Source organism: Heterodontus francisci, chromosome 21 (genome assembly GCF_036365525.1).
Source record: "Heterodontus francisci isolate sHetFra1 chromosome 21, sHetFra1.hap1, whole genome shotgun sequence".
NCBI lineage: Eukaryota > Metazoa > Chordata > Chondrichthyes > Heterodontiformes > Heterodontidae > Heterodontus > Heterodontus francisci.
The window spans coordinates 36,970,115-37,042,203 of record NC_090391.1 but is presented as its reverse complement, the minus strand read 5'-3'; the positions used below and the strand labels follow the sequence as shown (position 1 = coordinate 37,042,203).

General features: G+C 44.5%; 2 protein-coding genes across 2 annotated transcripts; one reads left to right on the top strand and one right to left on the bottom strand.

Moving 5' to 3' along the window:
- Positions 1–23,121: 23,121 nt before the first annotated feature.
- LOC137381094 (probable G-protein coupled receptor 139) lies at positions 23,122–32,351 on the bottom strand. Its single transcript, XM_068053483.1, has 2 exons — positions 32,288–32,351; positions 23,122–24,017 (listed from the first exon to the last, which is right to left on the bottom strand). Exons 1-2 carry the CDS (start codon positions 32,349–32,351, stop codon positions 23,122–23,124), a joined length of 960 nt encoding a protein of 319 aa, XP_067909584.1.
- Positions 32,352–60,897: 28,546 nt separating this feature from the next.
- LOC137381093 (probable G-protein coupled receptor 139) lies at positions 60,898–62,518 on the top strand. Its single transcript, XM_068053482.1, has 2 exons — positions 60,898–60,922; positions 61,617–62,518. Exons 1-2 carry the CDS (start codon positions 60,898–60,900, stop codon positions 62,516–62,518), a joined length of 927 nt encoding a protein of 308 aa, XP_067909583.1.
- Positions 62,519–72,089: the final 9,571 nt, after the last annotated feature.

The following is a 72,089-nucleotide window of genomic DNA, read 5'->3' as shown; positions in this document are numbered from 1 at the left end:
ATTTAGTATACTGTATTCGCTGCTCACAATGTGGTCTCCTCGACATTGGCGAGAACAAAGTCAGATTGGGTGACCGTTTTTCGGAACACCTCCGCTCAGTCTGAAAGCATGACCCTGATCTTTCGATTGCTGGCCATTTCAACACACCTCCCTGCTCTCGTGCCCACATAGCTGCCCTGAGATTGCTGCAGTGTTCCAGTGAACATCAACGCCAGCTCGAGGAGCAGCATCTCATTTAGGCACCCAACTGCCTGCTGGACTGAACACGAGTTCAATATTTGCAGAGCATGACGGGCCCTCTTTTTACTTTTAGCTTTTTTTTTGTTTTTTGTTTGTTTATTTTATTTCATTTTGTTTCATCATTCTTTTTTATACCATGTGCCAACCCATTACTTTTCTTTGTCGTGTTTGCGCTTTGGACCAGTTTTTTTTTGTCAATTAACACCCTCTCTGCATTAACGTTTTGGCTTTCAGCACACAATTTACATTCCGTTTGCCTTTGCTCCATGACCTTCAGTTATTCTCAGTAATCGTGTCCTATCAACACCCTCTGTTTGATTATCTCTTGCTCTACCCCCACTTTATTTGCTTAAAAGAATGTAAATGTGTTAGATGAACAAAGGGATGTGGGAGAACAAATTTACAAATCACTAAAAGATGTGATGTAGATTAACAAGGCCATATCAAATACAAACTACTCACTAGAGTTTACTTCGAAAGGAATGGCATTGAAAATTGGAGGAGTTAATCTTACTCTGTATCACACCTTGGTTAGACCACACTTGAAGCATTGTGCACATGTCTGATCTCTATTAACATTTTTCGACCACACTTGCTGCTCTGTGCGCATTTGGCTCTCCGGATCCCTTCTTTGCACCACATTTGGAGCACTGTGCACAGTTCTAGACTCCATATTAATCGGTTATACCACAATTGGAGCACTGTGCGCAGTTGTAGTATCCATGTCCTCTGGATCGAGCTCACTTGGTGCTCTGTGAAGAGTTATGATCTTATTATTGGAGAAAATGAAATCAACAAACTGGAATAAAAGCAAAATACTGCGGATGCTGGAAATCTGAAATAAAAACAAGAAATGCTGGAACCACTCAGCAGGTCTTGCAGCATCTGTGAAAAGAGAAGCAGAGTTAACGTTTTGGGTCAGTGATCCTTCTTCGGAACTGACAAATATTAGAAAAGTCACAGGTTATAAGCAAGTGAGGTAGGGGTGGGGCAAGAGATAACAAAGGAGGTCTAGATTGGACCAGGACACATAGCTGACCAAAAGGTCACGGGGCAAAGGCAAACAATATGTTAATGCTGTGTTGAAAGACAAAGCTTCCGATATGACCTACCTTTTCCTCAACCAAGGATTTCCCCCCACTATGGTTGACAGGGCCCTCAACCGTGTCCGGCCCATTCCCCGCACCTCTACCCTCACCCCCTCCCCTCCCTCCCAGAACCGTGACAGGGTTCCCCTTGTCCTCACTTTTCACCCCATCAGCCTCCATATAAAAAGGATCATCCTCCGCCATTTCCACCACCTCCAGCGTGATAACACTACCAGTCGCATCTTCCCCTCGCTTCCCCTGTCAGCATTCCGAAGGGATCGTTCCCTCCGCGACACCCTGGTCCACTCCTCCATTACCCCCACCAACTCGTCCCCGTCCCATGGCACCTTCCCCTGGAATCGCAGGAGGTGTAATACCTGCCCATTTAGCTCCTCTCTCCTCACTATCCCAGGCCCCAAACACTCCTTTCAGGTGAAGCAGCAATTTACTTGTACTTCTTTCAATGTAGTATACCGTATTCGCTGCTCACAGTGTGGTCTCCTTTACATTGGGGAGACCAAGCGCAGACTGGGTGACCGCTTTGCGGAACATCTCCGCTCAGTCCGCAAGCAGGACCCTGAACTTCCAGTTGCTTGCCATTTCAACACTTCCCCCTGCCCTCATGCTCACATCTCTGTCCTGGGATTGCTGCAGTGTTCCAGTGAACATCAACGCAAGCTCGAGGAACAGCATCTAATTTACTGATTATTCACACCACAGCCTGCCGGACTGAACATTGAGTTCAATCATTTCAGAGCATGACAGCCCCCCATTTTACTTTCATTTTTAGTCATTTTTTCTTCCTTTTTTTTACATTCTTTTTACATTTTTTACAATTTTTTTTTTGCATTTATTTCATTTCATCTTAGTTTGTTCAGTTTGCTTCCCCACTGTTTTTTTCATGTTTGCTCTTGCTGCTGTTCGATATATTCAGTATATGTGGCACAGTGGCGCAGTGGTTATTGGGGTGGCACAGTGGTGCAGTGGTTAGCACTGCAGCCTCACAGCTCCAGCGATCCGGCTTCAATTCTGGGCACTGCCTTTGTGGAGTCTGCAAGTTTTCCCTGTGTTTGCGTGGGTTTTCTCCGGGTGCTCCGGTTTCCTCCCACATGCCAAAGACTTGCAGTTTGATCGGTAAATTGGCCATTATAAATTGCCCCTTGTATAGGTAGGTGGTAGGTAAATATAGGGACAGGTGGGGATGCGGTAGAAATATGGGATAAGTGTAGGATTAGTATCAATGGGTGGGTGATGGTCATCACAGACTCGGTGGGCCGAAGGGCCTGTTTCAGTGCTGTATCTCTAAGGTAAAGTATTAACACCTAATCTGTACTAATGCTTTGTCTTTCAACACACCATTAACATTTTGTTTGCCTTTGCTCCGTGACCTTTTGGGCAGCTACGTGGTCCAATCTAGACCTCCTTTGTTATCTCTTGCCCCACCCCCACCTCACTTGCTTATAACCTGTGACTTTTCCAATATTTGTCAGTTCCAAAGAAGGGTCACTGACCCGAAACGTTAACTCTGCTTCTCTTTTCACAGATGCTTCAAGACCTGCTGAGTGGTTCCAGCATTTCTTGTTTTTATTTCAACAAACTGGAGTTGGTGCAAAAATGTTGCACGGATACCAGTACTGTAAGGTTTTTTGTTTACATGAGAGGATGAACAGGCTGCAGTTCCACTTGAAAAGGGAAACTACAGGGTGAACTAGTAGAAGGTTTTAAAATTCAAGGAAGTTTTGATAGAGTTGGAAAAAAGAGCACGTTTCCACTTGTGGGGAAGAGTAAATCGAGGGGACATCAATATAAGGTATCCAATGAGGGAATTCAGGAGAAACTTCCTAACTCAGAGACTAAGGAGAATGGTTACCATAGGGAGTGGTTTGAGGTGAATGGTATATATGCATTTAATGAGAAGCTAGATAAACACATGATGGAGAAGGCAATAAAATTTATGAAGGTAGAATTAGATGAGGAAGGATGGGAGGTCACTCGAGTGAAACGTAAAGGCTATCATGAACTGATTGGGCCGAATTGCCTGTTTCTGTTCTGTATATTCTCTGTATTTCGGTGTAACCAGCAGCCAAGTGCTCCCATGTGCACACAATTTTCCACTTTGGCTTCAATTCACAGAGTTTTTATTCCTCTTTACTTTGAAACATACCCGAAACAAGTCTGCAGTAGAAGGAAATTGCAGGCTGTTATCCAATCTCACAGGAAAGATGAATGACAGAGACGTCAAACTGATACCGGAGATGGGCCTGCTGCATAGCTCAACATTGTACCATCACCCATCAGTCACACTCAGTCGGAGGATGCTATGAATTGTATTGTTGTGGTGATCATCAGATTTACCTCAAACCACTCGATCTGCATTTCTCTCTCTAAGCAGATCTATAGTTTGTGGATAATTGCAGTGTCATTGTCCACTGTGCTTCAGATTTGAAAGCCACTCTCGATCTCTTCACTTCAACATGGACGGGACTTGATTATCCTGTAATGTCGCCAAACTAAAACTGAGATATTAACCTACACCTGGTGATCCAAATATTCCATATCCCGTATATGTTGAAGGAGAGACTCTAGAGTACGTTGAAAACTTCCCAGAACTGGACAGTTACCTCTCTCAAAAGCCACCATTGATGGGAAGATCCAACGCAGGATAGGAAGAAAGGAAGGAACTGCGTTCCCTAGCGGAGAGATCTATTACCAGGGGGCACAGATTTAAATTGACTGGTAGAAGGAGTAGAGGGGACATGAGGAAAAAGTTTTTTTCTGTCAGAGGGTGGTTGGTGTCTGGTATTCACGGGTCTGTTGGTGGTGGAGGCAGAAACCGTCAACTCATTTAAAAGGTACCTGGACCTGCACGTGAAGTGCTGTAACCTGCGAGGTTACAGACTAGGTGCTGGAAAGTGAGATTAGAATGAGCAGCTAGTTTCTTTCAGCCAGCACAGACATGATGGGCTGAATGGCCGATGTCTGTGCCGTAGCTTTTCCATGGTTTCTACGATCTTCCAGCCCAGTAACAAAACCATATTGCCATCAAACAAGCATCCAGAGAGGTGGAACAGAATAGTGACTCCTTAGAGAGTGACTGTGTGTATTGTGTGAGACACGGGCCAAATTCACACACCTACAAGCATAGTGCACCCTCTCTTGGTTAGAATCTTGCCCCAGTGACAATCCTGGAGACGGCCAATCCTGGATATTGAGGAGATATTTTTTCTCTCAGTGGGTTGTGCGACTTTTGAATTCTCTGCCTCAGATAGTGGTGGAGGCACTACAGCTCCCGCTCTTTGTTTCTCCCTCTCTCTCCCTTTTGCTTTGTCTCTGTCTCAACGTCTATCTCTGTCTCTCCACAAATCTCACTCTGAATCTCCCTTTCTCTCTCTCTCTCTGACTCTCCCGCTGTCTCTCCCTCTGTGTCTCTGTCTGTCTCTATCACTCTCTTTTAATCTCTTTCCCTCTCTCCCCCTGGACAGTAATGCTTTGAGCCATTTCTTGCTTAATGTTGAATCTTTAACTCTATCCCTCGTTGGGAACTTCACTGCAGTTTGGACATATCAAGCACTGATCCAACACTCACCCCTAAACACTCATACTAAACCACCAATACAGGACTGGGCAGATAATGGGGATTGTTACTGATTATTACAACTTATCACATCTTCTTTCTGTCTATCCCTCTCATGGCTGTATCTCTCTATCTCTCTCTCTCACAAACATTTTCTCTATTTCTCTGCCTCTCCCCACCAATTACCCCTCCCCTCCCCATTTCCGCACCCCTGCCCCACATTTCCTCTCTCCCACCCTTTTCCCCAGCCTCCCTCACCCCACCCTCTCCTCTATCCATTTTTCCTCCCCTCCAGCTTCCCAACCCTCCCCCGCCCCCACGCAATTCCCCACCCCCATCCCTCCCCTCTCCCTCCCCACCCCTTTCGCCTCCGCACCACTTTCCTGCCCCGACACACGCTCCCTCACACATTTACCCTCCCCAACCTCCCTCACCCATTTTCTCTCCTCTCCCCCACACGCCCCCCACCCATCCCCTGCCCCAGACATTTCCCCTCCCCTCCCTTTCTAGCCCTATTCCCATTACCCCTCCCACCCCTCCCCCACCACACCCTTCCCCCACTCATTTCCCCTAACCTTGCACACCCTCCCTCCCCCACCCATTACCCGTCCCTTTCCCTACCCCTCATCTCCCCTCCCCACCCCACAATTTCCCCCTCCCCCACCCCTCCACCACCCCTACCTCTTTCTCCTCCTCCTGCTATTTTCCCTCCGGGTGGGGGTGTGGATGGGGGGTAGGTCGTGGAAGGAAAAAGGATGAGGGAGGGTGTGGGGTGAATGGAAATTGGTGGGAGGAGTGGTGGGGGGGAAAGTGTCGTGCAAGGGTTAAATGGGTGGGATAGGAGAGGGTAAATAGATGGTGCAGCGGAGGCGACATAGGTGGTGGAGGGGCAGGGGAAGGACTATTCTCAGCATTGCACTCTGAACTACGATGAGAGAAAAGGTCTCAAACAAACACACATTTACTTCTCTGTTGTTCTGAGTGTGGAATCTGTTCCAGCTGCTTCATCCTGTCATCATTGCCTAATATCCATAGGCTGTCATTTTGGACCTTGCAATATTTTCATCAGTATCTCACTCACTGTTGTACAGAACTCAGTACTGTGGCTTTAGTTGTGGTGACCACTTCATTTCCTCCCAGCGTCTGTATCCACTTCCATCTTAACTTCCTGGGTTGAACTTCTGTGAGCTGAAGAAAGAGATTCGGTCGTGATTGTTTACAGCTCTCACGTCTCGAAGCAGCTCCCACAAGGACATGGACAGAGCCGCCTTAACACTGCTGTTTGGTGAGTGGTTAAATAATTTATACCAAAGCGACTGGATTTAGGATTTGTGAGGTAGCTGAGTGGACAGATGGCCAGATCGGGAGCGGGAGTGAGGTGTGCAATCTCCAGTAGCTCAGTGGATGAACTCAACAAGTAGTTTGGTCTGTATTACTCGAGATTGCAAAGCTATTGGAGCAGATGATTGCCTATGCTGCATCCTCAGTGTGTAACACTGAGGGAGTGAGACTGGGAACAGTATTCAAGAGAGTAGAGTGATTGAAGGCAGAGCAAGAAGCTGAGAGAGTGTCCGTTGCTCATAGTGACCTAGTGGCCCCGTTGTAAAGTGTTGATGAATGGATTTCTGATGAGGACTCTGTCAGGGGCCGTGTTTACACCTTCTGTAATCAGACTGTTCATGGAGAAACAGCATCTGAGCTCCAACACTGTAAGTGTCCATTCTACCAATGACAAGGCCGAGAGACGCTACCATCAGAACTGTCTTCCAGGGAAATTCGCCTCTATCATATATGGGAAAGGAATGGGAAGGAACAACGGATGGCACACCGTTTTATTTGTGTCTGATTGTGTCGGATGATGCACGATTTAAGTTGTTGAGGTTTGAGGTTTCCCAGAGGTGTTCATTTGAGTTACATACTGCTCTATAGGTGACTGTAGAAGCTGGGATTGCTAGCAGAGATGAAATACTTGAGTTACTTTGGGAGACTGTATAAACTGGCGTTGTTCTCCATGGAATGCAGAGGCTAAGGAGAGACCTAACAGAGGTATTCACAATTATTATGGCGTTTGATAGATAAAATAGAGAGAATCTGCTCCTGTCACAAGTGTGTCAGTACCCAATGGTCAACGATTTACTATACTTGGAAAACAACGAGTAGGGAAATCAGAAAAATCAGCGTCATACTGAGGGTTCTTGTCATTTGGAATGTACGACCTAAATGAATGTTGGAAGCAGTTTCCATATGGTCTTTGAAAAGACAACTGGACTGCAACTTGAAGGAAACTGATTTGTAGTGTCAATGGGAATAACGCTAGGATGTCGAAGGATATTGGACAGCTTTTTCAAGGAGCCAGCATGGGCAAGACAGGTGAATGGCCTCCTTCTGTGTTGTAGGATTCTAGAAATCTATTCTAGACATAAATGCAGCATGCAAGGCTCGACATTTACTGATACAATATACAAAGTCAGTGAATATTCAAATCAATATATATTTAGACATTTTGTTCTGAGACACTGTCCTTTCTACAGGAGATGAAGTTGCTCTTTCTTTGAGCTAACTTTCCTGCAAGTGTGAACCACAACTTTTCTTTATAAAACCTAACTGCTGTTCTTTTCCTGTTCAGGATTGACAATTTACCGTTTGTTTGCTTATTTGTCATTCCATTTTCCATCTTGCATCCGAATTTCAGGCACCTTTTTACATTTGTGAGCATGTGTGTGTATTGTTTGCAACAACTAAACCCTTTTGGTGCATAATTCAGGCGGCTTTCAGATATCGTAGTTTTTATAAATTCCACTTCCTCATTCTTCCCGCTGGAGCTGAGCATTTCGCTGAGACAAAGACCTGCAGAGTCGGGGAGACTGATGTCCTTCTATAAACTCAGTGTTGGAGCTGCCTTTGTGCTCACAATTTCTCTCAATCTTTTCAAGTACTGTCATCACTCTGTAAAACCGCAGTGCAGTTTGTTTGCATTGTCTAATCTCTTTGCACGGTTTCCCTAAATAACCTTCCGTATTTATGCCTGAAAATCAATTAGATGGAATATTAAACATATCTATCTCTTAAATTACATGAGTGCAACATTATTAGTAAATGATAGCCTTTGAGTAAGATCTATTATTTCTCCTGTGATTTGCTGGCCTCGGAATTCATTAATATGAGCTTCAGTTGAAAGCATATCAGACATAATGCACAGTATATTTTGATTCAATCTGTTTAAACATACTGTTGGTTCTCATGCACTGTTCTCACTGTCAGGGGATAACTTCCTGTTTGTCTGAAGTGAAGTGTTTCTGAGTCTTTCAGCATTTGAGGTAACTGCTAACATCAGTCTGAATTATCTTCAAGTTCCTTTCTAATTGATATTGAATTTCTAATCTGCCTTCTATACCGATAACACACGCAATGTGTTTTTTGTGACTTTGAGTAAACAGCCTGTAAACCTGCCAGTAATTTCTAAAAGTATTCCATTCTAATGATTTATCCTCCACTTCCTCATTCAGTATGCAAGAGTTGACCAATTTATCAAGGAAGGACAACAGATTTCCTTCCCTCACCGATATTAATGAACCAGATGGCTTTAGATATTTTTTTTCATTTTATGATACAGGACTGAAAAAGGACCTTTGGCCCACCGAGTCCGTGCCAAGCATCAACCACCCATTTATACTAATCCTACATTAATCCCATATTCCTACCCCCTTCTTCCCTCAATTCCCCTACCACCTATCTATACTAGGAGCAATTTTATAATGGACAATTTACCTATCAACCTGCAAGTCTTTGGCTGTGGGAGGAAACCGGCAGAAACCCACATGATCACAGGCAGAACTAGCAAATTCCGCACAGGCAGTACCTCGAATCGAACCCGTGTCGTTGGAGCTGTGAGGCTGCGGTTGTAACCAATGCGCCGCTGTGCCGCCCCGAAAACATTTGTATATCATATTATGAGCTGGTATTTTCACCCTCACCATTACTGATACGGAATTCTTTTTTTATTCCAGGTTTATTTATTCATTGAATTTCAATTGCCACAGCTTCCCTGGTGGGATTATGAATTGATATCTCAGGATCATTAGTCCAGGCCTCTGGATTATTAGTTCAGTTTATGAAGAGTGAATAACAAAGAGGAATAGAGCGCGATTAAAAATCACCCAGAATGATAATTAATGTTCCCTGAGAATATTAAGGTGTTGCCATACTTGTAAGGCAAATGTAAGATAGGATGGAGCAAGGGAAGTCAAACAGTTTTATGTGTGTTTGATTGTGTCAGATGATACACGATTTAAGTTGATGGGATGTGAGGTTTTCCAAACGCATTAAGTTGATTTAAATACTGTTCTATCAGTGATTATATAAGCTGGAATTTGTACAAAAGGTGGAATACTTCAGTTACTTTGGGAGACTCTAGAAACTGGGTTTTCTCTCTATAGAACAGAGGAGTGTAAGGAGAGACCTAACAGAGGTATTCACAATTATTAGGGCTTGAGAGTGAAAGTAGGGAGAAACTGCTTCCTGTCACAAGTGTGTCAGTAACCAATGGTTAACCAGTTAATATATTTGGAAAAGAACTAGAGGAGAAATGAGAAGCATCATTCTCACATTGAGGGCTAGTGCGGTCTGGAATGTGCCATGCAAAGGAATGGAGGAAGCAGATTCCACCAGGACTTTGAAAAGACAACTGGACTTAAACTAGAAGGGAACTGATTTCTGGGATAATGGGAATAGCGCTGGGATATAGGAGCATATTGGACAGCCATTTCAAGGAGCTAGCATGGGGACGATGGGTGAATGGCCTCCTTCTGTGCAGTAAAATTATATAAATCTATTCTAGACATAAATGCAGCATGCAATGTTCGACATCCATTGGGAAAATATACACAGTCAGTGGATATTCTAGTAAATATCCGCGACACCCTGGTCCACTCCTCCATTACCCCCACCACCTCGTCCCCGTCCCAGGGCACCTTCCCTTGCAATCGCAGGAGGTGTAATACCTGCCCATTTACCTCCTCTCTCCTCACTATCCCAGGCCCCAAACACTCCTTTCAGGTGAAGCAGCGATTTACTTGTACTTCTTTCAATGTAGTATACTGTATTCGCTGCTCACAGTGTGGTCTCCTCTACATTGGGGAGACCAAGCGCAGACTGGGTGACCGCTTTGCGGAACATCTCCCCTCAGTCCGCAAGCAGGACCCTGAGCTTCCGGTTGCTTGCCATTTCAACACTCCCCCCTGCTCTCATGCTCACATCTCTGTCCTGGGATTGCTGCAGTGTTCCAGTGAACATCAACGCAAGCTCGAGGAACAGCATCTCATCTACCGATTAGGCACACTACAGCCTGCCGGACTGAACATTGAGTTCAATAATTTCAGAGCATGACAGCCCCCCACTTTACTTTCATTTTTAGTCATTTTTAGTTATTTTTCTTCCTTTTTTTTAGCATTCCTTTTTACATTTTTTTACAATCTTTTTTTGCATTTATTTCATTTCATCTTAGTTTGTTCAGTTTGCTTACCCACTGTTTTTTTCAGGTTGTTTTTCTTCAGGTTTGCACTTGCTGATGTTCAATATTCAGTATATTCACACCTAATCTGTACTAATGCTTTGTCTTTCAACACACCATTAACATATTGTTTGCCTTTGCTTCGTGACCTTTTGGTCAGCTATGTGGCCTGGTCCAATCTGCACCTTCTCCTTTGTTATCTCTTGCCCAACCCCCACCTCACTTGTTTATAATCTGTGACTTTTCTAATATTTGTCAGTTCCGAAGAAGGGCCACTGACCCGAAACGTTAACTCTGCTTCTCTTTCCACAGATTCTGCCACACCTGCTGAGTGAATCCAGCATTTCTTGTTTTTGTTTCAGATTTCCAGCATCCGCAGTATTTTGCTTTTATTTTAGTGTTTTATTCACTGCCACTTCTCTTCCAGGAATGCCTACCTTGAAGAAGTTCTGCTCTTCTCTCCGACGGGATTTTCGTTTGTCTCTTTTACCTTGTTCACCTTCATTGCTTTCTATTTCCCTCCTGGTGTTTGATAAGGTATTTACCAAAACTCGTTTTCACAGCCACATCTCCTTCCTCAGTGACTGTCTCCGGCTCCGACTGATTCCACGTGGATTCCAACTGCAGTTTCACCCATCATGCTTTGAAACCACCCAGGATCACAGGTATCTCCGAGAAATACAACGTTCCTCGGACTGCTACTCTCGCCGCATCCTGAGATCCACACTCAGTGCTATGCGCCGCCATATGCACACACTGGACCTCTCTCTCCAGCAACACCGTCTCACCTTATCTCAAATCTGTTCTACTCCGCAGTTTCATCTCATCTTACGTCTCATCCGACGCATTAACAAAAAACTTTTTTTCTTCCTTTCAGGTGTTAAGGAACGCAAGCTCCAGCAGCTGATGGGGACTAATGCCCCTCCAGATCCTCCTTCCGCTTCACTTCCCTCTGACCCCACCCCTTCTGATCTGACCCCTTGCCGTGTATTCACTATACCCTCTGACCTCCCCCTCTCTGATGCTGAGCGTTCTGTACTCGGCAAAGGTCTCAGTTTTATCCCCTTACGCCCCCACCTCAATGAATTTCGCGCTCGGCATGACGTTGAGCTCTTCTTCTGTCGCCTCCGCCTCCGGGCTCACTTCTTCGGCCAGGAGTCCTCCCCCCGACCAGCAGACCCATTCACCCGCCTCCAGCATTCTCCCTCCACCTGGACCCCTCACCCTGGCCTCTTACCCGCTCTTGATCTCTTCATTGAAAACTGTCGGCGAGACATTGGTCGTCTCAATTTCTCTGCCCCCCTCACTCACTCTAACCTGTCCCCCTCTGAACTTGAGGCACTCCGTTCTCTCAGGTCTAACCCCGACAAGGTCATCAAACCTGCAGACAAGGGTGGTGCTGTTGTTGTATGGCGTACCGACCTCTACCTTGCAGAAGCTCAACGCCAACTCACAGACACCTCTTCCTACCTCCCTCTGGACCATGACCCCACCACCGAACATCAAGCCACCGTCCAAAGGACTGTCACTGACCTCATCTCCTCTGGAGATCTTCCCTCTACAGCTTCCAACCTCATAGTCCCGCAACCCCGGACAGCCCGCTTCTACCTCCTTCCCAAAATCCACAAACGGGACTGTCCCGGCAGACCCATTGTGTCAGCCTGCTCCTGCCCAACTGAACTCATTTCTTCCTATCTGGACTCTATCTTTTCTCCGCTGGTCCAGTCTCTTCCCACCTACATCCGTGACTCTTCTGACGCCCTACGTCATTTTGACAATTTCCAGTTTCCTGGTCCCAACCGCCTCCTCTTCACTATGGACGTCCAATCGCTCTACACCTCCATCCCCCACCAGGATGGTTTGAGGGCTCTCCGCTTCTTCCTGGAACAGAGGCCCAACCAGTCCCCATCCACCACCACCCTCCTCTGCCTGGCTGAACTTGTTCTCACATTGAACAACTTCTCCTTCAACTCCACGCACTTCCTTCAAGTAAAAGGTGTCGCTATGGGTACCCGCATGGGTCCTAGTTATGCCTGTCTTTTTGTGGGATATGTCGAGCATTCTTTGTTCCAGTCCTACTCAGGCCCCCTCCCCCAACTCTTTTTCCGGTACATTGATGACTGTATCGGTGCCGTTTCCTGCACCCGCCCCGAACTAGAAAACTTTATCAACTTTGCTTCCAATTTCCACCCTTCTCTCACCTTTACATTGTCCATCTCTGACACTTCCCTTCCCTTCCTCGACTTCTCTGTCTCCATCTCTGGGGATAGGCTGTCTACCAATATCCATTATCAGCCCACTGACTCCCACAGCTACCTCGATTACACTTCTTCACACCCTACCTCCTGTAAGGACTCCATTCCATTCTCCCAGTTTCTCCGTCTCCGACTCATCTGCTCTGATGATGCTACCTTCCATGACGGTGCTTCTGATATGACCTCCTTTTTCCTCAACCGAGGATTTCCCCCCACTGTGGTTGACAGGGCCCTCAACCGTGTCCGACCCATTCCTCGCACCTCTACCCTCACCCCTTCCCCTCCCTCCCAGAACCGTGACAGGGTTCCCCTTGTCCTCACTTTTCATCCCACCAGCCTCCATATCCAAAGGATCATCCTCCGCCATTTTCGCCACCTCCAGCGTGATGCCACTGCCAGTCGCATCTTCCCCTCCCTTCCCCTGTCAGCATTCCGAAGGGATCGTTCCCTCCGCGACACCCTGGTCCACTCCTCCATTACCCCCACCACCTCGTCCCCGTCCCAGGGCACCTTCCCTTGCAATCGCAGGAGGTGTAATACCTGCCCATTTACCTCCTCTCTCCTCACTATATCAGGCCCCAAACACTCCTTTCAGGTGAAGCAGCGATTTACTTGTACTTCTTTCAATGTAGTATACTGTATTCGCTGCTCACAGTGTGGTCTCCTCTACATTGGGGAGACCAAGCGCAGACTGGGTGACCGCTTTGCGGAACATCTCCCCTCTGTCCGCAAGCAGGACCCTGAGCTTCCGGTTGCTTGCCATTTCAACACTCCCCCCTGCTCTCATGCTCACATCTCTGTCCTGGGATTGCTGCAGTGTTCCAGTGAACATCAACGCAAGCTCGAGGAACAGCATCTCATCTACCGATTAGGCACACTACAGCCTGCCGGACTGAACATTGAGTTCAATAATTTCAGAGCATGACAGCCCCCCACTTTACTTTCATTTTTAGTCATTTTTAGTTATTTTTTCTTCCTTTTTTTTAGCATTCCTTTTTACATTTTTTACAATCTTTTTTTGCATTTATTTCATTTCATCTTAGTTTGTTCAGTTTGCTTACACACTGTTTTTTTCAGGTTGTGTTTCTTCAGGTTTGCACTTGCTGATGTTCAATATTCAGTATATTCACACCTAATCTGTACTAATGCTTTGTCTTTCAACACACCATTAACATATTGTTTGCCTTTGCTTCGTGACCTTTTGGTCAGCTATGTGGCCTGGTCCAATCTGCACCTTCTCCTTTGTTATCTCTTGCCCAACCCCCACCTCACTTGTTTATAATCTGTGACTTTTCTAATATTTGTCAGTTCCGAAGAAGGGTCACTGACCCGAAACGTTAACTCTGCTTCTCTTCCACAGATTCTGCCACACCTGCTGAGTGAATCCAGCATTTCTTGTTTTTGTTTCAGATTTCCAGCATCCGCAGTATTTTGCTTTTATTCTAGTAAATATATATTGAGTTATTTTGCACTGTGTCACTGCCCTTTCTGCTGGAGGCGAAGTACCTCTTTCTTTAAACTAACACTCCGACAAGGGGAAACCACAAACTTTCTTTATCACGACTAACAGCTGTTACTGTTGTGTTCAGTGTTGACCTTTTTCCACTTGTTTGCCTATTTGCTATTCCATTTTCCATCTTGCATCCGAATTTCTGGCACTTGGTCATATTTGTGAGTGTGTGTGTGTCTTGTTTGCAGCAACTAAACCCTTCTGGTGAATAATTCAGGCGACGTTCCGATCTCGTAGTTTATATTAATTCCACTCCCTTATTCAGCCTGCTAGAGTTGAACATTTCACTGAGACATCGATCTGCAGAGTGGTGGGAGACTAATGTCCTTCAATAAACTCAGTGCTTTAGCTGCCTTTGTGCTCACAATTTATCTAAAACTCCCCAGGTTCTGCCGTCCCGATGTAAAACTGCAGTGTGGTTTGTTTGCATTATCTATTCACTTTATACGGTTTCCCGAGGTAAATTCCCTTCTTTATGTTTTAAAATCAATTAGATGGAATATTGACTATCTCTAGTTATCACAAATTTATTGAATGCAATATTATTAGTAAATAATTGCCTGGGAGTAAGATCTGTTATTTCTCTAATTGCGGTCGCCTTCCGAATTCATTGCTATGAGCTTCGGTTGAAAGAATCAGCGAAAAATTGTCACAGCATATTTTAATTTAATCTGTTTAAACACACTCTCGGTTCTCATTCACTGTTCTTACTTTCAGGGCCTAATTTCCTGTTTGTCTGAGGTAAAGTGTTTCTGAGGGTCTCAGCATTTAAGGTCACTGCTAACATCAGTCTGAAATATCTTCAAGTTCCTTTCTAATTGATATTGTATTTCTAATCTGCCTGCATGTCACAAGTTCTATCATGTTCAGCTTTCCAAACACATTTTGAAGAATTGTCTCATGAATTCCTTGTTGGATAAGTTGAAGTAAATGCTGATCTGTCAGTTTTCTAACCCACTGTTGAATTTTGTCACTGGTCACGATTTGGAGGATGGTGCATTTTATCAGGAGGACATGTGAGCTTGTTGGACTGCTGCTGGTTTAGTTAGTACCTGCAGACTTCAGGTCAATTAACCGGCACAATATCAGCACACAAACATGCTCATACAATGGGCTGGGGTATTCCATGTGGCGGTTGTGGGTGTTTTTCTCTTTACTACCAGAGGGAAGTGATTTTCCACAATGATCAGTTCTGAAAGCATAATTTATATTAGTGAGACAGGGACACCACTTATTCTCACTGCCTCTGTCTCTCCTTCTCTGTTATAGGAACGAGAGGAGATCATTCAGCTCCTTGATCATGCTCCCATTCGGTGACATCTCAGCTGATCTGGATCTTAGACCCATCTGCCGACATTTGTTCTGTCACCCTTCATCGTCGAGTAGAACAAAAATCTATGTGTGGTCGCTTACCCTTATCTATCGCATGCCACTTCTTGTGATTGGCATTATTACATACTTTAAATTCACCAGGTATCTTCCAGTGTGAATTACTACTACATATTTCACATTTTTCCAGATGAGGCCTCGTTTGCATTGTTATTGTTTGACATTTCCCAGATTTGGTCCAGCGTGCCTTATTATTAAATGTTTCACACTTAACGGATTCTTCCAAGTGTACATTATTATATAAATGTCATACATTCCAGTTGCGAGCTTGTGTGCATCATTATTAAATGTTTCTTAATTACCTGATGTGATCCAGCGCACATCATTATTAAATGTTTTACATTTACCAGATGCTGCCCAGGGTGCAATACGAGTAACAATTTCACACATTCCAGTGTGGTCCAGTATGCATTATTATTATTATTAAATGTTTCAGAAGCTTCAGATACGTCTAGTGTGATTCATTATTAAATACTTCACTTTTACCACATTAAATCTACTGTGCATTATTGTTAAATGTTTTGCATTTATTTGTTGCTGCCAGTGCGCAGCATTATTAAATACTTCACATTTACCAGATGTGGTCAATGTGTGTATTGCTATTAAATGTTTTACTTTTGCCAGATGTGGTCCAGTGTGCCCTATTATTGAATGCTTCACATTTATCAGATGCTGCCCAATGTGCAGTATTCTAAAATTATACACATTTACTGTCGGTGGCCCAGTATGCATTATTATTAAATATTTTATATATACCAGATGTAGTGCAGTATGAATTATTATTGAATGCTTAGCTTTTTCCAGATGTGATCTAATGGGTCTTATTATTAAATATTTCACATTTAACAAATGCGGTGCACTTCTATTATTATTAAATGCTTCACAGTTTCAAAGAACAGGACAGTACAGCACAGGAACAGGCCATTCGGCCCTCCAAGCCTGCACCGATCTTGATGCCTGCCTAAACTAACACCTTCTGCACTTCCGGGGCCCATATCCCTTTATTCCCTTCCTATTCATGTACTTGTCAAGATGTCTCTTAAGCGTCGCTATCGTATCTGCTTCCACCACCTCCCCTGGCAGCAAGTTCCAGGCACTCACCACCCTTTGTGTAAAAAGCTTGCCTCGCACATCCCCTCTAAACTTTGCCACTCGCACCTTAAACCAATGTCCCCCAGTAACTGACTCTTCCACCCTAAGAAAAAGCTTCTGACTATCCACTCTGTCCATGCCGCACATAACTTTGTAAACCTCTATCATGTCGCCCCTCCACCTCCGTCGTTCCAGTGAAAACAATCCAAATTTTTCCAACCTCCCCTCATAGGTAATGCGCTCCAGACCAGGCAACATTCTGATAAACTTCCTCTGTACCCTCTCCAAAGCCTCCACGTCCTTCTGGTAGTTTGGCGACCAGAATTGCAAGTAATATTCCAAGTGTGGCCCAACTGAGGTTCTGTACCCAGCTTTCGAAATGCAGTCTTGTGTGCAGTATTATTCAAAGCTTCACATGTGGTCAAGTGAGAACTATTATTAAAATCTTCATACTTACCAGATGCGGTCCAGTGTGCATTATTAACAAATGTTTCACATTTAGCAGATGCTGCCCAGTGAGTATTATTATTAAGCATTTGCCAGATGTGGTCCAGTATTTATCACTAATATATATTTCACATTTTTTGGATGCGGTCTAGTGTGTAGCATTGCTAGATGCTTCATTGTGATCAGATGTGGCCCAATGTGCATTATTTATTATTAAATGCTTCAGATTGACCAGTTGTTATTATTGTTTATTGTATTATTGTTAAATGTGTCACAGATTTGGTGTAGTGTATATTGTCATTATAATTGTCACATTAGCTCAATGGGTTCTAGTGTTCATTATATTAAATAAAAATGATGTGTCCATGTGCATTATGATTACTTAAGATTTTTTTGCAGATTTAGACATACAGCACTGAAACAGGCCCTTCGGTCCACCGAGTCTGTGCCAACCATGAACCACCCATTTATACTAATCCGACACTAATCCCATATTTCTACCACATCCTCACCTGTCCTTATATTCCCCTACCACCTACCACCTACCTATACCAGTGGCAATTTATGATGACCAATTCACTTATCAGCCTGCAAGTCTTTTGGCTGTGGGAGGAAACCGGAGCACCTGGAGGAAACCCACACAAACACAGGTAGAATTTGCAAACTCCACACAGGCAGGACCGAGAATTGAACCCGGGTCGCTGTGAGGCTACGGTGTTAACCACTGCGCCAATGTGCCGCTTGTGTCACATATGCCTGATTTGATCAAGAGTACAATGTTATTAAACGTTTCATATTTTACAGTTGTCGTCTAGCATGTATTATTATTGAACACTTCACATTTACCAGATTTAATGCAATTCACCTTTTTGTTATTTGTTCCACATTTAACTGATCGTGTCCAATGTGCATTATTATTGAACATTTCACGTTTGCTCGTTGTGTCCCAATTAGCATTTTACTATTACTTGCATCACGATGTCCAGGCGTGTTCCCAGTTCTTTTAATCCTCTTCTTCAGCGTTAACCATTTCGTTTTTGATGCATTTCTATTGCATATCCACGGAGAAGACCCGGAGGGCGGAGTTCCAGGCCGTTAACTATAAAAACCTTACCTCGGAGATTCGTGGCCCACATCCATGGAGAAGACTCAGAGGGCGGAGTTCCAGACTGGTAAGTACAAAGAACAAAGAACAAAGATAATTACAGCACAGGAACAGGCCCTTCGGCCCTCCAAGCCTGCGCCGATCCAGATCCTCTCTCTAAACATGTTGCCTATTTTCTGAGCTTCTGTATCTCTTTTCTTCCTGCCCATTCATGTATCTGTCCAGATACATCTTAAAAGACTCCATCGTGCCCGCATCTACCACCTCCGCTGGCAATGCGTTCCAGGTGCCCACCACCCTCTGCGTAAAGAACTTTCCACGCATATCCCCCCTAAACTTTTCCCCTTTCACTTTGAACTCGTGTCCTCTAGTAATTGAAACCCCCACTCTGGGAAAAAGCTTCTTGCTATCCACCCTGTCTATACCTCTCATGATTTTGTACACCTCAATCAGGTCCCCCCTCAACCTCCGTCTTTCTAATGAAAATAATCCTAATCTACTCAACCTCTCTTCATAGCTAGCGCCCTCCATACCAAGCAACATTCTGGTGAACCTCCTCTGCACCCTCTCCAAAGCATCCACATCCTTTTGGTAATGTGGCGACCAGAACTGCACGCAGTATTCCAAATGTGGCCGAACCAAAGTCCTATACAACTGTAACATGACATGCCAACTCTTGTACTCAATACCCCGTCCGATGAAGGAAAGCATGCCGTATGCCTTCTTGACCACTCTATTGACCTGCGTTGCCACCTTCAGGGAACAATGGACCTGAACACCCAAATCTCTCTGTACATCAATTTTCCCCAGGACTTTTCCATTTACTGTATCGTTCACTCTTGAATTGGATCTTCAAAAATGCATCACCTCGCATTTGCCCTGATTGAACTCCATCTGCCATTTCTCTGCCCAACTCTCCAGTCTATCTATATTCTGCTGTATTCTCTGACAGTCCCCTTCAGTATCTGCTACTCCACCAATCTTAGTGTCGTCTGCAAACTTGCGAATCAGTCCACCTATATTTTCCTCCAAATCATTTATGTATATCACAAACAACCTAGGAGCATGCAGATGGCAGAGAGCGACATAGACAGGAGTTTTGGAGAAGTGATTGCACCCATGTTGCAGGCAGACAGGCGGGTTACCGTTAGAAGGGGCAGGCAGTCAGTGCAGGAATCCCCTGTGGCTATCCCCCTCTCTAACAAGTATACCGTTTTGGATACTGTTGGGGGGGATGGCCTATCGGGGGAAAACAGCAGCAGCCAGAGCAGTGGCACCACGGCTGGCATTGTTGTTCAGCAGGGAGGGACAAAGCGCAGAATAGCAATAGTTATAGGTAACTCTATAGTCATGGGCACAGATAGGCTCTTCTTTCGACGTGACAGAGACTCCAGGATGGGATGTGGCCTCCCTGGTGCCAGGGTCAAGGATGTTTCTGAATGGACAGGGGCATTCTGAAGGGGGAGGGTGCACAGCCAGCGGTTGTGGTACAGATCGCGACCAATGACATAGGCAGGAAGGGTGATGAGGTCCTGCAGGGGGAGTTTAGGGAGATGGGTAGTAAGTTAAAAAAACAGGACCGCTAGGGTTGTAATCTCTGGATTACTCCCTGTGCCACGTGCCGTTGAGGCTAGAAATAGGAAGATAGTGCAGCTAAACAAGTGGCTGAGCAGCTGGTGTAGAAGGGAGGGTTTCAGATATCTGGACCATAGGGCTCTCTTCAGGGACAGATGGGACCTGTACAATAAGTACGGGTTGCTTCTGAACTGGAGGGGCATTAATATCCAGTCTGCAAGGTTTGCTAGCGTCACTTGGGAGGGTTTAAACTCGTGTGGTGGGGGGTGGGAACCAGAGCAGTATGATAGCTAGTGAAGTAAATGAGGAGGACATAGTAAATAAGGCCAAATGGGACTAAGAGGAAGAGCAGGCAGGGAGATGTTGCTGAGCACAGCGGGACTCTTGGTCTGAAGTGTAATTGCTTCAATGCAAGAAGTATAACAGGTAAGGCAGATGAACATAGAGCTTGGATTAGTACTTGGAAATATGATGTTGTTGCGATTACAGAGACTTGGTTGCGGGGAGGGCAGGACTCGCAGCTAAATGTTCCAGAATTTAGAAGTTTCAGGCGGGATAGAGGGGGATGTAAAAGGGGTGGGGTTGTTGCGTTACTGGTGAAGGAGAATATCACAGCTGTACTTCGGGAGGACACCTCAGAGGGGTCATGCAATAGTAAGGGGGCAGTCACGATGTTGGGGGTTTACTACAGGCTTCCCAACAGTCATCGGGCAGTAGAGGAGCAGATATGTAGACAGATTTTGGAAAGATGTAAAGGTAACAGGGTTGTGGTGGTGGGTGATTTTAACTTCCCCTATACTGACTGGGACTCACTTTGTGCTGGGGGCTTGAATGGGGAAGAATTTGTGAGGAGCATCCAGGAGGGCTTCTTGAAACAGTATGTAGATAGTCCAACTAGGGATGGGGCCATTCTGGACCTGGTATTGGGGAATGTGTCAGGCCAGGTGGTCGAAGTTTCAGTGGGGGAGCATTTCTGGAGCAGTGACCATAATTCCCTAAGTTTTAAGGTACTTGTGGATAAGGATAAGAGTTATCCTCGGGTGAAGGTGCTAAATTGGGGGAAGGCTAATTATAACAATATTAGGCAGGAACTGAAGAATTTAGATTGGCGGTGGCTGTTTGATGGTAAAACAACATCTGACATGTGGGAGTCTTTCAAACGTCAGCTGATTAGAATCCAGGACCAGCATGTTCCTGTGCCGAAGAAAGACAATTTTAACAAGTTACGGGAAGCTTGGATAACGCGGGATATTGTGTGCCTCGTCTAAAAGAAAAAGGAAGCATTTGTAAGGGCTGGGAGGCTAGGAACAGACGAAGCACTTGAGGAATATAAAGACAGTAGGAAGGAACTTAAGCAAGGAGTTAAGAGGGCTAAAAGTGGTCATGAAAAGTCATTGGCAAACCGGATTAAGGAAAATCCCAAGGCGTTTTATACTTATATAAGGAGCAAGAGGGTAACCAGGGAAAGGGTTGGCCCACTCAAGGACAGAGATGGGAATCTATGTGTGGAGCCAGACGAAATGGGCGAGGTGCCAAATGAGTACTTTGCATCAGTATTCACCAAAGAGAAGGAATAGGTGGATGATGAGCCTAGTGACAAAAGTGCAGATAGTGTCACTCATCTCATGATCAAAAAGGAGGAGGTGTTTGGTGTCTTGCAAATCGTGAAGGTAGATAAGTCCCCAGTGCCTGATGGGATCTACCCAAGAATACTAAGGGAGGCAACTGAGGAAATTGCTGGGGCCTTGACAGAAATCTTTGCAGCCTCATTGGCTGCAGTTGATGTCCCAGAGGACTGGAGAACAGCCAATGTTGTTCCTTTGTTTTAGAAGGGTGGCAATGATAATCCAGGAAATTATAGGCCGGTGAGCCTTACGTCAGTGGAAGGGAAACTATTAGAGAGGATTATTCGGGACAGGAGTTACTCCCATTTGGAAACAAACGAACTTATTAGCGAGAGAGAGCATAGTTTTGTGAAGGGGAGGTCGTGTCTCACTAATTTGATTGAGCTTTTCGAGGAAGTGACAAAGATGATTGATGAAGGAAGGGCAGTGGATCTTATCTATATGGACTTCAGTAAAGCCTTTGATAAGGTCCCTCATGGCAGACTGGTACAAATTGTGAAGTCATACAGGATCAGAGGTGAGCTGGCAAGATGGATACAGAACTGGCTCCGTCATAGAAGACAGAGGGTATCAGTGGATGGGTGTCTTTCTGAATGGAGGGCTGTGACTTGTGGTGTTCCGCAGGGATCAGTGCTGAGTTGGTGGAGTTGAGGATATTGTTGAGGATTGTCAGAGGATACATCCGGATATAGATCGGTTGGAGACTTGGGCGGAGAAATGGCAGATGGAGTTTAATCCGGACAAATGTGAGGTAATGCATTTTGGAAGGTCTAATACAAGTCGGAAGTATACAGTAAATGGCAGATCCCTTAGGAGTATTGACAGACAGAGAGATCTGGGTGTACAGGTCCACAGGTCACTGAAAGTGGCAGCGCAGGTGGATAAGGTAGTCAAGAAAGCATGCAGCATGCTTGCCTTCATCGGACGGGGCATAGAGTATAAAAATTGGCAAGTCATGTTGCAGCTGTACAGAACCTTAGTTAGGCCACACTTAGAATATTGCGTGCAATTCTGGACGCCACACTACCAGAAGGACGTGGAGGCTTTGGAGAGGGTACAGAAGAGGTTTACCAGGATTTTGCCTGGTCTGGAGGGCATTAGCTATGAGGAGAGGTTGGAAAATCCCGGATTGTTTTCACTGGAACGACAGAGGTGGAGGGGCGACATGATAGAGGTTGACAAAGTTATAAGCGGCATGGACAGAGTGGATAGTCAGAAGCTTTTTTTCCAGGGTGCAAGAGTTAGTTACTAGGGGACATAGGTTTAATGTGCGAGGGGTAAAGTTTAGAGGGGATGTGCGAGGCAAGTTTTTTGCACAGAGGGTGCTGAGTGCCTGAAACCAGCTGCCAGGGGAGGTGGTGGAAGCAGATACGATAGCGATGTTTAAGAGACATCTTGTCAAATACATGAATAGGAAGGGAGTAGAGGGATATAGGCCTCGGAAGTGCAGAAGTTTTTAGCTTGGGCAGGCATCAAGATCGGCTCAGGCTTGGAGGGCCGAATGGCATGTTCCTGTGCTGTACTTTTCTTTGTTCTTTGTTCTTTTACCCATGCGAGGGGCAGGCCCGTTGTCTGTCTATTGTATTATTGTCAAACACTCTCACAGAGCACCATCCTGTATCGGTCCATCACCAGTCAGTGTTACTTAATAGAAGAAGGATCTGGGTTGAAATTTACACAGACTGATCCAGCTTTCTCCCAATGATTTGCTATTAGCATAATCTCCCATTCAGTGTGACCAGATACTTCATCCCATTCTTCAGCTCTTCTCTGAATTTTCTTTGTGTAAGTCCATAGATACACGTGTTGGAGCAAGAACTGAGAAGCTGCAGCATGTATCCAGTTTGCTGGGTAGTGTATATTGTGTTACTGTAGTATTTGTTTGTATAGTTGTAGTTTGTCACCCGCCACATTAGGGAATGTACAACATGTGTCATCCAGAGAAGAATGAAATTGGCAGATAGAGTGAAAAGCAAGATCATTGACCTCTTCCGGTTCTCACTCTCTGTATCATTTTGATTATTGATGTGACTTATGAGTGCCCGGCGGACTATATTGGATTTTAGAATATGTTTTGCAGTGAGAGCATTGAACAACAGGATGAAAAATATCGGCACTAAAGGGGTTGAAATGCTGTCGAACCACTCGTACGCCGTCCATAACGGTGAGGTATAATAGGCAGCGGTTTCAATGCAGAAGTACGGAATTTTGTTAATTATAAGCTTGGGTTGGTATATAAAGTAAAAGGGGATGCTCTTTAGACAGCTAAGTAGACACACGGTTGCAACAACTAAGTCTGCCGTTCTCTGTGTACAATATATTCGTCTGAAATTCTGACAACAAATAGATACAAAGCGATCGAAGGTGAAAGCGACTGTAAACCAGACTGAACAGTTCAGGGCCAGCATCTTTGTGACAAGTTTCATGGCGCATATTGGAGTAATGAACAAGAAATTTATTGGCAAGTAAATATTGTTAATTCTCTTCAGTATGACTTCAATTATCACCACCGTTAGATCTGCCACTGCCATAGCGACTAGGTAACAAGTGACACATTTGCAGAGACCGCACTTTCCTCGGGACAGGATCACAATCGCCAGCAGATTCACTGTAAGAGAGAGAAAAATATATTTATCATTAGATCATTCCAAGAACCTCTCCCAAAATCTACGCACTAGGTCCAAGCCTCTTGTTGCTTCTGTTAATTGCGATTGGTTCTGTAAACAAGGGTGAACTGGGTTGCAATGAGGCTAATTACAAAGAAAAAACGAAAATGGAATAAAAACTTAAAGAAACTGAGTTAAATAGCAGATTGAGGGAAAAATGTAAGAATATTTAAGATTCTAATTAATGAACAATAACCTGAATGACACCAGTACAATATTCCAAAAAGGATAAATAAAACAAGGCAATACTAATATGACAATCCAGCTGAGTGAGATGGACCCACCTGGCTCCATGCTTATCCAACTAATCATAGCCAGAGATTCACCAGCAATGCTTTCTCTTCCTGCTCCAGCACCGTTCTGTGGTCTCTCCTCAAGGATCTATCCTTTACCCGTTCTTATTTCTCATCGACATGCTGCCATTTGGCGACATCATCCAAACATGCAGCGCCAATTTACACAACTACATTGGCAACACCAAGATCTACCACCTCACTCAACTCCTGCACCGCCTATAAATTATTATACCATTTGTCTGACATCCCTGATGAACAGAGATTTCCTCCAGTTAAATATTTGGAGATTGAAGCATCATCTTCTGCCTCTGTCACAATCTCCACTCCATAGCCACCAATTTCAACCAGCTCCCTGGCCACTCTATGAGGTTGAGCAATGTCATATTGGATTCCGTGATCAGATTCCATCACGTGTCCGCGCTGTCATTAACCTATTTCAACCCCTGTACATTGTCCAAATCAGCTTCCACCTCAACTCATCTACCACTGAAACTCTCATCCATGCCATTGGTACTTCCAGACGTGACTGTTCCAAGGCACCCCTGACTGGTCTCCCACATTCTTCCTTCCATAAACGTGAAGTCATCCATGACTCTGCTGCCCATGTCCCTTCTCACATAAGGTCCCATTGCCCAATCATCCCTGTGCTCACTGACCTACATTGGCTGCGGTTTAGGCAACAACTCGTTTGTAAAATAAAACCATCCTTGATTTAAATTCCTTCCATTGCTTCGCCCCAACTTATCCCCCCAAGCTCCTCCAGCTCGACAATCTTCCAAGATATCTGTTCTCGAATTCTGACCTGTTGAGCATCCTTGATATTAATTACTCCACAATTGGCGTTCATGCTATCATCTGCCTGGGTCCTAAACTCTGGAACTCTTTACCTAAACCTCTTTGCCTCTCTGCCTCCCTATCTTCCCTTAAGATTTTCCTTAAAGACTACCTTTTTGACCAAATGTTGGTCATCTGCTGTATTATTTCTTTATGTGCCTTTTGTGAAATGTTGCTCCATAACACTTCGATGAATCGCTGTGGGATGATTTAATAAGTGAAAGATGCTGTAATAACACAAGGTGTTGTTGTTGAGTGGGCACTGATGTGGACCAAAATAAACTAAAAAGAATGAATTGTGGGATGAAGGTAAGGGTTTGCAATAAGATTAATAATGAAATCAAAGGGCACAACTAAAGAAGAAACGAGCCACTAAATCACGTTCCTCGCTCTGTTCTCGTATCCCCTTTTATGCTTTAATTCACCCACATTTCCAATCTAATCTTTCTGAGTTAACCAGTGTTGGTAATCTCCCTCTACCTTCAGGCAAACTCCGCTATTGGGAGACAGACAATGGAGGGAGACTCAGGAAAAACAAATAAATAGCTCTGAAATTTAGGGACTTTGCTCCGTGTCCAGTGAGGTCGAGAGTGGTAACTATTGAGTCGATCTGATGAATAAAATAACGTGGAGCTGGCACAACGTTTATCTATATATATATATTTTTACTTAAAGGGAAAGCAGCCAAAGGGGAAAGTTCACTCAAGTGACATTCTTGCACCATTCCAGCTATCATTTTCCTGTTTATTGATTTCGCCACCGTCCAACTCTTTTATTTTTATTTTTATTTAGAGATACAGCACTGAAACAGTCCCTTCGGCCCACTGAGTCTGTGCCGACAAACAACCACCCAATTATACTAACCCGACAGTAATCCCATATTCCCTCCCACCAACCTACACTTGGGGCAATTTACAACGGCCAATTTACCTATCACCTGCAAGTCTTTGGCTGTGGGAGGAAACCGGATCACCCGGCAGAAACCCACGCGGTCACAGGGAGAACTTGCAAACTCCTCAGAGGAGTTTCCCCCTCCAACATTTATTTCATTTTCTCTCTCAGCTTCAATTGATGCTGCCTCAGTTCCCAGCTCTGTTGGATGATGAAATCCGAAACACCCTAACAATGTCTGGGAAAATCTGGGATTAGCGAATATTGAGCCCACATTTTCCACCATCTATGAATTTGCTTGACATTATGTTCGGCCTTCTCCATTTCGATTGCAATTTTTATATACAGTATTGACGCTTAGCATAAATCCGCCGGTTTCAACTGGATCAAACAATGACCCGTGAAGCCTTGTCCTGCAGTATTTCTCCTGCATTCTGCAATCTATGGAGTCGCCTTTTGTTATCTATCCAAACATAATTTATGAAAACCTTTGCTCATTATGGATAAACCATTCCCCATTGTTTTGCCATCGTATCAAGTTTGAACAGTCATGTATCCGTTTGCAAGACTGAAACGCACTGTTCACACACAGCTACCTAACAACCAATCGAGTTCACACACAGATGACTGTTGGACAGCACCCTCACCAGTGGAGAGCCTACAACGTTTGTCCTATCCTCTTATGTTAGCTCTCCAGAAGAGAGAAAGTTGCTGATGAAGGGTTATTTTGCTGAACGAACTGAAACGTTAATTCTGTTTCTCTTACAACAGAAGCTGCCAGACATGCTGATTATTTCCAGTGCTTTTTTTCTTTAACTTATCATTGATATTGATCATGTAGTCTGTTTTGACAACTATTTTTTCTTTTCAATCAATGAATGATTTTTGTCCTTTCAGTAGCAACAGTAGCTGCAATTCTCCAGAACCGAGAATCTTGTGGAAAATGCATAGACAACTGTCTGGCATAAACTGATTACTTTTCGGGTGAAAATAGTTTGCTTGTGCCAACTTGATATTTCTGTAAATACAAATAATAAGTTGAAACCTCAGCACAAGCAAAGGTGCACTTTCTCAAAGGATGATGGAGGCTTACATTCCATCTCATGACAGCATCTATTGGAAATAGGAGGTTCAAGAGAGCATAGAACTGGGGAATAATCTGCCATTTTTTCTGGTGCTGAAGCTTCAAAATAGATGCTAATTTCTATCAATGAAGCGTATTAAGCGTATTAAGCAGATTGCTGAAACTACTACATGAATTGATATAATGCAATAGGCAACTATATCACCAACGGCAATCATACGTTTTATATGTTGCCTGTTTCCTTCTCTCTTTATCGCTAGCTAACTTCCTGATGCACACACATAGACACCATCTCTTTCCTATGTCCAAACTTATTAATACTGATATGTTGCAGTAAAAAAAGGGAACAAAAAGAATAGGAACAGTTCTACTGGTTTGCACTATAACCACTGTTAATTGCCTTACCGGTAATTCCAACGGCTGCAAGAACAGGATAGAAGATGCGTTCAAATTCGAAGATAATTGGATAGTGCATTTTCCAAGTCAGAAAGTGATGACTGTGAGACTCTGACTGAAAAGTGGCAATTCAGTCAAAGGAGACCTTATTTATACCAGTGGGCGAGGGCCACTGTGACACTTAGCTGGAGTGCACCACGTTAGGTACATTCAATTAAACAACTAGAATTAATCACCCATTCCCCGCATAGCTTGATTAGGTAACTGAATCTATTTTAAGAAATATTTAAAAACACTGTAAACTTGCTGTGGAATATCTTAACAAAATAGCTCCCATGTAACCTGTGACTGAGCCGCATGAACAGCTTCATTAAACAAGCCTCTGGGTGCTGATTACATGTACAGACCCAATACTTTGAGAGTTATCTTCAATGAATGTCTACTCAGAACTGCGTGCTGTGTGAAAGGCCCCGAAGCATTTGAATTGGGAGTTGACTTAATCTTAACGGACCTCACAAAGTACCAGCAGGTCCTGGTCGCCTCTTCCACAACTGTTCACGATGCCAGGATCACACTGAAAAGCAAAAATAACGCAGGATTCTTTTCTTCACATATGGATCAACTTCTCAAATCCCTCTCACCAGTCCTCCCTACATTCACGTACAAGTACTGCGAGGAGCTACTGGATTTCATTGTCAATCAGATTGAGAGCATCTTATCATCTGCCTCCGCCACTTCGCTCGCTATCACTATCCACCCGACGAAACATTATTTATGGTTCCCTCTGTGCTAAAACTGAACTTTCAAGTTGCTCTAGTTCCTCTCCTATCTCTCCCCATGCTCTTTCCGAGTTGAGTGCATCCATTAGACGCACCTCCTGCTCCATTGAGCCTATTCCCAGTAGACTGCGGGCAACCCAACGTATCTTCCTGACCTCGATGTTCGCTGATAATAACAGTTCTCTCTCTTCCAGTAATGTCCCCACCGCTTCAACTCTGCCTTCATCATGCCTTGCCTCAAAAAAAAAACTCTAGTCACTCTGCCTTTGTAATCTACACACGGATCTCCAACAACACTTTCCTTTTGAAAGTCCCTCAGCCTTCTGTCGCCTCGCAAGTCCGTTTCCTTTTTTTCCTGGAACTCCACATTTGAATCTCTCCAGTCAGATTTCCACCCTTCTCAGAGTGCCGAAGCTACTGTTTTTAACTGACAAGTGACAGCCTATGTGACTGCGACATGGGTAAACTATTCCACCTCATCCTGCTCGAACTGTCTTCAGCCTTTTACATGGTTGACCATACCACTCTCTTCCAAAGACCCTACACTGTCGTACAGCTCGATGGGACTACACTCACCTGCTTCCATCTTATCAAAATAATTGCAGCAATAGTATGACCAGCAATGGCTTCTCTTCCTGCTGCCCCACTGTTACCACGAATGAATCCTGCTGATCGATCCTTAGGCCCCTCCTCTTTCTCCTCAACAAGCTTCCACAGCTCTACCTCAGCACAACCTGGCTTGATACGGAGCGAGCTGAAAAGCCATGAAATACTCACCATGTCTCACACAGGGAAATGTAAGAAGGCTGGCAAACACATAAACTAGTGAACGAAATAATGCTTCACATATTTGGACAAAAGGAAATGCACTATTTAAAACAAAACACAGCCAGCTGTTGAAGAAGATAAATGCACTGATGTGTTCATAGACACAGAAAACTGATACACTATGGGTTAGAACAAAGAACAAAGAACAGTACAGCACAGGAACAGGCCATTCGGTCCTCCAGCCTGCGCCGATCTTGATGCCTGCCGAAACGTAAAAACTTCTGCACTTCCGGGGTCCGTATCCCTCTATTACCATCCTATTCATGTATTTGTCAAGAAGCCTCTTAAACGTCTCTATGGTACCTGCTTCCACCACCTCCCCTGGCAACAAGTTCCAGGCACTCACCACCCTCTGTGCAAGGAAATCGCGTCGCACATCCCCTCTAAACTTTGTCCCTCTCATCTTAAACCTATGTCCCCTAGTAACTGACACTTTCACCCTGGGAAAAAGCTTCTGACTATCCACTCTGCCCATGCCGCTTATAACTTTGTAAACCTCTATCATGTCGCCCCTCCACCTCCGTCGTTCCAGTGAAAACAATCCGAGTTTAGCCAACCTCTCCTCATAGCTAATGCCCTCCAGACTAGGCAACATCCTGGTAAACCTCCTCTGTACCCTCTCCAAAGCCTCTACATCCTTCTGGTTGTGTGGGGACCAGAATTGCACGCAATATTCTAAGTGTGGCCGAACTAAAGTTCTGTACAGCTGCAACTTGACTTGCCTATTTTTATAATCTATGCCACAACCGATGAAGGCAAGCATGCCGTATGCTTTCTTGACTACCTTATCCACCTGCGCTGCCGCTTTCAGTGACATGTGGACCTGTAAGCCCAGATCTCTCTGCCTGTCAATACTCCTAAGGGTTCTGCCATTTACTGTATACTTCCCACCTGCATTAGACCTTCCAAAATGCATTCCCTCACATTTGTCCGAATTAAACTCCATCTGCCATTTCTCCGCCCAAGTCTCCAACCGATCTATATCCTGCTGTATCCTCTGACAATCCTCATCACTGTCCGCAACTCCACCAACCTTTGTGTCATCTGCAAACTTACTAAGCAGACCAGCTACATTTTTCTCCAAATCATTTATTTATACTACAAACAGCAAAGGTCCCAGCACTGATCCCTGCGGAACACCACTAGTCACATACCTCCATTCAGAAAAGCACCCTTCCACTGCTGCCCTCTGTCTTCTATGACCGAGCCAGTTCTGTATCCATCTTGCCAGCTCCCCTATGATCCCATGTGACTTCACCTTTTGTATCAGTTTGCCATGCGGGACCTTGTCAAAGTCTTTACTGAAGTCCACATAGATAACATCCACTGCCCTTCCTTCATCAATCATCTTTGTCACTTCCTCGAAAAACTCAATCAAATTAGTGAGACACGACCTCCCCTTCACAAAACCATGCTGCCTCTCGCTAATAAGTACATTTGTTTCCAAATGGGATTAAATCCTGCCCCGAAGAATCGTCTCTAATAATTTCCCTGCCACTTACGTAAGGGTCACCGGCCTATAATTTCCTGGATTATCCTTGGTGCCCTTCTTAAACAAAGGCACCACATTGGCTATTCTCCAGTCCTCTGGGACCTCACCTGCAACCAATGAGGATGCAAAGATTTCTGTCAAGGCCCCAGCAATTTCTTCCCTTGCCTCCCTCAGTATTCTGGGTCGATCCCATCAGTCCCTGGGGACTTACCTACCTTAATGCTTTGCAAGACACCCAACACCTCCTCCTTTTTGATGATGAGAAGACTGAGACTATCAACACTCCCTTCCCTAGGCTCATCATCCACCAAGTCCTTCTCCTTGATGAATACTGATGCAAAATACCTCACATTTGCCTCACATTTTTGAACAGAGGGGCTATCCACTTGTATCCAGAGTATCACTTGCAATGGCTTCTCTTCTTACTCCCGAACCATTTCCTCCAGAGGTAAACAAGGATTTATCTCTGTCCCTTCTCTGTTTCTTATCTGCATTCATCCCCGAAGCGACTTCATCCAAAAGTGTCACATCAGCATCAACATGCATGCTGACACCAGCTCCTTGCCACCTTTGTAACCCTTTCCACTGACTCTGATTTGTCATGGTGCTTGTCTGACTCTCAGAATTGCTTAAGAAAAAAGCCAAAACATTTCTTCAGTTAAATATTGGGAATACCAAAATCACTTACTGAACTATAAACCTTCCCTGAGCCGCCGATTTCATTTCAGTTCGTGGTCACGGTCTGAACCTGAAGCACACGGTTCACAATCTCGGCATCCGAATTGACTCTGAAATTAGTTTTCAACCCCATGTCTGCTCCATCGCAGATACCATCTACTTCCACCTGGATAACATTGACTTTGGGACATTTATTAAGGAAGTTGCATTGTATATATGCAAATTGTTGTAGCTATTTCCACACCTCTCTCCCCCGGCTCTGTATTTGTTTATAAATTCTTACTGCTTTAACTAATTTCACAGATCATGAAATGCCATCAGACTGAAACTTTAAATCTCTTTCTCACTCCACAGATGCTGCCTGATCTTCAGAATATTTCCAGCATATTCTGTTTTATTTTATAATAGCATGAGTTCCCTTAAGATTAGCTGACAGGATTGTTCATACCTCACATAAGTGGAACCGGAAGCAGCCAAATCATTTGACGCAGAAACATGTTGAACTTGAAGATGATGAAGGCTTAAATCCTCATCATTCAGGTCAGTATAATATAGAGCACAATCCAGATGTAACTGCCTTTTCCAGCTGCGATGAGCCGAGCCATTTGTAGCTCAAGAAGTCTCGCTGTGTTTTTATCACTAAAAGAAACAATTCCCTTCAACTTGTCAGTGTATTCTCGAATTGATCACGCATTCAACTTTTCTCTTATCCTCAACACTTCTCCCACCAAACCTGTATCATCTGGGCATTAGTTTCACAATTAGACCGAACGGGGGAAAGAAACGATCTTTGCACAATGACTAATATTCACAGCGCAGCCGTTAGGATGTTCTGTGGCATATATGGGCAAGCTCCGTAAACTTGAAGTCATTCAAAATTCTGCTGGCCGTGTCCTCATTCACACCAAATCTCAATTACTCTTCGCTGACCTACCCTGGCTCCTAGGAAACAACGCCTTGAATTTAATTTCCTTATTCTTGCTTTCAAATCTCTTCATCGCCGTTCCTTGACTCTATAATCTCCCCCAGCCTCAAAACTCTCTGAGATCTCTGCACTCATCCAATTCTGACACTTGAGCATCTGCTATTTTGATCACTTCATCATTGGTGACCACATATTCAGCTGTCTGGGCCCTAAACTCTGGACGTCTCTGTCTAAACTTTTCATTGTTTCCACAGCTATTTCATCCTTCAAGCCAGTCCTCATAACCCACCTTTTTTTTTTTGGTTACCTATTCTTGCAAACTGGCTACCCGACACGAACCAGACCAAACCCGATGACATGTGACGGGTTCGGATTGCGTCGGGTCAATATTCTGTGTCCAGAATTCGGGCTCGAGATGGGTCGGGCTGGACTGGGCTGTTTAGCTTTGGCAGTTTTAGTGCAACTTGTCATGTCCAATTATGTGAAAACCCTAATATAAATAAATATTACCTCCTAAAACTTCGGTGTGACATTTTTAAACCAAAATTTTCACTTTTATGATTAAAAGAAAAATGGTTTCAAGTCTGCAAAAGTTTGTGAATTACATTTCAAAGGCAATTGTATTTAAAATTACTTTATAGTATGAAATTAAATAACACAAATTGGAGGCTGACTTCTCTGCCCAAAGCAAACCCAGGAGACGATTGTAAGGTCCAGTAATAGGCAGGATTGGATTAGTCCTGCTTCTTATGGACAAGACATACTTGGCCAATTTTCCACATTTCCAGCTAGATGCCTATGTAATAGCTTTGAAAGAGCTTGGTGAAGGACGTGGCTAGTTCTGAAGCACAAGTATTCTTTACTACAGCTGGACAATTTTTAGGGTCAATAGCATTTGTTCTACTCAGTACTTTTGGCCAATTTTTGTTCTCACGTTGAGTGAATCGAATTATCTTACTTCTGGTATCTAGGTTAGTCTGGACCTCAGGAGTATTCCGAAATGGATCATCTACTCGGCACTTCTGGCTTAAGTTAATTGTAAATGCTTCAGTCTTGTATTTTGCACTGCCATGCTGGTCTCCTCGATTACTGATAATTGGGATATTTTTGGAGCCTCCTGCTCCGGTTAGTTGCTTCATGTTTCACTGCCATTCAAGACTGGATGTCGGAGGACTGCAGAAGTTTGTCCTGATCCGTTATTTGTGCAATCACATACTCCTATCCATAGCTTGTTGCTTCCACTGTTTCACAAGCATGTCGTCCTCCGCTGCATCTTCATCAGGTTAGCACCTCGTAGGTTAGCCTGGTGCTGCTCCTGGCATGCTCTCAGGAACTCCTCAATGACGCTAGGGTTGCTCTCATAGCATGAAGGTAATTATAGAGTGACGGATATGCAGGGCCATTTGGTTGCAGATTTTGTTATAATAGAATTGGGATGCAGCTGATGGCCCACATTACCTCACGGATGCCAAATTTGGGTGATTATATCTGTTCTGATTATATCCCAGTTGATATAGTGGAAGTGCCACAGAACAAGATGGAGTATGTATTCAGTGTGAAGGCAGGACCTCGTCTCTACAAGGACTGTGCAGTGGTCACTCCTACCAATAATGTCATCAAAGGATGCATCCGGGACAGATAGGTTGGTGAGTACGAGGTCAAGTCGTTTTATTTTTCTCGTGTGGGGTCTCTCACTACCTGTCAAAGGCCCAGTAACTCTCAATTCAATTCTGAAATTCAGATAATTTTTCCATGTTTATACCAAGGCTATCAGGAGTTGAGTCGCTGTTATGACTGAGGTGGGAGGAGTCTCCAGCTAATTCCGTCCCAATTGTGCATAGGTCACAACATACATTTAAATTTTACCACTGACAAAAGCAGTCAATCATATACTTTACTTTTCCCCAAAATAAAGCGCACCAACCAGGTTTCTTTACTAAAGCGCAACATTATCAGCTTAGTATAATCCAGGTTGAACCAATGATGAAGTAAAACATAGACACATCATGACATATTAAAGCCCTTTATTTATCCAAGCCCTCACACACACACACACACACACACACACACACACACACACACACACACACACACACACACACACACACACACACACACACACACACACACACACACACACACTCACATACACACGCTCACACACACACCCGGTGTTGTTAAGCCCCCAAATGTGAATTGGCGACAGTCACTAGGATCTTCCCAGCACAGTTCCTTCCAGGCGACCTTGACGATCAGTTTGGGTAGGCCTTCCAACAGATGCAGCTGCAGAAGGCTCCGAATAAGGTCGTACAACAGGAAGCAGCAATAGGGTTTTAGTTCTCACATATTCGATGCAAGATTTCCGCAGGGTTTCTTTTCTAGAGAAAGATGAGCTGATAATCTCCTGGCAGGTCAATTAGAAAGCTATATTTTTTTGTTTCTTTTTCAACAGTTCAAATTGAAACCAAAATTTCCAGAAGTCAAGTCTCACGATGTCTACAAATCTTGGCTTGTCACTTCTTTGTAAATATCTCTTTAAGTCAAGAACAACCCATGCTGGGTTATTTGCAAACAGGTTCTATCCACTAACTGCATTTCAAGACATCTGTTAACTTAAAAAAAAATAACACAACGTTCAACCATCTGTTCAAGATTCCAGATGCATTAATGTCAATGAGACAAATATAAGTCCTTAACACATATTTTACAAAAGCAACTGAAGCAATGTTGCAACCTACATGCTTCATGGAGAAAGCCTTTGTCAGTGGCGTGATGTTGTTGGTTGAATGCACTTGCTAAAGACTGGTAGTTTCAGATTGAATATTAACAACCAAAAGAGAATTGTTTAAATACCGCAAGGGAAATAAAATACATGACAATAGAAAAGAGTAGAGCATGGAGATTAATTGAGATAATCTTCCAAAGAGCTGGAACAGGTTCTAAGTATTCAATACGTATTATACTCAATACTTCTTTGAGTGCCTCCCATCGTTTTTGAATAGTTCTTGTATTTCTAATTCCGCTCAACGCTCGGGAGATGGTTGTGTACTGGTAATGCCACTGAGTTAGTAATGCAGATAGAGTCATGGAGTCATACAGCAAGGAAACAGACTCTTCGGCCCATCGAGCCCATTCCGGCCATCACGCATCTATCTATTTTCATCCCATTTTCCAGCACTTGGCCTGCAGCCTTGTATGCTATGGCTTTTCAAGTTCTCATCCACATACTTCTTATAGGTTGTGAGGGTGCCTGCCTCTACCTTCCAGGCAGTATGTTCCAGTTTCCAACCACCCTCTGGGTTACAAAATGTTTCCTCAAACCACCGCTAACCCTCCTGCCCGTCACCTTAAAACTATGACCCCTGGTTATTGACACATCCACTAAGGGGAAAAAAAGTTTCTTCCTTTCAACCCTAACAATGCTACGAATAATTTTCTATACCTCAATCAGGTCCTGCCTCAGCCTTCTCTGCTCTAACGCAAATAACCCTTGTCTATCAGTTTTTCTTCATAGCTGAAATACTCCTGCCCAGGCAGCATCCTGGTGAATCTCCTCTGCACCCTCTCCAGTGCAATCACATCCTTCCTACAGTGTGGCAATCAGAACTGTACACAATGCTCCAGCTATGGCATAACTACCGTTTTATACAGCTCCACCATGACCACCCTGCTCTTATATTCTATGCCTAATAAATACAAATATCCCATATTTCTTCCTAACCACCTTATCTACCTGTGCTGCTGCCTTCAGTAAATTATGAATAAGTACATCAAAGTCCCTCTGACCGTTTGTACTTCCGAGGATCCTGCAATCCATTTTATATTCTTCTGACTTGTTAGTCCTCCCAAAAGGCATCACCTCACACTTTTCAGGATTAAATTCCATCTGCCACTGATGTGCCTATCTTACCAGCTCATCTATATCGTCCTTTAATCTAATGCTTTCCTTCTCACTATTTACAACACCACCAATTGCCGTGTCATCTGCGAACTTACTGAACATCTCTCCAATAAGCACGACTAAATCATTAATGTATACCACAAAGAGCAAGGGTCTCAGCACCGATCCCTGCGGTACACCACTGGTCACAGGCTTCCACTCGCAAATACAACCCTCGACCATCACCCTCTACCACCTTTCACTGTGCCAATTTTGGATCTAATTTGCCAAATTATCCGGGCTCCCATGGGCTCTTACATTCTAGACCAAACTCGCATGCGGGAGCTTATTAAAAGGCTTACTGAGGTCCATGTAGACTACATCAACTGCTTTACCCTCATCGACACCTCTAGTCAACGCCTCGAAAAATTCAATCAAGTTACATAGTCACGATCGCCCCCTGACAAAGCAATGCTGCCTATCGCTGATTAACCCCTGCTTCTCCAAGAGGATATTAATCCTGTCCCTCACAATTTTTCCCAATAATTTTCCTACCACTAACATTAGACTCACTGGCCTGCAATAACTTGGTTTATCCCTACTACCCTTCCTGAATAATGGTACCACATTCGCTGTCATCCAGTCCTCAGGCAACTCTCCTATGTCCAGAGAGGATTTAAAAATTTGTGTCAGATCCCCTGAAATCTCTTCCTTTGCCTCACATAGCAGCCTGGGACACATCTCATCTGGGCGTTGGGATTTATCTAGTTTTAAGCCCGCTAAAACCGCTAATACACTTTCAATGCTAATTTATTCAAGTATATCACAATCCCCCTCCCTGATCTCTGCACGTACATCGGCCTTTTGCATAGTGAACAGAGATGAAAAGCAATCATTCAAAACCTCACCTATGTTCTCCGGCTCCACACACTAGTTGCTACTTTGGTCCATAATGGGCCCCATTCTTTCCTTGGTTATCCTCTTGACCATAATATACTTATAAAAACGCCATGGTATTTCCCTTTATCTTGTTTTCCAGTGGTTTTTCATGCCCCCTCTTCGCTCCCCTAATTACTTTTTAAAATTATGCCACTACACTTTCTATACTCCTCTCGGGTCTCCGCTGTTTTCAGCGCTCTGATTCCGCCATAGGCCTCTTTTCTTTCCCTTATCCAATCCTCTATATCCCTTGACACTCAGTGTTCCCTGCACTTATTGTTGCCACCCTTTACCTTTATGGGAACATGTTGGCTCTTAACTCTCACTATTTGCTTTTTTGAATCCCACTGTTCTGATGTAGACTTCCCTTCAAGTAACTGCTCCCAGTCCACTTTGGCCAGATCCTGTTTTATCATATTGAAAGCGGCTTTCCTCTAATTCAGAACCTTTATTTTCGGTCCATCTTTGTCCTTCTCCATAACTACCTTTCCTCTTATACAGTTATGGTCACTATCCCTGAACTGCTCCCTCAAAGGTGCTTTCTCCACTTGCCCAGCTTCATTCCCTCGGATTACGTCCAGTACCGCCCTTCTCTTGTAGAACCTTCTATATACTGGCTTCAAAAGCTCTTCTGGATGTACTTTAAGAATTCCGGCCCCTTTAGGTCTTTTGCACTATTATTATCCCAGTTAATATTGATGAAGTTGAAATCCCCTACTATTATTACCCTATTACTTAAACAGCCGTCTGAAATTTGCCTACATATCTCCTGCTCTATCTCTCCCTGACAGTTTGGAGGACTGTAGTACAATCCCAGACAAGTGATTGCCTGTTTATAAAAGTTCTACCCATATAGCCTCATTTGAGGAACCTATTAAGATATCATCCGTCCTGACTGCTGTAATTTACTCCTTGACCAACAGTTCAATGCCACCTCCTCTTTTACCCCCTCCCCTGTCACGCCTGAAGATTCAATACCCTGGAATATTGAGCTGCTAGTCCTGCCCTTCCCTCAACCATGTCACTGTGGTAGCAATAATATCATATGCCCATGTGTTAATCAGTTCATCGGCCTTACTTGTAAACTCCTTGCGGTAAAACAGATGCAATCCAGCCTTGCATTATTTGCGTGTACCTGAACAAATCTATATTTCATCTGCCTTCCAGACTGACTCAGTTTGTCTTATATATTTGTCTGTGCATCACCTCCTACTGTACTTCCACACTGTATCCCATCCTTCTGCCAAATTAGTTTAAACCCGCTCTTCCCCCGCCACCCCCTCCATTCCCCTCCCCCCCCCCCACCCCACTCACCCAACAGCACTAGCAAACCTCCCAGCAAGGATGGTCCCGTTCTTGTTCAGGTGAAACCCGTCAGACTTGTACGGGTCCCACCTCCGCAGGACACAGACCCAGTGATCTAGCAAACTAAAGCCCTCCCTCCTGAACCATCTCCTCAGCCATGCATTCATCTGCTCTGTCCTTCTATTCCTATACTCACTGGCACGTGGCACCGGGAGTAATCCATAGATTTGAGCCTTTAAGGTCCTGCTTTTTAATCCACTCGCTCACTCCCTAAATTCTTGTTGCAGTACCTCATCCCTCTTTCCATTTATGTCCTTAATACCAATGTCAACCTAACCCTTTGACTTTTCACGCTCCCCCTTCAGAATGCCCTGCAGCTGCTCCATGACATCTTTAGCCTGAGCACCAGGAAGGCAACATACCATCCTGGAGTCACGTTTGCGACACAGAAACGGCTATCTGTGCTGGTTACGATAGAATCCCCTATCAGTATAGCTTGCCCACTCTTTTTCCTTCCCTCCTCTGCAACTGAGCCACCCTTGGTGGCACAAACCTGGCTGTAACTGCATTCCTCTGAGAAGTTGTCTCCCTCAAAAGTATCCAAAGTGGACAATCTGTCAGAATGGGAGATGGACACAGGGGACTCCTGCACTATCTACCTAGTTATTCTACTGTGCCTGGCAGTCTCCGTTCCCTTTCTGCCTGAGCAGCCGTTACCTGCGGTGTGACCACCTCCCTGTAGGTGCTATCCACAATGACCACAGCCTTACGGATGCTCCAGTGTCCCCAGCCGCCGCTCCAGATTTGAAACGCGGATTTAGAGTAGCAACAGCTGGAAACACTTCCTGCACACTTTTTCGCCCTGGACACTGGAAGTGTTCCTGACTTCCTGCATTGCACAACAGGAGCACTTCACGCTGCCGAGCTGCCCTGTCATAACTTACTCTTAATTTTCTCCCTTAAATTACTCAAAATTAGAGGTTATTTAGGGACCTTGATCTCCTAAAGGAAACACTACTTACTGTTTAGAAAACTGTGGACGATAACTTTCTCTTTACTTTTGTTACTAACCCAGGTATTTAGAGTTATTCCCTAACAGCAGTTGCTCACCAAGCAATCACATTGCAGTTTTCCTGTTCACTTTGTTTTCAAACTCTCGTTCTCTCTCTCCCGGTCCTTTTATGCTCCGGCTCCAGTCTTGCGAGTTCGAATCCTACCACGACAGCTGGTGGAATTTAAATCCAATTAAATAATCAGAAATGTAAGTGAAATCTGGAATTGAAAGCTAGTCTCAGCAATGGTGCCATGAAACTATCATCAATTTTAACAACAACCCATTTGGTTCACCAATGGCCATTAGGGAAACGGATCTAACCTCCTTACCTGGTTTGGCTGAAATGTCACTCCAGACCTACAGCAATGTGGTTGACTTTTAACTTCCCTCTGAAATTACCCAGAAAGCCACTAGATTGTCAAGGGAAATTAGGGATGGGCAACAAATCGTTGCCAGCGACGCTCAAATCCCATGAAAGAATAATCTGGGTTTAAAATATTCAACCTAAATCTCATTCACCCATGCCCGCCTTAATTAAGTGTCGAGTTGAACTTTTGGATGAGATAACAGGGAATGTTGATGAAAGGAATGTGGTAGATATTGGCGCTATGGATTTTAAGAAAGTGTGCAAGAAAGTCTTCTTCCTGGGCAGTCCCTCGGGAATGAGAATGCCTTTCTTCTACTCCAGAGTTGTAGGTCCTTAGCTGACTGAATAGTTGAATTCTGCATCCGCACACTCTGCCACAGTTGGGAGAGGTGGTGTTTGGTGAGGCTAGAGAATGGGATGCTCGAATTTCCGAACGCTCCTTCTGCCGTTTGCACTTGGTTCGCTACCTGAGCATGTCTACGTTGTTCCAACTAGCTGGCTCCATCCTGGATGCTTCCTCTCCATTTTGGGTGGTCTCAGGCAAAGGTACCCACAAATCAGTGGAGATGTCACTTTTTTTTCATGCAGTATTTAAGGATATCGTTGTAGTGTTTCATCTGCTCTCCTGGTAGCCTCTTGCTGTGACGGAGCTCGGAGTAGATAGCTTGTTTGGGGAGTACTGTGTCAGGCCTCTGAACGATGTGGTTCGACCAACATAACTGACTTACCATGACCAGTGTCTCGATGTTGAGGATGTTGACCTGAGAGAGGAGACTGCTAATGGAGCGCCTGTCCTGGCATTGAGTTTGCAGGATCTTGCAGAGGTTCCACTGGTGATTTCTCTCCAGGGCTTTGAGATGAGGGGTTTCAGGGACCCCTTGTCACAGTAGTCTTTGTTTAACCAAGTGCCACATAAAAGGCTGGTTGACAAAGTTGAGGGTCAGTGTACAATTGGATACACAAATGGTTCAACTACAGAAAACAACAAAGCGTGGTAAATAGCTGCTGATCAGACTGCCGTATGCTCGGCAGTAGTGTTGTCTAACGGTTAGTGCTAGGACCTGTGTTTTTTTTTTCTGCATATTAATCAATTAAATCTTGGAATAGAGTAGAATTTCAAAATTTGCCGATGGCGCCGAACGTTGCAGATGAAATGAACTGCAAAAGGATATAAATAGATGAGCAGTTTGAGAAGACAACTCAGAGATGGAATTTCATACAGAAAAGAGGGAGGTAATGCATTTTGGCACAAGGTATAGGTGAGGCAATGGCGCTCTTCTAAAGAATATGCAGGAACAGAGGGACCCAGTGGTGCAAGCGCATCGATCTTTGAATCTGCCAGGACACATTGAAAGAGTGGTTAACAAAGCATATGTGATCTCGGGCTTCATCAATGGCACATAGAGTACAAAAACAAGAAGCTTTGCTGGACGTTCATCAAGTTCTGGCTGGACCCCAAATAGATTATTGCATCCAGCGCTGAAATCACACTTCAGGAAGGATTCCTTGCCCTTTGAGAGGATGCTGAGAGAATTTACCAGAATGATTCCAGGGTTGGGGGATTTTGGTTTCAAGATAATGTTCGAAAAACTAGTGACGTTCTTCTTGAAGCAGAAGACATTCAGTGGAGATATCATAAAGTTTTACAATATTATGACAGGCCGTGAGACAAACCTAATGGTACAAGGACTAGGGGACAACGATTGAAGGTTTGAGGCAAGAGATGCAGGGGGATTGTGTGGTTCTTTTAGGTCACGAATGGTACTTACCTGGAACTGGCTGCCCATGACGGTGCTGGAAGCGAAGACAATCAATTATTTCAATAGAAAATTGGATAGGCACTGCAAATAATAATGATTAAAAAATCTGCAGGTCTATGACCATTCAGCGGGAGAATGAGACTGACTGGATGGCTCCGAAGTGAGCCAGCATGGGCCGAATGGTCACCATCTTTGCTGTAAATGAATCAATGTCTCTATATCTCTAATCTTTTCCAAGGTTATCCAGAGTGCTCTGAGGACAGATACACAAATAAATAAGGAAACATAAGAAGTGACAAAAAGCTTGGTAACAGAGCGAGTTTCAATGAGGATATCAAAGGAAGAGTGGGAGATGGAGAGATAGGAAGGTCAGGCAAGTTTTCCGAGAGTTGTATTTAATCAACTAAGACATGGGTATGGATTGTGAGAGGGCAAGACTGGAGGATTATAAAATCAAACATAAAAAACTTGAATTTATATAGTGCATTTAAGATAGAAAAACGTTGAAGGACAATTCACAAAAATATATTCAGAGGCCAGTACATCCTGCCCAAAAAAGGTATTAGGGGAGGTAACCGTAAACTCAGTCAGAGGAATGTATTGTTATCAGGAGAGGAGAGGAGAGGAGTGGTAGGTAGCGGGGTTTAAGGACAGAATTCTGCAGCATAGATTTGATAACAGCAAGAGGCTAGTCGGTAGTAACTAAATGCCGATGTGGTAGATGTGGTTTGTTATATTTATAGGAACTTTCAGAAGGCATTCGACGAGAATTCACATCAGGGACACCTAAAAATAAACTACCTGGGCCTGGACGCAACCTATTGTCTAGGCTGTGGAGTTGTCCAGGAGAGAGGAGACAGAGTGGGGCCAAAGGCTATGTGCTGAAATGGTCAGTATATTATTATTGTTGTCTCCCAGTGATCTGGACTCGGGTGGCGTCTTTTCACTACATTTCTAAATGAATAGGTTAAGGGAATGAAACGTAATCTATCTATGTTTGCTGAAGAGTGTAATTTCAGTGACACAGGTTATAGTGGAAATGAGAAAAAAACAGAGATATAAAGAGATGTTGATTGTTTAGGTATTAGGGGAGGTAACCGTAAAATTGGGGGAAATTGAGTTCAATGTGGGGATGTGTGAGGGCTTCCATTTTGTACCAAATAAAGATAGATCAGAGTACTTTCTTAATTGTGAGAAGCTCGGAGCTGTGGAGAAGTAGACCGATTTGCATGGCCAAGTACATAAATCACTCAGGGTAAAAGAGAAATCTTATAACAGTTCGATAGATTTTGTGAGACAAGTGTATTAAGCGTTCCAGCAATACAACATAAATTGTATTAGTAGGGAAAGAGGAGGTAGAAATGCATTGAAGATAAAATAAACGCGCGGCTTCAGGGAGCTCCATGCAATGTAGTTCAACAAAGAGAGCAGTGAGGAAACCTGTTCGTGCATAGGATAAAGGCAGCAGTGGTTTGGATCAATAAGCGAATGAAAGCTGGAGGATGGGAGGTCAGTCTTGTGCCCATTGATATAGTTGAATCTGGATGTGACAAAGACATGGAAGAGTGTTTCAATATCAGTTGCGCTGAGATAAGAGTGGAGTCGCAGGTGCTGCTGAGGTGGAAGGTTCTGATCTCTATCAAAGAGTGACACATGTGTATGGAGCATCATTTGGGTACAATTCGTGTGATGAGTGTCACTTGGAGCCGGCAGCCGTCATGTGCATTGAGAGAGAGAGAGAGCATAGATGTCATCAGCGTACAAGTAAAATCTCAGCCCACACCTGCCGTTGAAAACTCCAATGGAAAGTTGTTATTGAGGATGAAGAGAGACATCAAAGATAATGCTGATGTGGGGTGAGGGGAGATGCCATAACTGGAGTTTCTGCATCTGATCAGATGGATAACTGTGTAAACAAAGAGGGAGGTCCCACCAAGAGTAAGTAAAGTTAACCAATTTTATTTCTATTATTTTATGAGATCAGGGTGTCGCTGGCTCGGCCAGCATTTATTGCCCATGCCTAATTGTCCTTGAGAAGGTGGTGGTGAGCTGCCTTCTTGAATCGCTTCAGTCCATGAGAGGTAGGTACACCCACAGTGCTGTTAGGAAGGGAGTTCCAGGATTATGACCCAGCGACAGTGAAGAAACGGCAATATAGTTCCAAGTCAGGATGGTGTGACCTGGAGGGAATTTGCAGGTGGTGCTGCTCCCATGCATTTGCTGCCCTTTTCCTTCCAGGTGGTAGAGGTGGCAGGTTTCGAAGGTGCTGTCTAAGGAGCCTTGGTGCGTTGTTACAATGCATCTTGAAGATTGTACACACTACTGTCTGTCGGTGGTGGAGAGAGTGAATGTATGTGGATGGAGTGCCAATCAAGCGGGCTTTGTCCTGGATGGTGAGCTTCTTGCGTGTTGTTGGGGCTGCACCCATCCATAAAATTGGAGAGTATTTCATCAATCTCCTGACCTGTGCCATGTAGACGGCGGACAGGCTTTGAGTAGTCCAAGCCTCCGACTTGCTCTTGTAGCCACAGTATTTATATGGCTACTCCAGTTCAGTTTCTGGTCAATGGTAGCCGCTAGGATGTTGATAGCGCGAGTTCCGCAATGTTACTGCCATTGAATGTCAAGGGAGATGGTTAAGTTCTCTCTTGTTGGAGATGGTCATAGCCTGGCACTTGTGTGGTGCGAATGTTACTTGCTACTTATCAGCCCAAGCCTGGATATTGTCCAGGTCTTGCTGCATTTCTACACAGACTGCTTCAGTATCTGAGGATTTGCGAATGGTGCTGAACATTGTGCAATCATCAGCGAACAACCCAACTTCTGACCTTATCATGGAAGGAGGGTAATTGATGAAGCATCTGAAGACGGTTGGGCCGAAGACACTACCCTGACGAACTCCTGCAGTGATGTCCTGGAGGTCAGATAAATGGCCTCCAACGACCACAGCCATCTTCCTTTGCGGTAGGTATGATTCGAATCAGCGGAGTGTTTTCCCTCTGATTTCCATTTACGACAATTTTGCTCGGGCTCCTTGATGCCATGCTCGGTCAAATGCTGACGTGATGTCAAAGGCAGTCACTCTCCAATACATGTTTTGTCAGTGGCCGATGGGCTGAGACAGAGCTTGAGGCCGTCATGTTGGCGAGGCAAATGTAGGCATCTTTTATGATGGAGGGGATATGGGATCAGAAGCTCAGATCGGAAGGATGAAAAGGGTAAAGGTAAAAAAAATGTATGGGGCCTGAGGCAACAGCTATGAAGGGGAATGGGGTCGGTGAGTTTATGGTGGAGCAAAAGATGATTGTTTTGGTCTTTTGTACGTTTTATTGGAGAAAAACATAGCTCACACGAAGCAAACGGTTGTCGTTTTATCACTCAAAGGCAGTGGAGGGTCGAGAGTGATGGTGGAGAGCTGGAGTTGTCTGTTGCCAACACACATGTGGAAGATGACCCGGTTCATGGCGTTGTTGATGCCATTGGGAAGAATGTAGAAGTGGAAGAGGAAGATGTAAAAATCGCAAGTTCATGGACTGTTGATTGAACAGTGTTTGTAGTGAGAGCAATGGCCATTGCTGGAGATGCTTTGGTTGTGATCTGATCGGTTAGATAGGAACCAAGCAAGGGCTTTCCTTCCATAAGCGGCCAATGTCGGAGGCATGGAGCATTCACGGGTTAGTTTTGATGTAGTTTTGCAGGAGTGTGGTGATGGTGGTGGCTTCGGTCATGAACAGATATTAGCTGAGTATTATAATTTTAAATGTAAGGTGTTTGGTGGATTGAGATCGCAGCGAAGTCAGTGAATGCGACGGTGTTGGGCGAGCTTTACTTGTTGAGGGCTGGGGTTGTGCAGCACTGTGTTGGATGGAAGGAAGTTTGAGGTCGGGGTGCCAGTCAGGAGAGAGCCAGAGGGATATTGTCAGGAAGTGGCACAGTTCTAATTTTGCAGAAGCCACTGTAGAATAAACCGCTAAACATGTGCAATTAAAATAACAGAGAGAGGAGTGTTATTCACCCAGTGAAGCCTACATTAAATTATCAGCTGCAATTCTGCACATGAATTAAACTGTCCCTTCGTAACATTTCTCATTTTAAATGTTTATATCCTTGGATTCAGTGTATACTGAAGAGAAATCGGTGACATTTCTAAGTGAATTGTTATGATTGAATATTATGATTACAATTATTTTAAACCAGTAAAAAACGCTCTGCATTATTATGAGATCAATCTTGTTTGATTTCCGTTTTCAGCAGATGTCTGATTAAGATAATTTTCTGGATTTTGAGATGTTTGTTTTGTATGAACAATTTTATTTACAATGCAGTCAAAGTTACTGACGTATTGTGTTTGTTCAATTTACTGCCACTAATAGCAATGATCAGGGGTGTAGCCATGTCAGTGGAGACCTATCCCCTGTATAAATCACTGTCTATTAGAATGGATCAGCTGAGAGTGAGTGCCGGAGATGTGAGTTTCAGACCAACACAAGTCAGTCCTTCGCACAGAAGCTAAATATCCAGCAATGTATAAGATCGAACGTATTTACTATCCAATTCTAGCAACCTTTGGAGTTTCCGGTAAGCTGCATTTTTATCCAGCTGTTAATGGTATAAATTAGTATTCATTTTACTGACGTACCTGAAAGTGCTTTACTCGCTGTATGTTTTACACAATCGTCTGTTCAGTTTGATCAGTTGAATGATGGATTGTCCTCAGTCTCTGTTCATTTGGTCCTGTCGCTGCAGCACAATAACTTTGATTTCATATGGCCATTCTTTGCATTATTACTCGTTTATTGTCTTCACTGAATGTATTGGTGGATGATGGAATATCCTCGGATTCTGAATATACGGGCTTGTATGAGTTTCTTTATGTCTGTCATGATTTTATTAACCTAACACTAGAGTTTTGTTAGGTTAATGTTAAAACTAATTGTTGTGAAATCAGGTGCGAGGGTTATGTACATAATAATATAAGCAATAGGAGAAGGTGCAGGCCATTCGGTCCCTCGAGTTTCTTCTGCCTTTCTATACAATCATTCCTGATCTGATTTATTTCATTTTAGAGACACAGAACTGAAACAGGCCTTTCGGCCCACCGAGTCTGTGCCGACCAAGAATCACCCATTTATACTAACACCACAGGAATCCCATATTCCCTACCACCTACCTGCACTAGGGGCAATTTACAATGGCCAATTTACCGATCACCTGCAAGTCTTTGGCGGTGGGAGGAAATCGGTGCACCTGGCGAAAACCCACGCGGTCACAGGGAGAACTTGCTAAATCCGCACAGACAGTACCCAGAATTGAACCCGGGACCCTGGAGCTGTGAGACTGCGGTGCTAACCATTGTGCCACTGTGCCGCCCATCTTGGCCGTCAATGCCCTTTCCCGCTTCCTTGCCATCACCATTGAATTCACTATAGTTCAAAATTCCCTCTATCATAGACTGACTATAATCAATGGCTCAGCCGCCAGAGCTCTCTGGACCCGAGACATTCCAAAGATTCATTACCCATTTAAAAAATAAATATATCCTCATCTACTTCTATGCCATTTCCCCCGAGTTATGGATTCCCCCTCGAGGGGAATCTTCCTCTCACCATCCCCCTATTAAGCTCCCTCAGAATTTAACATGTTTCAATACTTCTCTCATACTTCTAAACACGAAAGAGGATCTGCCCAACCTGTTCAACCTTTCCTCACAAGGCAGGCCCTTCATTCCAGGAGTCAAATCGTGAAACTTCTCTGAACTGCTCTCAATGCAAAACTGTACACAATAATCTTGATGTGGTCCAAGCAATGTTTAAGAACAATTACCATGCTATCAGGCGTTGTGAATATATTCATTTGTAGAACAAACCTGTCTTGTAACATTACTTCATAAAACGAATTTTGGTAATTGATAATGACACAACTCACAGTCTCAGTGTTACAAGGAGGCCTTTGTTACAGTGTTACAGTTTCCTCCATCCCCAACATCATGTGTCAGTTTCACTGGGATTTCAGTATTTTAATTGGTCATCACTGTTGTTGCATTATTTCCTTGTGTGAATCTAACGCTGCTACAAAAGTCTGGCAGCTGAAGTTAGTTTGCTGCTGACACTTTGGCATCTCCTTCGCTGCTTCACTGCGGATGAACTTACGAACTTCACTTGACTTCACTGTCATAGTAAAAATTTTCATTTTATGTTGTATCACTGTGCGTTGCATCTGTTAGCATCCCGAAACCTTCTCGCTATTTGCAGATTATAGAACGCAGCGTTGTTGTTATTTGTTTATTGAAGCAGCCCACAGACTTACTCTGAGCTTTAAAATTACAACTGAAAGAATTTAAATTATTGTGAAATAAAAACAGAAAGTGCTCGGAATACTCAGCAGGTCAGGCAGCATCTGTGGAGAGAGAAGCAGAGTTACCATTTCAGGGCTGTGGCCCGTCATCAGAACTGGCAAAGGTTGGAACGGAATTAGGTTTTAAGGAAGTGAAGGGGGCGGAGTGTGGTTTGGTGCAGAAGAGAACCAAAGGGAATGTGTGTGATAGGGCAGAGGGCAGGAGAAAATAACAAAGTTTTCCTGAGACAACAGCAAAGAGGGTGTTAATGCTTCTGTTGAAAGACACAACATTAGTCCACAGCGTGTTGATAGGAGAATAATGAGAAACTCTGGCTGCATGAAGAACAGACAAATGGTTTAAAAATACAATACAATAAAAAAAATTAAAATATAAAGACAAAAAAGGACCGTCATGCTCTGAAATTATTGAAGTCAGTGCTCACTCCGCAAGGCAGTAGACTTATCAGGTGCTGCTCCTCAAGCTTGCATTGATGTTCACTGGAACACTGCGTCAGGCCAAGGACGGAAATGTGGGCATGTGAGCTGGGGTTGGGTGCTGAAATGGCAAGCGACCAGAAGATCGGGGTCATGCTTTCGGACTGAGTGGAAGTGTTCTACAAAGCGGTCACTCAATCTCCTTTTTGTCACTCAATATAGAGACAACGCCATTATGTAGAACAAGCAGTGGTGTATTGTCGTTAAACCAAGCATTCGAATCTGATCAACCAAGCGTTCGAATCACCCGCAGCAGAAAGTGGAATTTGATTTCATTTAGTAAATTTGGAATGGAAAGTTGATCTAATAATGATCATGAAACCATTGCCAATTGTTGCAGAAAAACCCATCTGGTTCATTAATGCCCTTTCAGGAATCAAATCTGCGGTCTTTGTGCTGGTATGTGACTCCAGACCCACAGCAAGATGGTTGACATCTGAAATAGCCTAACAAGCCACTCAGTTGTATATAACTGCTAAGCAATCAATAAGAATAAAACTGGACAGAGACAAAAACCATCTCCAACAAGAGAGAATCTAGCCGTCTTTGCTTGACATTCAATGGCGTTACCAACGCTGAGTGCTCCACGATCAACATCCTGGGGGTTACCAGAAACAGAACTGGGGAGGCCATTATGTTTCATGTTTCAATAATTCTCTCATACTTCTTAAATTTCAAGTGTCCCGGCCCAGCCTGCTCAACCATTCCTCACAACGAAGTCCCTTCACCCCAGAAATCAGCACAATAAACCTTCTCTGAACTGTCCTCAATGAGTATATGTTGCTCCTCAACGGAGACACAAATTACACACCAGCTTTCTCAGAACATTTTCACGTTGTGGAACTAGCCTGTCCTGTAATATTACTTCATAAATCTATTTTTGGTGACTGATAACGACACAGTTCACAACCTGGCAGGCACCGGTGATGGGGCAGAAGGGTGTGTGATGAATGCAAGAGGGTGGGCTTTTCAAAGTGGTGGGTTGTTTTCTGATGGGCCCCTCTGTGGGCCACAGATTGCCCACGGAGGCGGTTCACCAAGCCCACAGGGAGTACACTTCATTTTACTCGGCTTAAATCCAGCAGCGGCAGAAAGATGCCCTTCAGCAGATAATAATAGGCCTCGAACGGCCCTCAATTGGCCTCTGGGCTGGAAGGCTTTTCCACTCACACTTTGTTGCAGTGCAATGGAAAGATGACGGGCCGTCCCTCCCCGGCCAGCCAGCACACATCTATGAGACACACGCCTCCTAGCCCATCTCTGGGAGTGGGGTGGCATTAAATCCAGGCCTAGGATTCATCACACTTCCCCCTTGGGAAAAAGAATGCCTTATGGCAAATAAGGATTTCGTTCAAACAGTTAGAAAATACAGTAAGTTCTTAATACTGTAAACATTCTTTTAGAAATAATCTATTGTGTACTGCAGAGGTGACACTTTCCTTTGCAAACATGAAACACATACCATATTTTACTAACACTCTTTACTATTTAGCTGACAGTGGCTGCTCGCCTCTTCTATGTTCAAATGTCCTCTGGTGTCGGTATCAAATTTCGCCTACATGGAAAACTTCGACCTCACACGCCTCTGTGACAAAAATACACGATGCGCCGTAGATGTATGTGATCAACAGTTTGTGGATGACTGCAGTTTCATTGCCCACACTGATCCAGCTTTCAAAGTCACTCTTGATGTCTTCAATTCTACTTGGAGTGGACTTGAATGTTCATTAATGTTGTCAAAACAAAACTGATATATCAACCTATTTCTGGTTATCCAAATATTCCATATCCGATATATGTTGAAGGAAAGACTCTGGAAAACGTTGAAAACTTCACATAACTTGGCAGCTACTTCTATCAAAAGGCCACCATTGATGGGGAGATCCGTCACAGGATCAGCTGTGCCAGCTCAGAGATCTATAAACGACAGCAGCGAGTGTTTGACAACATAGACTTCTGCCAGTCAACAAAGGTCCTAGTGTACAAGCAGTTGTCTTCACAATGCTTCTGTTCTGCAGTGAGACCTGAACTGTGTATCAGCGATACATAAAAGTGCTTGAGAAATTTCATCAGCAATGCCTCTGCTGATTAACGAGAAGGACCATAGAAAACACACTAGTTTCCTTTTTGAAACCAGCTCCACAAGCATTCACACGAATTGCCTTAAAAAACAACTTCGATGGACAGGATACTCTGTTTGGATGATCAAAAACCGTCTCCCCCGCCAGGTCCTGTTTTCCCAATTCTCAAATGGTCAATGTTACAGGAAAGGATAAAGGAAATGTTTACAAGACACACTGAAGCTCTCTCTGAAGCGCGGCAGCATTGACATTGATGATGGGAGGTGCTCAAAACGGTGGCAATTTGCCCGTCATGCTTTGAGCCCAATCGCCTTAGTGAGGAGGCAGAGTGACAGGAGAGAAGAAAGGAAAATGAAGAAAATCTCAGACTCAGGATCTCAGTACATCGTGCGAAGTCTGGTCCCATGTGCCCAAAAGATCTATGGGTCGTGAATCGGCTGTTCAGTCACATGAATACCCATGGCAGCAACTTGCCAATCAGTTTATATTTTAGAAAATTTACCAATAATAAAAAGTTAAGTTTAATAGGATTCAGACAAGGTAACATTCTAACATTTCAGAGCTTTCCTTCAGACCTGCTCCTTCTCTTTGAATTCTGGTCAGAGCATCAGCAATGACATTGCTTTTCCCTGGAAGATGTACAATGTCCAGTGCAAATGGCTGTAAAACATTGTCCACTGAAACAACCTGACTTTCTCTGTTCTGCTTTTTCTGAAGAAAAACGAGTTAGTCCTGATCCTTTTAAAGCAATATTTCCCCGTGAATATTGGTTACATCTGCAGTAAACTGTTGCAAAGCCCGAACAAGATGACAACACTGGTGAAACCCCAAAACAGAAGCTGGTGAAAATTGATTCAAACTCGATTAATTAATAAAATCCCTTTGGTTAAACTTATCCTTCACCTCCAAATCACGTTCTTCAGCTTTGAGCCTTCCATTCTCAATTCACGATTTAATGCAAATTAAACATGAACAACAATTAAATCTCATTCTATGTTTGTACATCTAAAAAGCTACAAGTTAATTAGCATATGTAACAACAATAGTAAGGACTAATCCTCTCAATAGGATTATCAATAAGATGGTGCCAAACAGTTCCACAGTACAAGAAAGTCACGAATTTTCTCCAATAGCTTTCCACGTCCTCACCTCCAAGATGCAGAGATAGATGCAGTGAATGAGTGTTTCAGTGACAGATGGACCGAGGCAGTGAGAGAAGCTGGCAATGTTAGGCAGGCGGAAATTGATATATTTTATGATTGAGATCTGAGGGTCAGGTCAGAGAACAACAGGATGAACTTTTAAATATATATTTATTCAGCCTGACAGAACAGTTCGCATGGGGAATGGAATAACTGAAATGAGCATGGAATTGTGGTGGAGCGAAAGATGATTGATTTAGTATTTCATATAGTAACTTGGATAAAATTGCAGCTCCTGCTAAACAGACAGTTGGAGTCTGGTCACACAGAGGCAGTGGAGGGCCGAGAGAGATGGACGAGAGCTGGACCAGGGTACTGTCAGGACACACATGGAAGGTGACCCCGTGTCTGTATGTGCTGTTGACATTGGGAAGCATGTAGATGTGGAAGAGGAGGAGGCAAAATCGTAAGTTCAGGCACAGGCGAATTAATAGTGCTGGTAGGTGGAGAGAATTCATTGCAGGGGAATGTGTGACTATTATGGTATTGGTAAGACAGGAACCAAAAAAGGGCAGTCCCATCTAATGTGCACAATGTCAGAGGTATGGAGAGATCATGGGAGAGGTTTGATGCAGGTTTTAAGCTGAGGACGAGAATTTCACATTTAAACCGTTGAGCAATTTGAAAGCTAATGCGGGTCAGTGAAAACCATTGCGTTGTGCGAATTTCTGGACCTTTTCGGGAATGGAGATGCACGGTCGTGTTTTTGACTGATGGAAGGTGGAGTTTGGGTTGCCAGTGAGGAGTGAATTGGAGTAATATTGTCAGGAAATGGTCCAGTTCTTATTTTACTGGAGCATTTAACCACTGTAGAATGAACTGATAAAATAACAGAGAGGAATGTCAATGGAGCATGCTCAGAGTCTGTCCCCTAATATCACCCATAGTAAGTTCTCAGCTGTAATCCTGAACATGGATTTAACTATCCTCGTGTCAAAGTTTACATTTTAACTCCTTGTGTCCCTAGATTCAGTGTATACTGTGGAGAAATCCGTAGCATTTATTCATGAATCATTGGGAGTGAACATTGTCATTTCAATTACATGGCATGTGAAGCTGTTCATTATTGTCAGATCTGCCTTGTAGGATTACGTTTTTCAGCCTTATCCCCAAGAGAGATCTGATTATAATATTTTGCTGGACTTAGATAAATTTATTTTGTAGGCACCATTTTAATTACATCGCAGACAAGGCAGCTGATGTTATGTGCTTGTTCAAGTGATTGTCACTAATAGCAATGATCAGGGGTATAACCATGTCAGTAGAGACTTGTCCCCTGTATAAATCAGGGCCTATTAGTATGTACCAGCTCCAAGCGACTACCAGAGCTTTGGAAATCAGAACAACATCAGTTGCTGCTTCTCACAGAAATGGTATATCCAGTAATATATCAGATTGAGGATATTTACTATCCATTTCTAGCGAACATTGGAGTTCCCGGTAAGCTGCTGTCTCCAGTTGTTAATGTTGCAAATCAATATAAAATCGACTGCTATATTTGATAATGTTTTCCTTGCTGAATGGTTTACACAGTCGTCTGTTCAGTTCGGTCAGTTGAATTATGGACTGTCTGAAGGCTCTGCAAATTTTGTGCTGTTGCAGAGGCATAATGACTGTGATGATCTTTGTTCATCAAATCCTTGCATTAGTATTGGATTATCCACTAGACCGAATTTCTTGCCCTTTGTTAGAATGTCTTTGGATTCTACATGTTCGGGCTTGTATGAGTTCTTTTATCTGTAATGATTTTTGTTGATCTATCCCTCAGAACGAGATGAGATTAATATTTCAAATGGATGTATTGGGATCAGTTTCTCGGGCTAAGTACGTAAGAATATAAGCAATAGGAACAGGCGTCGGCCATTTGGCCCCTCGATCCTCCTCCACAATACATTAAGAAGATTTGTGATTTGATTTCAGTCTCAAAACCATTTTCTCGCTTGTTCTCCATAGCTCTTGACTAGCCTATAGTTCAAATATCTCTCTATCTTAGCCTTGAATATAATCAATGACTCCGCCTGCGCAGCTCTCTGGGGTCGAGAATTCCAAAGGTTCATGACTCTCACAGAAAATGAATTCCTCCTCAGCTCCACTTGAAATATGCATCTTTTGCCCCCTAGTTCCAGATTCCCCCTCGAGGAGAAACATCCTCTCACCATCCGCCTGTGAAGCTTCCTCGGAATTCTATATTTCAATATTTGTCCAATACTTGTAAACTCTGAAGTATATTGGCCGAAACTATTCAACCTTTCCTCGCACGAAAGCCCCTAGAACACCAGGAGTCATCGGAAAGAACCTTCTCTGAACCTCCCTCAATGCATGTATATTCGTTCTTAAATAAGGAGAACAGAACTGTACACAGTAATCTCGGTGAGTTTCCTTCAAAGGTTCTAAGAGCAGTTATCAGAGGATCAGGTGTTGTGGAACTAACCTGAGAGGTGATATTGCTTCATGAATCGAATTTTGGTGATTTATAATGAGGCAGTTCAGTGTCCTGGTTCCACAACTTTAAGGGCTGGATTTTAAAGGGTCCCCGAATCTGAGAACAGTAGATGGGGGGAAGGGGGCATGAAGATCGCACCAGATCGCACCGACCCCGCAGCCGGTATGACCCTTCCCAATCTCAGCGGCTGCAGCTTCATAATATGCAAATATGTACCTTTCTTTCATTAATGTGCAGGCCTCAGCGATTCTGCCAGCAGGTTTGGCTCGTCATTGGGGCGGTTGGTAATGCCGCAACTTCCAATCCCCGTTCGGGGAAATGAGGCGCGACACATGTGGGGAGGGGTGGATCATTTTCCTAGTGCGGCGGGGGTGGGGGTGGGAGCGGGGTTACAATGCTGCAGATTGGGCGAAGTGGTAATGGGAAGGTGTAAAGGTCAAAGGTTCCGAAATTTGGGGGAGGCAGGTGGAAGGTCAAATATTAAGAGTAGGTATTTGGGGGGGCGGGGGTAGAGGGTAGTGGGACAAAGGGCAGGAATGATGTGTAATTCCATTGGGGGTGCTGGGAGAGGGCATGGAAATGTTTTCTTATTCAATTTTCTAAACGTTAAATTAACGGTGCCTCTGAAAATTTAAGTGATCATTCAGGGCTTTAAAAACGACGCCGGCGCCTGGGCATTGCTGCCGGATGCCGTTCCCAGTGACTGCTCTCCCGTTATCTCCGCGTTATCGGGAGTTGCGGGGCAACCTCCAAGGCCATGCTAATGAGCCGCCGCATTTGGAATCAGCGATGCTTCGTGACTTGGTGCCGGATGTGCGGGCTGCAAATTTTATTGGTTATCACTTTTCTGAAGTATTTCCTTGCGGGAATCTGACGCTACTTCAGAGGTCTGGCAACTGAACTGAGCTGGCTTCTCATCCTTTAGCATTTCCTTCTCTGATTCACGACGGTTCTATTCATTTAATATCAGAGGAATTCATTGTAAATGTGTTGATTTTATGCTGTATCAGTTTAGACTGGATTTGTTGGAATCCTGAGCCCTTCTAGTTAGTTGCAGATTATAAATCGCAGGGTTGATGTTGTAGTTTTGTTGACTGAACAAACCAACAATCTTACTCTGGACTTTTTTTTTAGATTAGAATATTACAGCGCAGTACAGGCCCTTCGGCCCTCGATGTTGCGCCGATCTGTGAAACCATCTGACCTACACGATTCCATTTTCATCCATGTGTCTATCCAATGTCCACTTAAATGCCCTTAAAGTTGGCGAATCTACTACTGCTGCAGGCAGGGCATTCCACGCCCTTACTACTCTCTGAGTAAAGAAACTACCTCTCACATATGTCCTATATCTATCACCACTTGAAGCTATGTCCCCTCGTGTTTGCCATCACCATCCGAGGAAAAAGACGCTCACTATCCACCCTATCTAACCCTCTGATTATCTTATATGTCTCTATTAAGTCACCTCTCCTCCTCCTTCTCTCCAACGAAAACAACCTCAAGTCCCTCAGCCTTTCCTCGTAAGACCTTCCCTCCATACCAGGCAACATCCTAGTAAATCTCCTCTGCACCCTTTCCATGGCTTCCACATCCTTTCTATAATGCGGTGACCAGAACTGCACGCAATACTCCAGGTGCGGTCTCACCAGAGTTTTGTACAGCTGCAGCATGACCTCGTGGCTCCGAAACTCGACCCCCCGACTAATAAAAGCTAACACACCATATGCCTTCTTAACAGCCCTATTAACCTGGTTAGCAACCTTCAGGGATTTATGCACCTGGACACCAAGATCTCTCTGTTCATCTACACTACCAAGAATCTTCCCATTAGCCCAGTACTCTGCATTCCTGTTACTCCTTCCAAAGTGAATCACCTCACACTTTTCCGCATTAAACTCCATTTGCCATCTCTCAGCCCAGCTCTGCAGCCTATCTATGTCTCTCTGTACCCTACAACATCCTTCGGCACTATCCACAACTCCACCGACCTTAGTGTCATCTGCAAATTTACTAACCCACCCTTCTACACCCTCTTCCAGGTCATTTATAAAAATGACAAACAGCAATGGCCCCAAAACAGATCCTTGCGGTACACCACTAGTAACTCAACTCCAGGATGAACATTTACCATCAACCACCACCCTCTGTCTTCTTTCCGCTAGCCAATTTCTGATCCAAAGCTCCAAATCACCTTCAACCCCATACTTGCGTATTTTCGGCAATAGCATACCGTGGGGAACCTTATCAAACGCCTTACTGAAATCCATATACACCACATCCACTGCTTTACCCTCATCCACCTGTTTGGTCACCTTCTCGAAAAACTCAATAAGGTTTGTGAGGCACGACCTACCCGTCACAAAACCGTGCTGACCATCTCTAATGTACTTATTCTTTTCAAGATGATTATAAATCCTGTCTCTTATAACCTTTTCCAACATTTTACCCACAAACGAAGTAAGGCTCACAGGTCTATAATTTCCAGGGCTGTCTCTACTCCCCTTCTTGAACAAGGGGACAACATTTGCAATCCTCCACTCTTCCGGCACTATTCCTGTCGACAATGACGACATAAAGATCAAGGACAAAGGCTCTGCAATCTCTACCCTAGCTTCCCAGAGAATCCTAGGATAAATCCCATCTGGCCCAGGGGACTTATCTATTTTCACACTTTCCAAAATTGCTAACACCTCCTCCTTGTGAACCTCAATCCCATCTAGCCTCGTAGCCTGAATCTCAGTATTCTCAACAACATTTTCTTTCTCTACTGTAAATACTGACGCAAAATATTCATTTAACACTTCCCCTATCTCCTCTGATTCCACACACAACTTCCCACTACTATCCTTGATTGGCCCTAATCTAACTCTAGTCATTCTTTTATTCCTGATATACCTATAGAAAGCCTTAGCGTTTTCCCTGATCCGATCCACCAATGACTTCTCGTGTCCTCTCCTTGCTCTTCTTAGCTCTCCCTTTAGATCCTTCCTGGCTAGCTTGTAGCTCTCAAGCGCCCGAACTGAGCCTTCACGTCTCATCCTAACATAAGCCTTCTTCTTCCTCTTGACAAGCGCTTCAACTTCTTTAGTAAACCACGGCTCCCTCGCACGACAACTTCCTCCCTGCCTCACAGGTACATACTTATCAAGGACACGCAGTAGCTGCTCCTTGAATAAGCTCCACATTTCGATTGTTCCCATCCCCTGCAGTTTCCGTCCCCATCCTACGCATCCTAAATCTTGCCTAATCGCATCATAATTTCCTTTCCCCCAGTTATAATTCTTGCCCTGCAGTATATACCTGTCCCTGCCCATCGCTAAGGTAAACCTAACCGAATTGTGATCACTGTCACCAAAGTGCTCACCTACATCTAAATCTCACACCTGGCCGGGTTCATTTCCCAGTACCAAATCCAATGTGTCATCGCCCCTGGTTGGCCTGTCTACATACTGTGTCAGAAAACCCTCCGACACACACTGGACAAAAACTGACCCATCTAAAGTACTCGAACTATAGTATTTCCAGTCGATATTTGGAAAGTTAAAGTCCCCCATAACAACTACCCTGTTACTCTCACCCCTGTCGAGAATCATCTTCGCTATCCTTTCCTCTACATCTCTGGAACTATTCGGAGGTATATAAAAGACTCCCAACAGGGTAACCTCACCTCTCCTGTTTCTAACCTCAGCCCATACTACCTCAGTAGACGAGTCCTCAAACGTCCTTTCTGTCGCTGTAATACTCTCCTTGATTAACAATGCCACACCCCCCCCCCCCGTCTTTTACCATCTTCTCTGTTCTTACTGAAACATCTAAATCCCGGAATCTGCAACATCCATTCCTGCCCCTGCTCTACCCATGTCTCCGAAATGGCCACTACATCGAGATCCCAGGTACCAACCCATGCTGCAAGCTCACCCACCTTATTCCGGATGCTCCTGGCGTTGAAATAGACACACTTTAAACCAGGTTCTTGCTTGCCAGTGCCCTCTTGCGTCCTTGTAACCATATCCCTGACCTCACTACTCTCAACATCCTGTACACTGGCACTACAATTTGGGTTCCCATTCCCCTGCTGAATTAGTTTAAACCCCCCCCGAAGAGCACTAGCAAACCTCCCCCCCAGGATATTGGTACCCCTCTGGTTCAGGTGAAGACCATCCTGTTTGTCGAGGTCCCACCTACCCCAGAAAGAGCCCCAATTATCCAGGAAACCAAATCCCTCCCTCCTGCACCATCCCTGCAGCCACGTGTTCAACTCCTCTCTCTCCCTATTCCTCGCTTCGCTATCACGTGGCACGGGCAACAACCCAGAGATAACAACTCTGTTTGTTCTTGCTCGAAGCTTCCACCCTAGCTCCCTAAATTTCTGTCTTAAATCCCCATCTCTCTTCCTACCTATGTCGTTGGTGCCTATGTGGACCACGACTTGGGGCTGCTCCCCCTCCCCATTAAGGATCCCAAAAACACGATCAGAGACATCACGTACCCTGGCACCTGGGAGGCAACATACCAACCGTGAGTCTCTCTCGTTCCCACAGAACTTCCTATCTGTTCCCCTAACTATGGAGTCCCCAATGACTAATGTTCTGCTCCTCTTCCCCCTTCCCTTCTGAGCAACAGGGAGATACTCTGTGCCAGATATCTGTACCCCATTGCTTACCCCTGGTAAGTCCCCCCCCCCAACAGTATCCAAAACGGTATACCTGTTGTTGAGGGAAACAGCCACAGGGGATCCCTGCACTGCCTGCTGGTTCCCTCTCCTTCCCCTGACGGTAACCCATCTACCTACTTCTTTTACCTGAGGTGTGACTACCTCCCCATAACTCCTCTCAATAACCTCCTCCGCCTCCCGAATGATCCGAAGTTCATCCAGCTCCAGCTCCAGTTCCCTAACGCGGTTCTCGAGGAATGGAGTTGGGTGCACTTCCCGCAGATGCAGTCAGCAGGGACACTCTTGGCGACCCTTACCTCCCACATTCTGCAGGAGGAACATACAACTGCCTTAATCTCCATTCCCACTATTCCAAATTCCCAACAAATCTACTGAAAAACCAAAAAAACAAAAAGTCAAAACTTGTTAGGTTAGCAATCCAACGGACAGAATTTCCCAAATAAAAAGCTTACCTTATCAACACACCAGAGTCCTTTTTTTTTGGTTAGAGGAGGAGGGTGGGTGGGAGACACTACACGTGTAGTGTCTCGGGTGCAGCCACCACACAAATATATACCTTTTCCTTACCCAGCAGTCCCCTGGTCCTCCGAAAACAAAAGGGAATTCACTTTTAAACTTACGCTGAAATTGACTTCCCAGCTGTAAGCCCGTTCACGCACCTCCGTTGCTATCCAAGCTGCAGTCACCGAAACTAAAAGAAAGAGATTCTAAACCACACAAATATATACCTTTTCCTTACCCAGCAGTCCCCTGGTCCTCCGAAAACAAAAGGGAATTCACTTTTAAACTTACGCTGAAATTGACTTCCCAGCTGTAAGCCCGTTCACGCACCTCCGTTGCTATCCAAGCTGCAGTCACCGAAACTAAAAGAAAGAGATTCTAAACCACACAAATATATACCTTTTCCTTACCCAGCAGTCCCCTGGTCCTCCGAAAACAAAAGGGAATTCACTTTTAAACTTACGCTGAAATTGACTTCCCAGCTGTAAGCCCGTTCACGCACCTCCGTTGCTATCCAAGCTGCAGTCACCGAAACTAAAAAAAAAAAAAGTGCAGGTGACGAAATTTCAAATAACGTGGATTCTGTCTGGAAGAGGCACTACATTTTACTTATTCTATGTATTGTAGATAGAGTTAATCCTGTGCTGGCGGGACTGATGTATGGGGAGAGATTGAGTCGCTTCGGTTTATATTCGCTGGAGTTCAGATGAGTGAGCGGGGTTCTCTCAGAAATCTATAAAATTCTGACAGTACTTGGCAGGGTCGATGCAGGAAGGATGTTCCCGATGGTGGGAGAGTACAGAACCAGGGGTCATAGTTTAAGGATACGGGGTAAACCTTTCAGGACTGAGATGAGGAGAAATTACTTCTCACAGAGTGGTGAGCTTGTGGAATTCGCGACTACAGTAAACTGTTAACGCCATTTAAAGAATATGTTGTGACTGTGGAGTGGTTGGACTGAATTAACAGTGCAAGCCTCTAGTCTCGGTCGTAACAATAAGTATGAAGCACAACTTGGGATCCGAATGTGTGCTGAGGGTCACTTGAGAAAGCAGCCTTCATGTGGATTGAAATTGGTACTTGGGATACAGTTTCTGGATCGGAATAATGCTGTGTCCTGGCAATGTAAGATAAACGAAAATTGTGATCCACACAGAGACATTGTGTTGCATATGTAAATAAAAGCAAAATACTGCAGATGCTGGAAATCTGAAATTAAAACAGAAAGTGCTCTCAACACACAGAAGATCTGTCAGCATCTGGAGAGTGAGAAAAAAAGTTAACGTTTCAGATCCGTGACCTTTCATCAGAACATTCTGAGCTGTATTCATGCTGGATTGTGGAGGGTGGTTTACCTGAATAATCATGTTGAGTGAACATGTGGAGGCTTGGATAATCTGGAGAAGTGATTGGAGAGCATACGAGCTGTGGATAGATAAAGTTGACTGAGATAGAGAGCAAACGAGAAGGAATATGGAGAATGAAACAGACAGAGAGACATGATCGAAGGAGAAAGCTAGGGAGAGAAGCCATAGTGTGAATAATCGACAAAGATGAAATGCTGAACTTTCCAGAACAATGACAGTGAAACTGTGCATTGAAGGTATGATGAGCATTTTACCAGATTGGGTGAGTTTTACTGCGGGACTCGCTCCCTATGCGTTTAACCGCATCATATCCTCAACCTCTTTGAGTGAATGTTCCTCTTCATTATTTCTGAACTGAGTAAATAACTGAGTGGAACCAGTTATTTACTGACTGCATTCCTTGCTTTACTTTGTTTACTTTCCAAACCCTTCAGGACCCGCCTCCCTTCCAGTCCCCAAATGACCTTTTCTCTCTCTCCCTCCAATCTACTCAATTTTTCAGCCTCCATCGGCCTCTTCCTCCTGATCTGAAGTCACCGCAGCGGCTTCCGACCTTTTTACGTTTTGAGACAGCCCCTGCTCTCTCTCTTAACCATAAAAGAAAAAAGGCCCCCCTTTACCCTCACTATCTCGGCCATTGATCTGGAGGCTAAACTAGATTTAAACCATTGGATTGCTTGTTTGAAAATCCCCATCTCCCTTCCGCACTGACACGACGGCCTCACTGTATCCAGTGATCATTATATTTCACCTTTATTTTTACAAATCAATTTCTCAATGAATAATTTATATTGCATTCAAAACCATTCTCTTCAGAAAGTTCTGGATGCTGCAACAAAGCTGCAAATTTCACCCCAGATCCTGTCAAACTGCTGTTTTAGTTTGAGGTCTGATCAGTAATTTTCCTGCTTCCCTTTTTATCTCTTTCAGTTAACCTGGTGGCGATTCTGATTCTGCCCCGAGGAAAGTGTGGTCTCTCCAAATGTATCACTCGCTACATGGTGGGAATGGCAGTGGCTGATCTCCTGGTCGTCATCACAGATCCCATATTGAGGTGGATTCCGTTGATTTATTTCCCAGATTCATTCCTGTCCATTACTTCCATTTGCAGTTCAGTTAATTTCCTGATTTTTGCAAGCACAATGATCTCTGTCTGGCTGACAGTTGCTTTCACCTTTGATCGATTTGTAACCATTTGTGATGAGAAGCTGAAGACAAAATATTGCACTGAGAGAACAGCGGCTGTTGTTATTGGAACAGTGAGTGTGCTGTGCTCTTTAGAATGTGTTCCCTGGTACTTTATGTATGAACCGGAATATATAATTGATAATGTTCCCTGGTACTGTATCCCGAAACAGAGCTTCTATAATTCCCCCCAATGGACTGCGTTTGAGTTGCTTCACCGCATTTTAAATCCTTGTGTCCCGTTCTTTATGATGTTGCTGCTCAATGCTCTGACGGCCAGACGTATTTTAACGGCCAGTAGACTCGGCAGGGGACTCTGGGGCCTCAGCAGTGGAGAGAATCGCAATGACCCAGAGATGAAGAATCGAAAAAAATCCATCATTTTACTGTTTAGTATATCTGGCAGTTTTATACTGTTATGGGTGACGCAGGTTGTCGTTTACATCTATCAGCGAATTACAAAGCTATATCCTTCCTCCACCAACGACCCTCTCTATATCACAAGGGAAACAGCAGCAATGCTGCAGCTTCTCAGCTCCTGCACCAACACGTGTATTTACGTTGTCACACAAAGTAAATTCAGAGAGGAGCTGAAGAAGGTCGTGCAATACCTACTCAATCTAATTGCTAAATTAGTTAAATCATAGAAAGAACAAAGAACAAAGAACAAAGATAATTACAGCACAGGAACAGGCCCTTCGGCCCTCCAAGCCTGCGCCGATCCAGATCCTCTCTCTAAACATGTCGCCTATTTTCTAAGCTTCTGTATCTCTTTTCTTCCTGCCCATTCATGTATCTGTCTAGATACATCTTAAAAGACTCCATCGTGCCCGCATCTACCACCTCCGCTGGCAATGCGTTCCAGGTGCCCACCACCCTCTGCGTAAAGAACTTTCCACGCATATCCCCCCTAAACTTTTCCCCTTTCACTTTGAACTCGTGTCCTCTAGTAATTGAAACCCCCACTCTGGGAAAAAGCCTCTTGCTATCCACCCTGTCTATACCTCTCATGATTTTGTACACCTCAATCAGGTCCCCCCTCAACCTCCGTCTTTCTAATGAAAATAATCCTAATCTGCTCAACCTCTCGTCATAGCTAGCGCCCTCCATACCAGGCAACATCCTGGTGAACCTCCTCTGCACCCTCTCCAAAGCATCCACATCCTTTTGATAATGTGGCGACCAGAACTGTACGCAGTATTCCAAATGTGGCCGAACCAAAGTCCTATACAACTGTAACATGACCTGCCAACTCTTGTACTCAATGCCCCGTCCGATGAAGGAAAGCATGCCGTATGCCTTCTTGACCACTCTATTTACCTGCGTTGCCACCTTCAGGGAACAGTGGACCTGAACACCCAAATCTCTCTGGACATCAATTTTCCCCAGGACTTTTCCATTTACTGTATAGTTCACTCTTGAATTGGATCTTCCAAAATGCATCACCTCGCATTTGCCCTGATTGAACTCCATCTGCCATTTCTCTGCCCAACTCTCCAATCTATCTATATTCTGCTGTATTCTCTGACAGTCCCCTTCACTATCTGCTACTCCACCAATCTTAGTGTCGTGAATGTTTCCATGTTCTAGCACTAAAATCCGTTCCAGATTCCACAGTCTAAACTCACGACATGGTGGAAAACTTTCTATTCAATGCACAGAACGCTGAGATGATTGTAAACTTGATTTTGTAATATTTTATTCAACGACGGACCTAATGAGGCTGGTTATCTTTGCAGAAGAGGCATAATTCTTTTCTCAAAAATGACGGTGCTAAAGAGCAGAGCTGAACATCAACTGAAGCAGCTCTCAGTCAAAGGAGCTTCCGTTAGCTTGATGACAGAGTGACAGGGTGGTGTACTGGTATTGTCACTGAGCTAATAATCCAGTAGCCCATGCTAATGCCTTGAGGACATGGGCTCAAATCTCATCATAGTGGCTGATGGAATTCAAATTCAAGTAATTCATAAAAATATGGAAATGTAAGATGGTCTCAGTAATAGTGCAATGGAATCTGAAGTGAAATGGTCGAACAATTTCCTTACGGAAGAGACCTGGCCCAGCTGTATCTCTATTTACACACGTTGGCACAAAGAGAGAGTCAGAGGTGGAGTGAGAGATAAAGGGAGGGACAGAGAGAGAGGGGGGGGGGATGTGGGGAGATACAGAACTAGGTAGAGAGAGAGAGTTATAAAGAGCGAGGGAGATATGGACAGAGATACCGAAACAGGGGAAGGTGGATAGGGGCAGACATGAGAAAGGAAGAGACATAGAGAGAGGATGAGACAAGTTGTAGCAATCAGTAACATTCCCATTCTCTGCCCAGTCCTTTGTTGGAGGGCAAGTGTGAGTGTTTTAGGGGCGAATACCTTCTGGAAATCGAAATATTCTTCTTTCATACTTTGTCCCTTTGTCCCTCTGTTTCGGTGTATGTGTGTCTATGCCTGTTTCTCTCTCCTCTCTCAGAACCACAGTAAAACTCCACCTACATCTGTTAGCCATTTTAAGTTGGCTACTTTTGGTGACACTACAGCTGCAGAGGATGTAATTCCTTATGCAGGATGGTAAGAAACCTGTTTCCTGATATTTAACAGCATATTCTGTAGGCTTTGTATAATGTAATTGATTAATCCACAGTAATCAATCAAATCTGACATTGATTACTGCTTGATGGTCTCTCGGTTTACTTTCCTCCCAGAGCTGATTAAAAACACTGATATTAGTGTCGAGGGGAGTTCCAGTTTACCTCAGTGTTTTGAAAATATCAAATCCTGATCCCATTCCCAGCAAAGTATATTATATTATGGGACGCTGCAAATGTTGTTGCGCTCAATGCGGACGGTACCTTAATGATGCAATAGGATGGTATCATTTATTTTCGGATAACAGTCAACCCACAGGGGAAATGAATCACTGGGTCACCATTCTGAACAAACACTAAAGTATTCCAGAAAGCGAGGCAGACAAATTCAACACAAGATTCATGTTCTGAGTCTCGCTGGTCTGTTCTGATTTTCTGATGGGTACCATCAGCCTAGATGTTGTGCACTGCCCTGGACCTACAATTATTGAACTCAGAGGCAAGATTACTACATACTGAGCCACAGCTTGCTCAAATGTTCCCTTGGAAATTTTGTTGCTTTGTGCGGCCATGTTTTTGCCCTGTGCGCGGCCCCTTTAAGTTTTTAATGGATCTGAGCAGATGTGTGTAATTTATCACGGAACAGGACCTGCATGGTACCTTCCAAGCTGCTGCACTAAGCTTTGCGGGAACACTGACCGACACTGTCCATCCCAGTCTCTTCCTTGTTCTCTCCAGTATTCTTTCCCCATTGCTATCCTTCCCTCTCGCTGTTATTGTCTCTCTGTATTTATCCCTGTCTTCCTCACTATTACTCTCTCCATCTGGCTGGAGGGGGAGAAATAGAGACATAATATAGAGGCAGCTTTACTCGATATCCAACCCCACACTGCACCTGCCCTGGGAGTGTTTGATAGAACAGAGAAGACAGAGATTGACGCTGACGCTGGATCCTTTCCATACCTCTTCGTCTCAAAACCTCTCTTTCCTGTTTGAAGATGCTCCTTAAAACCAACTTTTTTGACCACCTCTATGGTCACCTAGCCTAATATCTCCTTACGTAGCTCGGTGCCAATTATTTATTTAGAATCATCGAGTCGTACAGCATAGAAACAGACCCTTCAGCCCACCGAGTCCATGCCGACCATAATGCCTATCTATACTAATCCCACCTGCCTGCATTAATTCCATATCCCTCTCTGCCTTGCTCATCCAAATGCATGCCCAGATGCCTCTTAAATGTTGCTACTGTTCCTCCCTCCACCACCTCCTCTGGCAGCTCATTCCGGATACCCACTATTATTTGTGTGAAAAATTTACCCCTTTGATCCCCTTTAAACCTCCTCCCTCTCACCTTAAATCTATGCCCCCTAGTTTTAGTCACCCCTACCATGGGAAACAGACTCTGGTATGTACTCTATTTACGCCTCTCATAACTTTATATACCTCTGTCATGTCCCTTTTAACCTCCTTTGTTCCAGGGAAAATAGACCCAGCCTATCCAATCTCCCTTTATAATTCAAGCCCTCCATAACAGACAACAACATCCTTGTGAATCTTTTCTGCACCCTCTCTAGCTTAATCACAACTTTCCTGCAGTGCGGCGACCAGAACTGCACACAGTACTCCAAATGCGGCCTTAACAACGTTATGTACAACTGGAGCATGGCGTCCCAACTCTTGCACTCAATGCCTCGGCCGATGAAGGCAAGCATGCCATATGCCTTCTTCACCTCCCTGTCTACCTGTGTTGCCACTTTCAGGGAACTTTGTACTTGCACCCCAAGGTCTCTCTGATCAAGAACAATTCCCAGGGCCCTGCCATTCACTGTTTATGTCCTTCCATGGTTTAACTTCCCAAAATACATTATTTCGCACTAGTCTGCGTTAACTTCCATTTGCTAATCCCTTTCCCACTTTTCCAGTTGATCTATATCCTGTTCTAACCTTAGACAACCTTCTTCACTGTCCACTATACCACCAATTCTGCTCTCATCTGTCAACTTACTAATCATGACCCCGACATTCACATCCAAGTCATGAATATATATGGCAAACAACCGAGGGCCCATCACCGATCCCTGCAGCACACCACTGGTCACGGGCCTTAAATCAGAAAGATAAACCTCCACTACCACCCTCTGCCTCCTATCACCAAGCCAATTTTGTATCCAATTTGCTAGCTCACCCTGGATCCCATGTGTTTGAACCTTCTGACCAGCCTACTATTCGGGACATTGTCAAAGGCCTTGCTAAAGTCAATGTAGACAACGTCCATCGCCCTGCCCTCTTCGATCCTCTTGGTCACCTCCTCGGAAAACACAATCAAATTCTTGAGGTATGATTTCCCACGCACAGCCCAATGCTGACTATCCCTAATCAGACCATGCCTTTCCAAATGCATATAAATGCTTTCTTTCAGAATCCCTTCCAATAACTTTCCCACCACTGATGGAAGGCTCACTGGCCTGTAGTTACTTGGCTTATACCTGCTGCCCTTCTTAAATAAAGGCGCAACATTAGCTATCCTCCAGTCTTCCTGTACCTCACCCGTGGATAACGATGATACAAAAATCTCTGCCAGGGCCCCAGCAATCTCCTCCCTTGCTTCCCATAATATCCTTGGCTACACCTGGTCAGGTTCTGGGGATTTATCCACCTTAATGCGCTTCAAAACCTCCAACACCTCATCCTTTGTAATTTTGATATGCTCCAGGATATCGGTGTTCCCTCCCTTGAACTCACTTGCTTCCATGACCTTCTCCACGGTAAGTACAGACGAGAAGTATTCTTTTAAGACTTTGCCCATTTCCCGTGGCTCCACACATGGATTACCACACTGATCCGTAATGGGACCTACTCTCAACCTAGCGACCCTTTTACGCTTAATATACTGATAGAACCTTTTAGGGTCTGCCAGGGAAATCTCATGGTTCTTTTTCGCCCTCTTACTTTCATTCTAAAGTGTACTGCAACATCAGCTATACTCATCGAGGGACTCGCTTGATTCCAGCTGCCTACACGTGACATCTGCCTCCTTCTTTTTCCTGACCTCAACATCCCTCGTCAACCAAAGTTCCCTAAACTTGGCAGCCTTGCCCTTACATCTAACAGGAACATGCCGGCCCTGAACTCTTCCTATCTCACTGTCAAAAGCCTCCCGCTTGCCAGACGTCCCTTTACCTGCAAACAGTCTCTCCCATTCCACTTTTGAGAGTTTCCGTCCGATATCATCGAAATTAGCCATCCGTCGATTTAGGACCTCAACCTGAGGACCAGTCCTATCCTTTTATTTAATCCTATATAGTTAATTGTGACATAATTTAGTAAGGATTTAATAAGTATTTATTTATTTGAAGTTAATTTATTAATTAGTGCTAGAAAGGTCAGTTAGAGGGGTGAAGTGCTTCACCTTTGAGATGTGAGAGGTCCGTGACGCTTCCAGCGTTCCGGACGACTACATCTGCGTGAAGTGTACCCAATTGCAGCTCCTCACAGACCGCATGGATCGGTTGGAGCGGCAACTGGATGCACTTTGGAGCATGCAGCTGGCAGAAAGCGTCATAGACAGGAGTTTTAGAGAAGTGGTTACACCCAAGGTGCAGGCAGATAGATGGGTGATCGCTAGAAGGGGCAGGCAGTCAGTGCAGGAATCCACTGTGGCTCTCACCCTCTTGAACATGTATTCCGTTTTGGATACTGTTGGGCGGGATGGCCTATCAGGGCAAAACAACAGCAGCAGCCAGAGCAGTGGCACCACGGCTGGCACTGTTGATCAGCAGGGAGGGACAAAGCGCAGAAGAGCAATCGTTACAGGGGACTCTATAGTCAGGGGCACAGAAAGGCGCTTCTGTGGACGTGAAAGAGACTCCAGGATGGTATGTTGCCTGCCTGGTGCCCGGGTCAGGGACGTCTCTAAACGGACAGGGGGAGTTCTGTAGGGGGAGGCTGAATAGCCAGAGGTTGTGGTGCACATCAGTACCAATGACATAGGCAGGAAGACTGCAGGGGGAGTTTAGGGCGAAAAGTAGAAAGTTAAAGGACAGGACCTCTAGGGTTGTAATCTCAATATTGCTCCCTGTGCCTCGTGTCACTGAGGTTAGAAAAAGGAAGATAGTGCAGCTAAACACGTGGCTGAACAGCTGGTGTAGAAGGGAGGTTTTCAGATATCTGGATCACTGGGAACTCTTCAGAGAGATGTGGGACATGTACAAGAAGGACGGGTTGCATATAAACTGGAGGGGCACAAATATCTTCGCTGCGAAGTTTGCTAGCGTCACTCGGGAGGGTTTAAACTAGTGTGGCAGGGGGGTGGGAACCAGAGCAGTAGGACAGCAAGTGAAATAAATGAGGGAGAACTAGTAAATAAGGCCAGTAAGACTAAGAGGAAGAGCAGGCAGGGAGATGTTGCGGAGTACAGCGGGACTCGTGGTCTGAAGTGCATTTGTTTCAATGAGAGAAGTATAACAGGTAAGGCAGATGAAGCTAGAGCTTGGATTAATATTTGGAACTATGATGTTGCTGCAATTACAGAGACTTGGTTGAGGGAAGGACAGGGTTGGCAGCTAAATGTTCCAGCATTTGAAAGCTTCAGGCGGGATAGAGGGGGATGTAAAAGGGGTGGGTGAGTTGCATTACTGGTTAAGGAGAATATCACAGCTGTACTGTGGGAATACACCTCGGAGGGGTCATGCAACGAGGCAATATGGGAGGAGTTCAGGAATATGAAGGGTGCAGTTACGATGTTAGGGGTTTACTGCAGGCCTCCCAACAGCCAGCGGGAGGTAGCGGAGCGCAAATGTAGGCAGATTTTGTAAAGATGTAAAGTAGTTGATGTTGTAGTGGAGGGTGATTTTAACTTCTCCTCTTTTGACTGGGACTCACTTAGTGCTCGGGGCTTGGATGGGGTAAAATTTGTAAGGAGCATCCAGGAGGGTTTCTTGAAACAATATGCAGATAGTCCAACTAGGGTTGGGGTCGTACTGGACCTTTTATTGGGGAATGAGCCTGGTCAGGAGGTCGAAGTTTCAGTCGGGGAGCATTTCGGGAACAGTGACCATAATTCCATAAGTTTTAAGGTACTTGTGGATAAGGCTAAGAGTAGTCCTCGTGTGAATGTGCTAAATTGGGGGAAGGCTAATTATAACAATATTGGGCAGGAACTGAAGAATTTAGATTCGGGGTGGCTGTTTGAAGGTAAATCAACATCTGACATGTGGGAGTCTTTCAAACGTCCGTTGATTAGAATCCAGGACCAGCATGTTCCTGTGAGGAAGAAGGATAAGTTTGACAAGTTTCGGGAAACTTGGGTAACGCGGGATATCGTGAGCCAAGTCAGAAAGAAAAAGGAAGCATTCGTAAGGGCTGGAAGGCTAGGAACAGTCGAAGCCCTTGAGGAATAAAAAGACAGTAGGAAGGAACTTAAGTGAGGAGTCAGGAGGGCTAAAAGCGGCCATGAAATATCATTGGCAAACAGGATTAAGGAAAATCCCAAGGCTTTTTATACGTGTATGAAGAGCAAGAGGGCAACCAAGGAAAGTGTTGGCCCACTCAAGGACAGAGACGGGAATATATCTGTGGAGCCAGAAGAAATGGGCGCGGTACTAAATGAGTACTTTGCATCAGTATTCACCAAAGGGAAGGGCTTGCTGGATGATGAGCCTAAGGAAGGGAGTGCAGATAGTCTCGTTCATGTCGTTAACAAAAAGGAGGAGGTGTCGGGCGTCTTGCAAAGCATTAAGGTAGATAAGTCCCCAGGGCCTGATGGGATCTACCCCAGAATACTGAGGTTGGCAAGGGATGAAATTGCTGAGGCCTTGACAGAAATCTTTGTTTCCTCATTGGCTACAGGTGAGATCCCAGAGGACTGGAGAATAGCCAATGTTGTTCCTTTGTTTAAGAAGGGTGCAAGGATAATCCAGGAAATTATCGGCCGGTGAGCCTTACGTCAGTGGTAGGGAAATTATTAGAGAGGATTCTTCGGGAGAGGATTTACTCCCAATGGAAACAAATGAACTCATTAGCGAGAGGCAGCATGGTTTTGTGAAGGGGAGGTCGTGTCTCACTAATTTCATTGATGGAGGAAGGGCAGTTGATGTTGTCCATATGGACTTCAGTAAAGCTTTTGACAAGGTCCCTCAGGGCACACTGGTACAAAAGGTGAAATCACACGGGATCAGAGGTGAGCTGGCAAGATGGATACAGATCTGGCTCGATCACAGAAGACAGAGGGAGCAATGGAATGGTGTTTTTCTGAATGGAGGGATGTGCCTATTGGTGTTCCACAGGGATCAGTGCTGGGACCTTTGCTGTTTGTAGTATATATAAATGATTTGGAGGAAAATATAGCTGGTCTGATTAGTACGTTTGTGGACGACACAAAGGTTCGTGGAGTTGCGGATAGTGATGAGGATTGTCGGAGGATACAGCAGGATATAGATTGGTTGGAGAGTTGGCGGAAAAATGGCAGATTGAGTTTAATCCGGACAAATGTGAGATAATGCATTTTGGAAGGTCTAATGCAGGTGGAAAGTATACAGTAAATGGCAGAACCTTTAGGAGGATTGACAGGCAGAGAGATCTGGGCGTACATGTCCACAGGTCACTGAAAGTGGCAACGCAGGTGGATAAGGTAGTCAAGAAGGCATACGGCATACTTGCCTTCATCGTTCAGGGCTAGAATATAAAAATTGGCAAGTCATCCTGCAGCTGTACAGAACTTTAGTTAGGCATCACTTAAAATATTGCGTGTAATTCTGCTCGCCACACTACCAGAAGGACGTGGGGGCTTTGGAGAGGGTACAGAAGAGATTTACCAGGATGTTGCCTGGTCTGGAGGGCATTAGCTATGAGGAGAGGTTGGATAAACTCCGATTGTTTTCACTGGAACGACGGAGGTGGAGGGGCGACATGATAGAGCTTTATAAAGTTATCAGCAACATGGACTGAGTGGATAGTCAGAAGCTTTTTCCCAGGGTGGGATAGGCAGTTACTAGGGGACATAGGTTTAAGGTGCGAAGGGCAAAGTTTAGAGGGGATGAGCGAGGCAAGTTCTTTACACAAAGGGTGGTAAGGGCCTGGAACTTGCTGCCGGGGGAGCAGGTGGAAGCAGGTACGATAGCGACGTTTAAGAGGCATCTTGACAAATACATGAATAGGATGGGAATAGAGGTATACGGTCCCTGGAAGTGCAGAAGGTTTTAGTTTCGGCAGGCATCAAGATCGGCGCAGGCTTTTTTTTTAGATTAGAGATACAGCACTGAAACAGGCCCTTCGGCCCACCGAGTCTGTGCCGACCAGCAACCACCCATTTATACCAATCCTACACTAATCCCATATTCCTACCAAACATCCCCATCTGTCCCTATATTTCCCTACCATCTACCTATACTAGTGGCAATTTATAATGGCCAATTTACCTATCAACCTGCAAGTCTTTTGGCTTGTGGGAGGAAACCGGAGCACCCGGAGAAAACCCACGCAGACACAGGGAGAACTTGCAAACTCCACACAGGCAGTACCCAGAATCGAACCCGGGTCCCTGGAGCTGTGAGGCTGCAGTGCTAACCACTGCACCACTGTGCCGCTTGGAGGGACGAATGGCCTATTGCTGTGCTGTACTGCTCTTTGTTCCTTGT

Excerpts from the sequence above, each read along its gene's own strand:
- LOC137381094 (XM_068053483.1), bottom strand. The coding sequence starts at position 32,351 with ATGAAGAGATTTGAAAGCAAGAATAAGGAAATTAAATTCAAGGCGTTG. Across the intron at positions 24,018-32,287 it reads GTTGTTTCCTAGGAGCCAGG|TGAATCTGCTGGCGATTGTG; the intron begins GTAGGTCAGCGA and ends TCTCTCTTACAG.
- LOC137381093 (XM_068053482.1), top strand. The coding sequence starts at position 60,898 with ATGACAGTGAAACTGTGCATTGAAG. Across the intron at positions 60,923-61,616 it reads AGTGAAACTGTGCATTGAAG|TTAACCTGGTGGCGATTCTG; the intron begins GTATGATGAGCA and ends TATCTCTTTCAG.